Source organism: Marmota monax, unplaced genomic scaffold (assembly GCF_021218885.2).
Source record: "Marmota monax isolate L192 unplaced genomic scaffold, Marmota_monax_Labrador192_F-V1.1 WCK01_AAM20220418_F8-fsc00135, whole genome shotgun sequence".
NCBI lineage: Eukaryota > Metazoa > Chordata > Mammalia > Rodentia > Sciuridae > Marmota > Marmota monax.
In genome coordinates, this window is record NW_026694339.1 from 1 (window position 1) to 64,459 (window position 64,459).

Here is a 64,459-nt window from a genome sequence, read left to right on the forward strand (position 1 = left end):
TCCTCTCTCCCCCCTTCCCGTTCCTCCCCCCTCCCCCCTTCTCCCTCTCTGGCGCCCTAATCGTAACTCAGAGCTCCACTATCTCTATCTCTTGTACCTTCCGGCCCCCGCCAGAGTAAACAACTTTCTAGACTCTCCCCACCTCTCCCCTCCCCCCCCTTCTCTCTCTCTACCCCCTCCACTGTATAACCCTGAGGGCTCCTTCCATTACCGTGCAATTTACCTTCTCTCTCCCTTTCCCTCCCACCTCTCATCCCTGTTAAATGTTAATCTTCTTCTCCTGTTCTTCGTCCCTACTCTGTTCTTAGTTACTTTCCTTATATCAAAGAAGACATTTGGCATTTGTTTTTTAGGGATTGGCTAGCTTCACTTAGCATAATCTGCTCTAATGCCATCCATTTCCCTGTAAATTCTATGATTTTGTCATTTTTTAATGCAGAGTAATACTCCATTGTGTATAAATGCCACATTTTTTTTATCCATTCGTCTATTGAAGGGCATCTAGGTTGGTTCCACAGTCTTGCTATTGTGAACTGTGCTGCTATGAACATCGATGTAGCAGTGTCCCTGTAGCATGCTCTTTTTAGGTCTTTAGGGAATAGACCAAGAAGGGGAATAGCTGGGTCAAATGGTGGTTCCATTCCCAGCTTTCCAAGAAATCTCCATACTGCTTTCCAAATTGGCTGCACCAATCTGCAGTCCCACCAGCAATGTACAAGTGTACCCTTTTCCCCACATCCTCGCCAGCACTTGTTGTTGTTTGACTTCCTAATGGCTGCCAATCTTACTGGAGTGAGATGGTATCTTAGGGTGGTTTTGATTTGCATTTCTCTGACAGCTAGAGATGTTGAGCATTTTTTCATGTACTTGTTGATTGACTGTATGTCCTCCTCTGTGAAGTGTCTGTTCAGGTCCTTGGCCCATTTGTTGATTGGGTTGTTTGTTCTCTTATTGTCTAATTTTTGAGTTCTTTGTATACTCTGGATATTAGGGCTCTATCTGAAGTGTGAGGAGTAAAGATTTGTTCCCAGGATGTAGGCTCCCTATTTACCTCTCTTATTGTTTCTTTTGCTGAGAAAAAACTTCTTAGTTTGAGTAAGTCCCATTTGTTGATTCTAGTTATTAACTTTTGTGCTATGGGTGTCCTATTGAGGAATTTGGAGCCCGACCCCACCGACTGTAGATCGTAGCCAACTTTTTCTTCTATCAGACGGCGCGTCTCTGATTTGATATCAAGTTCCTTGATCCATTTTGAATTCACTTTTGTGCATGGCGAGAGAAAGGGATTCAGTTTCATTTTGTTGCATATGGATTTCCAGTTTTCCCAGCACCATTTGTTGAAGATGCTATCCTTCCTCCATTGCATGCTTTTAGCCCCTTTATCAAATATAAGATAGTTGTAGTTTTGTGGATTGGTTTCTGTGTCCTCTATTCTGTACCATTGGTCCACACGCCTGTTTTGGTACCAGTACCATGCTGTTTTTGTTACTATTGCTCTGTAGTATAGTTTGAAGTCTGGTATCGCTATACCGCCTGATTCACACTTCTTGCTTAGCATTGTTTTTGCTATTCTGGGTCTTTTATTTTTCCATATGAATTTCATGATTGCTTTCTCTATTTCTACAAGAAATGCCATTGGGATTTTGATTGGCATTGCATTAAACCTATAGAGAACTTTTGGTAATATCGCCATTTTGATGATGTTAGTTCTGCCTATCCATGAACAGGGTATATTTTTCCATCTTCTAAGATCTTCTTCTATTTCTCTCTTTAGGGTTCTGTAGTTTTCATTGTATAAGTCTTTCACCTCTTTTGTTAGGTTGATTCCCAAGTATTTTATTTTTTTTGAAGATATTTTGAATGGAGTGGTTGTCCTCATTTCCATTTCAGAGGATTTGTCGCTGATATACAGGAATGCCTTTGATTTATGCGTGTTGATTTTAAATCCTGCCACTTTGCTGAATTCATTTATTAGCTCTAATAGTTTCTTTGTAGAGCCTTTTGGGTCTGCTAGATATAGAATCATATCATCTGCAAATAGTGATAATTTAATTTCTTCTTTTCCTATTTTTATGCCTTTAATTTCTTTCGTCTGTCTAATTGCTCTGGCCAGTGTTTCGAGAACTATGTTGAAGAGAAGTGGAGAGAGAGGGCATCCCTGTCTTGTTCCAGATTTTAGAGGGAATGCCTTCAGTTTTTCTCCATTCAGAATAATGCTAGCCTGAGGCTTAGCATAGATTGCTTTTACAATATTGAGGTATGTTCCTGTTATCCCTAGTTTTTCTAGAGTTTTGAACATAAAGGGATGCTGTACTTTGTCGAATGCTTTTTCCGCATCTATCGAGATGATCATATGGTTCTTATTTTTAAGTCTATTGATGTGGTGAATAACATTTATTGATTTCCGTATATTGAACCAGCCTTGCATCCCAGGGATGAATCCTACTTGATCATGGTGTACAATTTTTTTTATATGTTTTTGTATCCGATTCGCCAGAATTTTATTGAGGATTTTTGCATCTAGGTTCATTAGAGATATTGGTCTGTAGTTTTCTTTCTTTGAAGTGTCTTTGTCTGGTTTAGGTATCAGGGTGATGTTGGCCTCATAGAATGAATTTGGAAGTTCTCCCTCCTTTTCTATTTCCTGAAGTAGCTTGAAAAGTATTGGTATTAGTTCTTCTTTAAAGGTTTTGTAAAATTCTGCTGTATACCCATCGGGACCTGGGCTTTTCTTAGTTGGTAGTCTTTTGATGGTTTCTTCTATCTCCTCAATTGATATTGGTCTGTTTAGGTTTTCTATATCCTCCTGACTCAATCTGGGCAGATCATATGACTTAAGAAATTTATCTATGCCTTCACTATCTTCTAATTTATTGGAGTATAAGGATTCAAAATAGTTTTTGATTATCTTCTGTATTTCTGAAGTGTCTGTTGTGATATTGCCTTTTTCATCCCGTATGCTAGTAATTTGAGTTCTCTCTCTTCTTCTCTTCACTAGCATCGCTAAGGGTCTGTCGATTTTGTTTATTTTTTCAAAGAACCAACTTTTAGTTTTGTCAATTTTTTCAATTGTTTCTTTTGTTTCGATTTCATTAATTTCAGCTCTGATTTTAATTATTTCTTGCCTTCTACTTCTTTTGCTGTTGTTTTGCTCTTCTTTTTCAAGGATTTTGAGATGAAGTATGAGATCATTTATTTGTTGGTTTTTTCTTTTTTTAAGGAATGAACTCCAAGCAATGAATTTTCCTCTTAGAACTGCTTTCAATGTGTCCCATAGATTCCGATATGTTGTGTCTGTGTTTTCATTTATCTCTAAGAATTTTTTAATTTCCTCCTTGATGTCTTCTATAACCCATTGATCATTCAGTAACCTATTGTTCATTCTCCAATTGATGTATGCTTTTTCCTTCCTTCTTTTATCGTTGATTTTCAGTTTCATTCCATTATGATCAGATAAGATGCATGGTAATATCTCTACTCCTTTATATTGTCTAAGAGTTGCCCTGTGACATAATATATGATCTATTTTTGAGAAGGATCCATGTGCTGCTGAGAAAAAAGTGTAACTGCTTGATGTTGGGTGGTATACTCTATATATGTCAATTAGGTCTAGGTTATTAATAGTGTTATTGAGTTCTATAGTTTCCTTATTCAACTTTTGTTTGGAAGATCTGTCCAGTGGCGAGAGAGGTGTGTTGAAGTCTCCCATGATTATGGTGTGGTGGTCTATTAGACTCTTGAACTTGAGAAGAGTTTGTTTGACGAACATAGCTGCACCATTGTTTGGGGCATAAATATTTATGATTGTTATGTCTTGTTGGTGTATGGTTCCCTTAAGCAGTATGTAGTGTCCCTCTTTATCTCTTTTGATTAACTTTGGCTTGAAATCTATTTTATTTGATATGAGTATGGACACGCCTGCTTGTTTCCGAAGTCCATATGAGTGATATGATTTTTCCCAACCTTTCACCTTCAGCCTATGTATGTCTTTTCCTATCAAATGCGTCTCCTGTAGGCAGCATATTGTTGGGTCTTGTTTTGTGATCCATTCTACTAGCCTGTGTCTCTTAATTGGTGAGTTTAAGCCATTAACATTTAGGGTTATTATTGAGATATGGGTTGTTCTTCCAGCCATATTTGTTTATTTCTGTTACTAAACATTGTTTGTTTTCCTCTTTGATTGTTTCCCCCCCCCTTTACTGTCCTACCTCCCACTGTTGGTTTTCATTGTTATTTTCCATTTCCTCTTCCTGTAATACTTTGGCTAGGATGTTTTGAAGAGATGGTTTTCTAGCTGCGAATTCTTTAAACTTTTGTTTATCGTGGAAGGTTTTAATTTCATTCTCCATCCTGAAGCTTAATTTCGCTGGATACACAATTCTTGGTTGGAACCCATTATCTTTCAGTGTTTGAAATATGTTATTCCAGGATCTTCTAGCTTTCAGAGTCTGTGTTGAAAGATCAGCTGTTATCCTGATTGGCTTGCCCCTAAATGTAATCTGCTTCCTTTCTCTTGTAGCTTTTAAAATTCTCTCCTTATTCTGTATGTTGGGCATCTTCATTATAATGTGTCTAGGTGTGGATCTCTTATGATTTTGCACATTCGGCGTCCTGTAGGCTTCTAGGATTTGGGATTCTGTCTCATTCTTCAAGTCTGGGAAGTTTTCTTGTATTATTTCATTGAATAGACTGCTCATTCCTTTGGTTTGGAGCTCTGTACCTTCCTGTATCCCAATGACTCTTAAGTTTGGTCTCTTAATGTTATCCCATATTTCTTGGATGTTCTGCTCATGGTTTCTTAACAGTCTTGCTGAGCTGTCTATGTTCTTTTCCAGTTGAAATACTTTGTCTTCATTGTCTGATGTTCTATCTTCTAAGTGTTCTACTCTGTTGGTAGTATTCTCCATTGAGTTTTTAAGTTGGTTTATTGCTTCCTGCATTTCTAGGATTTCTGATTGCTTGTTTTTTATAACCTCTATCTCCCTGTATAGTTGATCCTTTGCTTCCTGGATTTGTTTGCGTAATTCGTTGTCGAAGTGATCTTTCATTGTCTGATTTTGCTGTTTAATGTCTTCCTTGATACTCCAGATCATCTGAAGCATGTATATCCTGAATTCTTTATCTGACATTCCATCTGCTGCAGCTGTTACCTCTTCTAAAGTTGCGTTGACCTGCATTGCTTGTGGTCCTTTCTTTCCTTGTCTTTTCATACTGCTTGCGTATCTTTCCTGCAGGTGCGGGCGGCGGCTCTGCTCTCTCCTTATTCCAATTGGGGTGTCGTGGCTACCACGCCGGCAGGTCACTGGGCCTGTTCTGGGAGCTGGTGGCGGCTCTGTTCTGCCCCTACTCCAATTGGGGTGACGTGTCTGTCGTACCAGCAGGCCACTGGGCCTGTCCCGCTGGTCGGTCGCAGATCTGCCCACCTTTCGGGCACGGGTGGAGGCTCTGCTTTGCCCCTACTCCAATTGGGGTGTCGTGACTACCCCGCCTGCAGGATGCTGGGTCTGTTCCTGGCAAGGGAGGCGACTCTGCTCTGTCACTACTCCAATTAGGGTGGTGTTTGTACCCCGCCGGCAGGCTCCTGGGCCTGATCCGCCGGTCTGTTGTAGGTCTGCCTACCTTGAAGGCGCGGGCGGCGGATCTGCCCTGCCCCTCCTACCACGCCTGCGGACCCCTGGGCCTGATCTGCAGGTTGATCACTGGTCTGCTCACCCTGCGGGCACGGGTGGCGGTTCCGCTCCACCCCCACTCCAATTGGGGTCACGTGACCACCACACCGGCAGGGCCTGATCCGGGCGTGGGATAAGGATCTGCTCTGCCCCTACTCGAGTTGGGGTGACGTGTGTACCACACTGGCAGGCCACTGGGCCTGACCCGCCAGGCTGTCACAGGTCTGTTTACCTTGCAAGCGCGAAGGGCGGCTCTGCCCTGCCCCTCCTACCACGCCCATGTACTACTGGGTCGTGGGTCTGCCCACCTGGCGGGTGTGGGTGGCGGCTCCGCTCCGCCCCCTCTCCAATTGGGGTCATGCGGTCACCACGCTGGCGAGCCGCTGGGCCTGCTCCGGGGGCTGGCGGCGGCCCGGCTCCTTCCCTCTGGCTCGAGGACAAATTGAGGAGACTCGGGTGACTGAGCCTCACCCCCCTTACCAGGAGACCAACTGCTTATGTCACCGCTGGTATTGATGAAGATCTCTCCTCCACCGCTTTCTGCTGACATCAGATCTCTGCCATGTTGGTATCCTATGCGAATGGCAGCATTTCGTTCCCCTTGCCAGGCAACCCAAGCAATGGGTGAGTCCTGACCTGCCCTCAGCAGGACCCGGACCGAGACACAGTTTCCGCGGGCTCCTAGCCCCGGTCCAGGGAAGTTCCGGGAGCCGGAACTCGGCCGCTCCGTGCTCGGTGTAAGCTCCTATAAGTGTAGGCTCCAAGAAGCAGCCCCCGCGGGCTCAGTTCCGGGAGCCGGAATTCGGCCGCTTAGTGCTTGGTGTATGCTCTGATAGTAGCAGGGTCCAAGAAGCAGCCTCCGCGGGCTCCGCAGCCCTGAGCCAGGGCGGTTCCGGGACGGTTCCGGGAGCCGGAACTCGGCCGCTCTGTGCTCGGTGTAAGCTCCTATAAGTGTAAGCTCCAAGAAGCAGTCCCCGCGGGCTCAGTTCCGGGAGCTGGAATTCGGCTTCTTGGTGCTTCGTGTTTGCTCTGATATTAGCAGGGTCCAAGAAGCAGCCTCCGCAGGCTCCGCAGCCCGGAGCCAGGGCGGTTCCGGGACGGTTCCGGGAGCCGGAACTCGGCCGCCCCGCGCTCCGTGTTCACTCCGATAAGATCAGATTTTAAGAAGCCCCCAGGCGCTGAACCCTAGCAATCTGTCTGCAAGCCGCAGGCGAATTGCAGCCTGAAATTACCTGTTCTATGGCTGAATGAGCTGCGGTCAGTCAAAAACAGGTGTGGTGACGTCAGTTTACCAACATGGTGGCTGCTGGCCTCCTCTGTGGTCTGACCGGTGTGGAGAACCGAGATGGACCGCTTCCTTCCCCGTCTCGAACCCAGAATTCAGCCCTGAGTGCGGTGCTTGCGCGTCTGGCAGAAACTGCAGCGCTGTAACCCTGCGTCTCTATCCCAGCGCGCCTTGCAGACTCTAGCCGCGGGGCGATTTGCTGAATAAGCAGTGTTACCCTCCATGCGACAAACCTCTCGCGTTTGAGTCCCCGTAGCCGATCCTCATGCGATGGAAATCCTTCCTCCAGGTTCCGGCGCACCCCACTATTGCTGGAAATTCCTAACAAGATATCCTTTAGCCGTCCTGACTTGTCATACTCCCACACAGTGAAGCAGCACACGGGGGTAATGCACTCCCCTCGCCGCCATCTTCCGCTTTTAAATTTTTAAAAATTTGTTCTAATTAGTTACACATGACAGTAGAATGCATTTTGACACATTGTACACAACTTCTCATTCCTCTGGCTGTACATGGTGCAGAGCCTTACCAGTAGTGTAGCCATACATGTATAAATGGTAATAATGTCTGTCTCATTCTACCTCCACACCCGCTTCCCTCCCCTCACCCCCTTCTGCCCAATCCAAAGTTCCTTCATTCTTCCCTACCCCCCATTATGGATCAGCATCTGCTTATCGGAGAAAACATTCGGCCTTTGGATTTTTGGATTTGGCTTATTTCACTTAGCGTCATATTCTCCAGGTCCATTTATGTACCTGAAAATGCCATAATTTCATTCTTCTTTAAGGTTGAATAATATTCCATTGTTTATATATACGCATTTTCTTTCTCTGTTCATCTGTTGAAGGGCATCTAGGTTGTTTCCATAGTTTAGCTATTGTGAATTGAGCCACTATAAACATCGATGTGGCTGCGTCACTGTAGGATGCTGATTTTAAGTCTTTGGGGTATAAACAGAGGAGTGGAATGACTGGGTCAAATGGTGGTTTCATTCCAAGTTTTCTGAGGAATCTCCATACTTCTTTCCATAGTGGTTGCATCAATTTGCAGTCCCACCAGCAATGTATGAATGAATGAATGTACCTTTTTCTCCCACATTCTTGCCAACAATTATTGTTGCTTGTATTCATGTTTTTTTTTTCTTTGTGTGTGTGTGTGTGTGTGTGGTGCTGGGGATTGAACCCAGGGCCTTGTGCATGCGAGGCACACACTCTACCAACTGAGCTATTTCACCAGCCCCTGTATTCTTGATAATTGCCAATCTGACTAGAGTGAGATGAAATCTTTGAGTTTTTAATATTTATTTTTTAGTTGTAGTTGGACACAATACCTTTATTTCACTTATTTATTTTTATGTGGTGCTGAGGATCGAACCCAGGGTCTTTCTACCAGTGAGCCACAACTCCAGCCCCTTAGAGTAGTTTTGATTTGCATTTCTTTAATTGCTAGAAATGATGAACATTTTCCATATGTTTATCGATCAATTGTATTTCTTTTTCTGTGAAGAGTCTGTTCAGTTCCTTAGCTCATTTATTAATTGGGTTATGTATTTTTTTGGTGTTAAGTTTTTGAGTTCTTTATATATCTTGGAGATTAGTGCTGTATCTGAGGTATGTGTGGTAAAATTTTTTTCCCATTTGGTAGGCTCTTTCTTCACGTTTTTTTTTTTTTTCTTAAAGAGGGAGAGAGAGAGAGAATTTTAATATCTATTTTTTAGTATTTGGCAGACACAACATCTTTGTCTGTATGTGGTGCTGAGGATCGAACCGGGCCGCACGCATGCCACATCCCCAGCCCCCTTTCTTCACGTTTTTGATTGTTTCCTTTGCTGGGAAGAAACTCTTTAGTTTGAATCCATCCCATTTATTGATTCTTGATATTATTTCTTGTGCTTTAGGAGTCTTGTTAAGAAAGTCAGTTCCTAAGCTGACATGATGAAGATTTGGGCCTACTTTTTCTTCTGTTAGGTGCAGGGTCTCTATTCTAGTGCCTAAGTCTTTGGTGCACTTTGAGTTGATTTTTGTGCATGTGAGAGATAGCGGTTTAATTTCATTTTGCTACATATGGATTTCTAGTTTTACCAGCACCATTTGTTGAAGACGCTATCTTTTCTCCAATGTATGTTTTTGGTGCCTTTGTTTACTATGAGATAACTGTGTTTATGTGGGTTTGTCTCTGTCTTCTATTCTGTACTCTTGGTCTACATGTCTATTTTGGTACCAATGTCATGCCATTTTTGTTACTATTGATCTGTAGTATAGTTTAAGGTTTGGTATTATGATGCCTTCTGCAGAAGCTTTTAAATTTGATGCTTTCCCACTTATTGATTCTTGGTTTTATTTCTTGAGCTTCAGAAGTCTTATTAAGGAAGTCAGTGCCTGTGCCAATTTGTTGGAGTGTTGACCCTATCTTTTCTTCTAGAAGTTGCAGTGTTTCTGGTCTAATTCCTCTGTCTTTGGATTCTTATTTCATCGGATAGATTTGTGCAGTATAGGATTCACTGAGCAGGTTCCATTTGTTCAAACCCCACACACTGCAAAGAAAGGAATATTCTGCCTATTAGAAACATCTTTATTTGAGGCTTTGGGCCACACAACAGAGTTTATGCTAGCAAAGCGATTTATGCTGGAGACCTTGAACCACCTAATATCAGTTTGACCTCTGGAGGGGCTAGAGAATTAAGGTCAGACCCAGAGCAATTCAGCTTTGACTGTGTGATGACCCCCAATAAAAACCTTGGACACCATGGCTTACATGTACTCCTGATTGACAATACTTCATGTGTGTTGTCACACAGCATTAATGTCTTCATGGCTCCAATGAAAGGGACAACCGGAAGCTTGCTCCTGGTCTCTTGTACTCGGCATTATGTGACTTTTTTCATTGATGATTTTAATTTGCTTCCTTTCACTGTAATGAGCTGTAACCATGAGTATAACAATATCTCTGAGTTCTATAAATTCTTGTAGTCAATCATTGAACTTGAAGTTGTTCTCCAAATATGAGAACATTTATTTACATGGATGTTCAAATAGTCCCATATTTTGGCCCATGATCCAAACATTTAATCATTTTAGAATATGTCTTCACAATAGGGAGCCATCAGAACCTTTGAAGCAGGGAAGTGGCTTGATCAAAGCCATGGGAAATGTTCCTCAAAGTGAGACATTAGGAAGAACAAAGGAATGTTTTCTATGAAGGGAACATTTGTGTCCCAACAAGAGAAACACAGTCCTTTATAAATTTACCCACATACATATATCACACACCATGAAAAGAAAAAAATATTTTACTATCTTGGGCAGTCCTGTTGTCCTTATTTTCAAATATAACTCGAGACCAGTGTCTTCCAGAAGGTTTGCTGCTAAAGGACTGAGACCCAAACCAAGGGTGGCAGGGCCTTCACTGGGCTCATGCTTTAGCTTCTCTCAGCTGCAGCCAAAGCATGAGGCACTAAACCACAACTTCCCTCTTCATAGCTGGTTTACCTTGTCCTGTCCCTTAGTTATGTCTCTGTTCTCTTTATCCTGAAGCAGGAGATATGGTGGTGATAAATGATTTTTTTGGGGAAAGATCTAGATTTAATTATCATGCATGTTAATGTCAGTTAATGTGTACTACCTACTAAGCATATCATTTACTTGGTATCTGTGATGTTGTGAAATATATGTACTTAGTTTTTGCCAGTTTCCTGGCATACTACTCTTAAAATCCTTGGATCTTCAGCCAGACGTGATGGTGCAATTTAGCCAGGCCTTAAGCAATTTAGGGGGCTGTCTCTAAATAAATAAAAGGGCTGGAGATGTGGCTCAGTGGTTAAGCACCCCTGGGTTCAATTCCTGGTATCTAAATAAATAAATAAATAAAATCCTTGGGATCTTCAAAGTTATAAGTATCTCTTTGTATGCAATGGAATTGACTGTTGACTAGCAGCCCTTAGGTAGTGGCAGGATGAGGGCTGGTCACTGGAAAGACATAGGCTGATGGAACTTTTGCCCTCACCCTCAACTTCTGGGGGACTGAAGGTTAAATTGATCACAAATGACTAATGATCTGATCAGTTACTCCTGCACAATGCAGCCTACATAAAGCTCTAAAAGAATAGGGTTTTGAGAAACTCTGGATAGCAAAACATGTGGAGATTCCTGGAGGGTGGCTCACCTGGGGTGGCATGGGAGCTCTGTACCTCTTGTTCCATACCTCACCCTATGTATTTCTTCAGGGGCATCCTTTGTGATATCTTTCCCTTTCAGACCCCCACCCCCCCAGTATTGGGGATTGAACTCAATCATGCTTACTACCACTGAGCTACATCCCAGCCCTTTTATTTTTCATTTTGAAACAAGGTCTCTAAATTGCTGAGGCTGTCTTTGAACTTGTGATCTTCCTAGCCTTCCTAGCTGGGATTACAAGCATGTGCCACAGCACCAAACTTTATAATATCCTCCTCCCCAACCCCTGTACTGGAAATTGAACTCAGGGGTGCTTAACCACTGAACTACAAAACCAGCCCATTTTTATCTTTTACTTTGAAACAGGGTCTTGCTAAATTGCCAGGGTCGACTTGGAACTTGCAATCCTCCTTCCTCAGCCTCCTGAGTTGCTTGGATTACTGGTGTGCTTTCTGATATCCATCATAATAAACCAGTGAACATGTTTCCTTGAGTCTTATGAGCAGCTCTAGCGAATTTTTAGAACACAGGGAGTTATGGGAACCTCAGTTTACAGCTGGTCGGTAAGGAGTTACAAAGGCCTTGTCAGGTGCACAAGGCTGTGGAGCACACGTGTACTCCCACCTACTGAGAAAGCTGAGGCAGGAAAATCACAAATTGGAGGCTAGCTCAGCAATTTAGAGAGACACCATCTCCAAATAAAAAATAGAAAAGACTGGGGATATAGCTCAGGTGTAGAGCTCCCCTGAGTTTAATCCCCAGTACCACAAAAATGAATCTGTAAAGAAACAAATAAATAAAAAAGACTGGGGATATACTTAGTAGTAAAGTACCCCTGGATTCAATTCCTAGTACCAGCAAAAAATGAAAAGAGTTGTTGATACCCAAGTAATGGAAATATAACTAGTAAACTCTTAGAACTGGGGGTAATCCTGAATTTAGTCACTGGAATGGTAAAGAGGGAGGAGGAAGGGTGAGAAGAAGCACTCTTTGCTAGTATCTCCATATCTGGAAGACAATTTTAGATTATAAGCATAGATCTATATGTGCCTTTTTGGTAAAGTACCTGTGTTCATTGTGCACAAAGTTTGTCCTTTATTTTACAATATCTAAGCTTTCTAGATGTCCTGAGGTGACAGTGTATCATAAAAAGTAGAGCTAGTGAATTAACCAGCTAGTAATATCTTTTTTAAAAAAAATCTTTATTTTATGTTTTATGTGGTGCTGAGGATCGAACCAGGGTCTTGCACATGTTAGACGAGCGCTCTACCGCTGAGCCACAACCCCAGCCCCGGTAATATCTTTTTGTTATAATTTATAGAAAAGATGCATCTTGGACATGGAATTGTTTTATCTCTGGGCAGTGTGTATCAGAACCTGTTCATTAGGCTGGCAACAGAGGGGCAGAAGGAAGCACACAGGGAAAGATGGGAACAAGTGCTTAAGGATTTCTATTCTGATGTGAGCCATTGGTGTGTGCGCATCTTTAATTCACTGGGAACCTGCTTTCTTGCTATTATTTTAGTGGTAGAAATCTGATAATGAATCCTCTTAGAAGCATTCTGCTTGGTGTACTCTGTTGCTTTATGTTTCATTTTAAATTGAGCATTAAGAAAATGCATTATTTTAGTTGTAACTCTGCCAATATGTCTATCTAGAGGCCTGTTGCCATTTCAGCTTTCAGTGAAATTTTTGTTCCCAAGAAAGGCAGGATTACAATTTTTTTTTTCTAACAGATTGAGTTGGTGCAGTGTATTCTTGGTTATCGAAAGTATTTATATAGCTTTGGGATTTTGAACTGGTGAATATTCATTATGTGTGGAAAAGCACAATACACAAGTACAATCTCAGTCACACAAAATGGGATGCTGTGTGTATGCACACACAGGACCTGGAAAGACATGTCCAACTAAGCTGCTTGTAACTGGATGACTGTTTGTTGCTTGTGTTTTTGTGTTTCCTTTAAAGCACTTTCTTTTAAAAATTAAAAAAAAAACTGAAAGAAAAGAATAATATAATTTTCTTATATCCTTCATTAACATTCACTAAATGGTAAGATTTATATTTTTTTTAAAGGAAGGAATTTTTTGTTAAATACCTTTATTCTATTTATTCATTTGTATGTGGTGCTGAGGATCGAACCCAGGGCCTCACATGTGCTAGGCAAGCACTCGACCAATGAGCTATCGCCCCAACCCCAAGATTTATATTTTTAAACTCTATCTCTCTGTCTCTGTCTCTTTCACATGCCATTTATTCAACATTGCACTGGAGGACTAGCCAGTACAATAAGGTAAAGAAAATAAATAAATAGAATGCATATAGAACAGAAAGAAAAAGCAAAACTCTGGTCATCATTGGTCAATGTCGTAAACAATCTTCAGGTCACAGAAATAAATTTAGTTTTATTTGGGTGTGGTAGCACACACCTGTGATCCCTGCTACTCAGGAGGCTGAGACAGGAAGATTGCAAGTTTGAGACCAGACTCAGCAGTTTAGTGAGATCCTGTCTCAAAAACAAAACAAAGCAAAAATTAAATAAAAAGGGCTAGGGCCCAGTGCAGTGATACACGCCTGTAATCCTAGCAATTCAGGAGGCTGAGGCAGGCAGATCACAAGTTTAAGGCCACCCTTAGCAACTTAGTGAGGCCCTGTCTCAAAACAAAAAATAAAAAAAGGCTGGGGATGTAGTCAATGGCAGAGCGCCCTTGGTTTCAACCACCAGTACTAAATAATAAAAAATCAAAATAAAAAGAGCTGGAGATGTAGTTCAGTGATGGAACACTCTTTTGGGTTCAATGCCAGTACTGGAAAAAAAAGTTTTAAGGGGTAATATGCTTGCCTCAAGTAATATATTAAACATTGAGAATTTGTTCAACAACAACAACAAAAAAACCCTTCACAACTGAACTACAGTGTTTACATAGAATGCAAGCCCTACTAGGTGAAAGATAGATACAACATTGTACTATAAACATTGTTTTGATAATCTGCAGTTGTTGTTCAGATTTAATTAATATGATAGCATATGTCACAATATGCTATTATATGAGGAAGAAGAATATTTAAATGAAATAAGCAATAAATGTTTACTTAGAATAAAGTTTATTTACATATATAAAAAGTGTATTGAACAAGAAATTCATTAAAACAAAAACACAATTAGATTTTAGGAAAAAATGTGTTCAAAAGAAAGGATTGCTCTTTTAAGGTAATGAAAATACAGATATATTTGTACGGGATTACTTTAAACTGTTAAGCTGTTAGAAAACATTTTTAAACAAAAAATGTTGGAGGAGCCAGGCCCATACCTATAATACCAGCAACTTAGAAGGCTGATACAGCAGGATGTCAAGTTTAAGGCCAAATCTGGCAATTGAGCCAGACCCTGTCTCAAAATGAAAAATAAAAAGGGCTGAGATGTAGCTCAGTAGTAAAGTACCCATGGGTTCAATCCCCAGTGTACATTCCGAGAGAGAGAGAGAGAGAGAGAGAGAGAGAGAGAGAGAGAGAGAGAGAGATTGGTTGGAGGAAACGTAATTCAGAAGGTTGAAGGCATCAATATATGTCATACATGTTCCAAAGTGACCATATAGACAGGATATTAAATTTAAAAAATTATAGAAATGCTAGACATTCCTTTAATAGTATAAATGTCATATATATTTCAAATCAAATTAATAGCTAATAAAATTCAAATAAACAAATCAAACTAATAACAAATAAAATTCAAATAAAAGAAAAACAATATGAATAATATAGAGAGCTTTTGTTAAGCATTAACAAATCATTTAGCATTAAAAGTCTCTTCTAGCCGGGCGCAGTGGTGCATGTCTGTAATCCCAGTGGTTCAGGAGGCTGAGGCAGGAGAATCGTGAGTTCAAACCCAACCTCAGTAACAGCAAGGCACTAAGCAACTCAGTGAGACCCTGTCTCTAAATAAAATACAAAATAGAGCTGGGGAGGTGGCTTAGTGGGCGAATGCCCCTGAGTTCAACCCCCAGTACCCAAAAAAGTCTATTCTACATATAAGAGTATGCATATATATAAATTTTCTGAGAAATAGAAAAAATTGTTTAGAATATTAAAGGGAAATGGGAAATCAAAGATACTGAGGACAATATCCCTCACTTCGTGTGTGTGTGTGTGTGTGTGTGTGTTACGAGTACTGAACCTAGGGGAGCTTTACCACTAAATTATGTCCCCAGTCCTTTTTATCTTTTAAGACAGAGTCTGACTAAATTGCTGAGGCTGTTCTTGAACTTGTGATCCACCTGCCTCAGCCTCCCCAGTTGCTGGGATTACTGTGCCCAGCTCTTTTGTTTTGTTTTTGTGTAGCTGGGGATCAAATTTAGGTTCTTGTATATGCTACACAAATGCTCTACCACTGTGCTATGCCCCCAACCCTACAGTTTTTAATTATTCTGAGAGTTCTCCACATTTGTCTGTATTCACTCAGAAGACATTAATAGATACAAAAGTTTTTCATAGAATTTGTCCTTTTTTTCATTTTCAAAAGAGAATATTCTATGTAGAATTATCTATCCTACTAAAGGTATAACCTTATAAATGTGTATTTGTCTTATTCAAGACAAATACACATTTATAAGGTTGTCTTATTCTTATTCCTTTTGTTTCCATATTCCATTCATTTTCTGATTGTGATAAAGTGAAAAACTTATCTAATTATATATAAAACCTCAAGTGAAAATAGATTTAATGGTTAGCACTAATCAATAACCTGGGGAAGCATAAACAAAACAGGTCAATTAAATCAAACAACAATTTTACCAGATATACAACAGACACAGAAAGAAGTGAATGAAATAGATATACATCAGGGGTTTTATGTTGAGATAGTTCCCTTTCCATCATTATAAGCATATGTCAACAATGGTTCTCTCACATTGTCCTTTTATATTTAAAGTATTATGATCTCAGTCTTGGAGGCTCTATAAATACCAGTGACTTCACAATCACAAGAATTAATTCTAGATTCACTCAAGTCAGAGCATCCCGTTTGCACTAAACGATGGCAGTTGATATCTCTAGGCTGCTGTTGGGACAGGGTGGGGTTGTCACAGACTGTGAAGCGAACTTTGCAGTTTTACTTTTGGGAGTCAGTATAAGTAAAGGAATTCATGGAACATTTCAAATTACGATTCAGTAAAAGATACACACATTTTTTATTTGTATTTAACCCAAATATTCCTCACATGTATGTAAAAACATTATACATACACATGTGATATGTGTACTTATGTACATGTATGTCTATGTGAGAAGTGCTTGTAAATTTTTCTCATGGATTTAGAATTAATTAACAAGATCCTTGGATTATAATTAGAAGCAGTGTAATTCTATAGGCATGAGTTGGGACCTGAAAAGTGTACGTACTCAATCTAAACCCACCTCTCACGAACTTGTTGGATTTTAGGCAAGTTATATCTTAGTCTGATACTTATTCTTTAAAAGGTTACTGGCAATCTTGACTTTGCTCACTTCGTAAAAAGGGGATTAAAGTAAGTGTAAAATGTATAGTAACAAGGGCCGGAGTTGTAGCTCAGTGGTAGAGCTCTTGCTTAGCATATGTGAGGCAACTGGGTTCAATCCTCAGCATCACATTAAAAAAATAAATAAATAAAATAAAGGTATTGTGTCCACTTACAACTAAAAAAAATGCATAGCAACAAGACAAAAAGTGCTTATGTAAAGTCAAGATATGACTAATAGAATTTTATAGATAATGTGGGTGGCTTAATGAAACATTTTCCTAATTAAATCTAAACGTTGCTAGATGATTTATTTGTAATAAGAAACTAAACAGACTCTGAGCCTCTACAAGGATAATTTAACAGTGCCTAATAATTAAGGTCTTACTTTTATTTGTCTTAATGAAGATCATGCTGTTATAAAAGAGAGACACACATATGAACTGTAATATGATACATATTTTCTAAACATTTAATTTGGAAGGAATTATCAAATGCACATGGGTTTGAAGTCCCGTCTCTGTAAAAATTATAAAATAAAGTAATATTTTATAAATGATTTTAAATAATAGGAAAATGCAATGCCTGCAAGAACATAAAGAACAGAATTTTCTATTTTATTTTTTAGGAGTATGTTATTTTTTTTCTTTCTTCCTTTTTTTTAAAATACTTTTTTTGGTTGTTATTGTAGATAAATGCAATTTATTTTATGTGGTGCTGAGGATTGAACCCAGCGCCTCATGCGTGAGAGGCAAGCGCTCCACCACTGCGCCACAACCCCAGCCCTCTTTCTTTCTTTTGTTTTGGGGGGGGGTACCAGGGACTAAATCCAGGGGTGCTTAGCCACTGAGCCACATCCCCAGCCCTTTTATTTTTTATTTTGGGACAGGGTCTCATTAAGTTGCATATAGCCTTGCTAAATTGCTGAGTCTGGCTTCAAACCTGTGATCCTCCTGCCTCAGCCTCCCTAGCTGCTGGGATTATAGGCATATACCACAACACTTGGCAGGAGTATATTTCTTGACCTCTTACAAAGAGGAAACAAATTCACTTATGCATATAAATTAGGACACATATATACCAGAGATTTATAACTTATACTAACTTATACTCAGCTAGATTTGTGTGTGTGTGTGTGTGTGTGTGTGTGTGTGTGTGCTGGGGATATAACTCAAGGTCTTTGGTAAATACTAAGCACAGATTCTATCATTGAACTATATCCCCTACCCACTATGCAACATTCTTAGGGAAAAACTGGCTATATACATAATTAAAATAGACATAAAGTACTGGTTAAAATTATTACATATGGCGTTTTTCTTTTGTGTTCAGACATATTAAAAGATGCAAGGGAAGAAGTGGTAGGTCCTGGGGAAATAGCTTAGTGGTAGAGCCTGTGCTTAGCAGGCACAAGGCCTATCTTCAATATTCAGCACCAAAAAAAAAAAAAAAGACAAGATATAAGGGTTTTCTGGCAAATTTAATTATTATTATTTTAATAGTTAAATACTTTTACTAGATTCTCAAACTATTTATATTTTCCAGAGATTGAATGATGTAGATGTAGATTTTTTATTAATGCAGATGGAGTATCTCCTCATCAGAAATGAGGGCAATTTTATCAAGCTCTAGTCCTAAATTAGAGGATTATTTATTTGAAACCATAACAACTTTTATAAATCCTTGCCATTGCAACACTGTACCATACGAAGAACTAAATTGTATCAAACAGTATTTCTACTGACCCCACTCCTGATAATAAAACATGACTTATTATAAGCATTAAGAACTAATACCTGCATAATATGGTGAATAGTAGGCAATAATTTAAAATATAAAACCAGTGTTTATGTTAAGGTCACAAATTTATATTAAAATGTTGAATTCTGTGAAGTATTTCCACCTCCTCTCACAAAAAAATCCAAATAGTGGGTTCAATATCATGACTTGGGATAAGTAATGACTAGAAATTCTTACTTTTTAAAATATTCAACAGAAGAAATCTACAACTTTTATCTGGACAAAAGATACTAACAAAGGTGTTTTTTTGTTGTTGTTGTTGTTTTGTTTTTGTGGTGCTGGGGATTAAACCCAGGGCATTGTGCATTCAAGGCAAATAACTCTACGAACTGAGTTAAATCTCCAGCCATTAACAAAGATTTTTGAACCTTTAAAATATACATTATTTAAAAGTGCTTTCTTATTAACTGTGAGAATTATATAATCAAATTCTGTTTCTTTTTCTCTCTCCCTTTTTTGCATGGTGGGGAAATCTAACCCAGGGCTTCACATGTGCCAGGCAATTCTACCACTGAGTTACACACTCAGCCATTTTTTTAAATTTTGTTTTGAGATACCTCACTAACTTGCTCAGGCTGGTCTCGATCTTGTGATCCTCCTGCCTCCGCCTCCCCTGTAGCTGAGATTACACGTGTGTGTCACCATGTTGCTCTTGGCGCCAAATTCTCTTACCAAGCTGATGACAATCACTTTCGGGTCCAAGATGCAAATGGAACTGTGGTGTGGTTCATGGTGCTTACTCTTCCTTTATTCTATGCAGTTTGTCATAACGAGCTGAATCTTTTTTGGTTCAGGGAGAACAAACCATTCAAATAGCATGGATTTCTTATGCCGAAGTACAGGGTGTTCTTAGTGAGACGGGAGTGACATAGACTTTTTAAATACCCTAAATCCTCTTGCTGGCCCAGGATATGGTGGTGGTGGTGAAACACTGTGTTTTCTGGTCAGTGCCATTGCCTGTTCATAAGAAGGCAGTCCTGTGTCCTCCAAAGAAGTTGGTGACGGTGATAAGACAGCTTCCTCGGGTCCTCTGAAAATGATGGAGGGAGTGTGTCTGCCCCTTCTGGCATAGATGGCTGGAGAACTAAACAGAGAGATCGTGTTTAGGTCTAGGAAAGGCAGCATTTTTGGATTAATATGATTAATATTAAAAATTAAATATTTTCTGGGCTGGGGATATGGCTCAAGTAGTAGCATGCTCGCCTGGCATGCTTGAGGCACTGGGTTCGATACTCAACACCACATAAAAATAAAATAAAGATATTGTGTCTACTTAAAGCTAAAAAAAATATTAAAAAATTAAATATTTTGATAAATGTTGAACTCAATTTATTAATATAACAACTGTTTTATAGTTTACCCACAACTCTGAAAGAGTCTTGGTATAGGGAAAGACCAAGTCAGACATGGTTTGAAACTTGACAGTCATTTCATAGATATATGAATGAACTCAAACTACCTGTTTCCTCCTCTCTAACATGGGGATAGTAAAAGCTACAGCAGAATTGTTTTGTGAAAACCCAGGAGGATGTTGTATATATAGCTTCTAGCAGTGTCTGGCACACTTAGTAAGAATCCAAAATGTGTGAATTTTCTTTCACTCCCTCTTCACTGAAAATTTTCTCAAAAGTATGATGTGATGCCAAATCGAGGCTTTGTTGAGGGGGACAACTTCAAGCCAAGGAAATAAATGCCACAGAGATAATCACAATGGCTGGTATCCTCCTTTGTCTTCTGTTCCCTCCTACCTCTAACTCCATACCTCTAAGACAGCAAACAGTACTTCCTTCATGTTGCTCTCCTCCTTAAAAGTCTAACTGCAGCCTACTTGCCACCGAATCAGGTTGACTCCTGAGCCTCCTCTTGAAAGCCTCCCTTATTCTGGTCTTGCCTTAGTTTTTACAGTTCTCTGCTCTTGCTGAGTAATTTCTTGATACTACCCTGTGTTTGCAGCAAATTCTTGGGCCCTTCTCTATGTTTTCACTGGTATTGATCCTTTTCTTAGAATTGTGTTTTCCCCTTCCACTAATCTAAGCCATATATATATATATATATATATATATATATATATATATATATATATATATATATTCCCCGCCCCCCCCACAGGAAAATAAATACATAAATGGCTTGGTTCAGTCGACCATTTTCACAAAACCTTGCCAGTCAATGGAAGTTGCAACATGGGTCTGGTGTTTTAAATCTACTGTTTTCTCTTCCCATTGTGAATTATGAAATGTAACTGAAGCATTAAGAAGTAAATCTGTTTAGATTATAAAGTTGGCTGTCTATAAAGTACCCTTACATAAGTTAACCTCCTATAGTTACGGCTAATGAGATAATTAAAACTTACAGTCAATATTGACCTCTAGTCAATGTTTACAGTATACTTCCCATTAAGACACAGACAATTTACAGAGAACTTTCCCAAGCTAAGTCAGCCAACTGGTTCTTTAAGACACCTTTTCCTTTTGAAGGTAATAATGAGATTTGAAATTGGAGGGAAAGAGAAAAATTGCAGAAAGAAGAAAAGCAAAAGTCTGTGTAAATCTAGGAGCTGGATAATCAGCCCTTCAATAGTTGAGAGGCAACTGAGAGGATCACAAGTTTACTTAGAGGGCTCAACACAATTCCTCCTCTGTCAGAAGTCTGGAATGCACTCATGAGAGGTCAGTCACTTGCCACATTCATCAGCTTACGATGAAAAAGTTCTGTGTGTTTGCTTACAGGGGATGGGGTAGACAGATATTTTATTCTAACAAAAATTTTCCATGTTGACTTTCAAAATTTAATACATAGAAGCAGTGCACAGTGGCTCACATCGGTAATCCTAGTTACTTAGGAGGCTGAGACAGGAGGATCAAGTTCAAGGCCATTTGGACAACTTAGGAAGACCCTGTCTCAAAATAAAAATTAAAAAGTTCTTGGGATGAAGCTCAATAGTAAAATACTCTTGGGTTCAATCTCTAGAACCAAAAAAATAAAAATAACAAACAAACAAAAAACTATAGAAACTATGTAATGATTACATCAGTCATTAAATACTACCTAGTGTTTTCTTATACCTCATATATCTTATGTGATTAAAATCAGAAAGTATGCACTAATAATATCTTAAAACTGGATATCATATTATGCCTCTTTTCTTCCACAAAATACAGGAACCAAGAATGGAAAAGATTTTAGAATTTTCCATTTTTTGGTATGTTTTACACAGAGGCAAATTTTTCTGACCATGATCTTTTTTTAAAAATTGTTTTTCTTTCTCAAGTATTCTCTTCCCCTCTCACTACTTTCAGCCTTGTGAAATACAGAAAGTGAACAAATGACTCTGCTAGAAGAATTTCCTGGGACAATAAATAAAGCACTTTAGTATTTCAAAGTTAGTATTTAAAAGAGCTCTTTAGTATTTAAAAGAGCATGTCTAGTAAACCTAGCTTGAAATGTCCTCTAGAACTCAACAGTTCAGAGGATCAGACACAATGGATGAAAAATTATTTGTATACTACACTGGTATTACACTACACTAACGTTAAGTTTAACTAACCTTACTTTTAAAAGGAGATATCCAGGGTTTTATATTTCACAATGACATATACAGAAGACATGCCATAATCATGTTACCACTTAACCCCCCATGTGGTGCTTATTTATTTATTTATTTTAAATGAGGGTCTCACTATGTTCCCTAGGCTGGCCTTGAACCTGTGGGCTCAAGTGATCCTTCTGCCCCAATCTCCCATGTAGCTAGGACTACTAGAGCAGCACCTTGCCTAACCTCCCCATGAATTTGAATTCTTTTTCTATCCTCATGCAGGGAAAAAATTATGAATATGATATTTCTGGGGGTTAAAAAAAAGGAACAAAATAAGGAAGACAGAGTGGTGTAGAAAAGTAGAAAAATAAAGCAGAGAGAAGAAATCATCAAGCACGAAGACACTAATTAATGCATGTGCTATCATAGATACCACAGACCTTGAGTGATTTTTTTTTTTTTTCAGTGTTGGAGATGGAACCCAGGCCTGGCACCTGCTAGGCAAGTGCTCTACCACAGAGCCACACCCCTAGCCTGAATGCAGTTATTAAACATGAGGACATACAAGAGATTTCATTTAAAATTTTTTTTTAATTGTAGATGGACACAATACTTTTGTTTTATTTTATGTGGTGCTGAGGATCAAATCCAGTGCTTCACACGTTAGGCAAGCACTCTACCATGGAGCTACAACTGTAGCCCCAAGAGGTTTTTTTTTCCCCGAAAAACATTATGAATGGGGTAGGAGAAAAGGAAAGCTAGACATCAAGAAGAATCTCCAAAGACAAATTCTGCCTATGTTTTAATTAACCTGTGGATTCCTCTAGCTGGTGAAAAACCCACAGTAAATAAAATCTTGGTCAAAAGTCCTAGAAAATGACTTATATACTAGAAAAGTCCTATATACTGAATGAGGAAAATTAACATAGGTCTTCAGCTTAAAGATAGTGGCTTAAGAAAAATTAAACAAATTCTTCCTTACTTTCTCTCACTTCTGAAATTTCTACAGAATTTATAGACACAGACTTCTTAGTCCATGCCCATAGGTCACATAATGCCTCAGGGAGTTTTCCAAGAATTTCAGCATGAGGTAGAATTACAATTTATGTTCCTTCTTTTTCTCCCCTCCTTGCTGGCTCCTCCTCTTTTTTCTGCATACTTAGTGGGGGGCATCCTGTAAGACTCTGTCTCTTCCCTTCTGTCCTTTAATTACATTCAGAGAACTTGCCTACTCTCACAACTTCAACTCTTCTCCTCTAATACATGAATCTTAATTCCACTTCTGTTGCGTTAAGCTCTTACTCTTTTTTCCAGTTTAAAAAAAATGTGACAATACCTATTTATCATAAAATTGCCATTTTAACATTAATTTTTTTTGTTTGTGTGTGTGATACTGGGAATTGAATTTAGGAGATCACAGAGATTGAACTCAGAGAACCACAGAGCTATATCCCTAGCCATTTTTATTTTATTTTGAGACAGAGTCTTGCTAAATTGCTGAGGCTGGCCTTGAATTTGGAATCCTGCCTCAGCCTAAGTAGCTGGGATTACAGAGGTCACCATCACACATGACATGTTAAACTTTTTTTTCTTCTTCTTATTTTTTGTAGTACTGGGATTGACCTCAGGGGCACCCTACCACTGAGCTACATCCCCAGACAAGGTCTCCTGAAATTGCCAACATTGGCTTCAAACTCGTGATTCTCCAGCCTCAGCTGGTAGAGTGCCCTGAGTTTGAGCCCCAGTGCCACAAAAAAAAAAAAAAAAAAATTAAATTTAGGGAGAAATGTATCTTTTATATTTACTAATTTCATTTAGTTCTACAATGTAAAAAGTTCTGAGCTATATCCTCAACCCCTTTTTATTTTTTTGTTTTGAGACAGGGTTTCACTAAAGTGCCTACGCTGGTTTTGAACTTGTGATCCTCCCACCTCCACGTCTGAGTTGCTGGAGTTACACACTGTGCCACTGTGTCCAGCTTCTCTAAAAATTAATAAAAGTAATATCTGTTGAAGAAATTTTAAAGTAGTTTTTTTTGGTCTCATCTGTGTGAATCACTTTAAAAATTATTTCCATTGCTATGATAGCATCTAAAAACATATTAATAGTGGAGATTAGGGTCTTCAAGAAAATTTTTAATCCTACTTTGTGCCAAGAAAAGCACAAATTAATTGCATTATGCAATTTAATTTTTTTTTCCTGTTCTGGATATCAAACATGGAACCTTGTGAAAGCTAGGTAAGTACTCTAACACTGAGCTAAACCCCCAGACCTAAAAAAGAAAACTTAAGCAGTTAAACATTTTTGCTGTTTGCTTTAATTAGCTGCTTTTTTTTTTTTTTTTTGGTACCAGGGATTGAACTCAGGGTTACTCAACCACTGAGCCACATCCCCAGCCCTATGTATTATATTTTATTTAGATATAGGGTTGCACTGAGTTGCTTAGGGCCTTGCCATTGCTGAGGCTAGCTTTGAACTCACGATTCTCCTGTCTCACCGCCAACCCACCCCCCACCCCCCCAAGCCTCTGGGACTACAGGCATGCACCACAGCACCTGGCCTGCTTTTTTTTTTTTAACAGTAATTGCCAATAAAATTTTAGAACCATTATATAATTACATGTTTTTAAAAAGATCTTCACCTATTTTCCAAATCCAAGAAATTTAACACTGATACCAATTTATTTTTCTGGTCCAGGATCACACATTGCATTAATCATCATATCATCTACTCCAATTTGGAACAGTTATTTTCTCAGTTTTTCTTTGTTTTTCACTACATCAACAGTGGTATTTTTGAAGATTCAGGTAAGGGGTTTGTAGAATTTAAATTTGATTTGACAGGGGTTGAAACTTAGCCTTAAATTAGAAGATGAAGAATCTTGCAAAAAAAAAAAAAAAAAAAAAAAAAAAAAACAAACAAACAACCAACTCTGGGGCTGGGGTTGTGGCTTAGTGGTAGAGTGCTCACCTAACATGTGTGAGGCCCTGGGTTCAATCCTCAGCACCACATAAAGATAAATAAATAAAGGTATTGTGTCCATCTACAACTAAAAAAAATTTTTTTAAACTGTATATTTTTTCTTTTGAAATATATATGTAATATATTGAAAAAAATATATATATATACACACACAACTCTATTAGAAGAATACAGAAACAATGCTTATTTTCTAAAAAGATAAATCAAATGACTAAGTTACCATAAAAAAGCACACTTGGTCACGATCATGAGCTTATTCACAAAATTTCTGATTGTGACTATGCATATGTAAGCATCAATCTATAATAGCCTGCTTCTTCTGAATAATGTTGTCTCTACCTACTCATGCATACTTACTGGAAAGATAATCAGTGCCTCTTAGTTCAATAACAATAATGAGGTTCTATTGTACAAATAATTATGGCTTTTATGAATATTTATCAAACTTTATTAATGTGCTATTATCTTTAATTGGTAAAAATTTTGTTTTATTAATCTATACTTAATTCAAAGAATCAATAAAAAGAGTTGTAAAAAGCCAGTTATTCTGTCTCTTTGTGGGAAGCCACACATAGGTCTATTAAGTCTGACTCAGAATAAACTACAGAATTTTTTGCTTTAGGAAATAATGGTGGGGGGGCACAGGTGTCTGCCTCTGGCTTCAAAGGAATTACTGAAAAATCAAGGTAACACATACGACATTTCTTATATTCTTTTGAAGCATGTTAGAAATAGCATCGTTAAATTGTACTGTGTTGCTAAATTAAGCCACCAAACAACTGTGAGACTAGAGGAGCCTGGGACATGACAATTAAATGTATTACCATGACTGGATCCAAGAGCATATTTCCAAATAGCTAGAAGAGAGGATTTGGAGCAGAAAGAGGACTCTAACGGAAAAACTAGTAAAATCTAAATAAAGTCTGCAGTTTACTTAGTAATAATACACAAATGTTGTTTTATAGTTTTGACAAACCTACTATGGTAACATGATATGGTAACAATGAGGGAAACTGGCTAAAGGATATATGGGAACTCTACTATTTTTGTAACCTTCCTGTGTATTTGAAATTATTCCAGAATATAAAGTTTATGTAACAAAATAGGCAGCTCTTTGAGTCATTTTAAAATAGCAATATAGAATGTGCAAAAATGAATCAAGTATTTTTATTTGGTACTTACCCTGGATATGGTTGCCTGTTACACTTAGTAATACAAAGATAGTAACCAAGTAATCCAAAAATAACCAAAAATACTCCAGCAGCAATTAATCCAGTCAGAAGGCCCATAACATCAATTTTCTCTCTGTTACCATCTTAAAAGAAATCATAAAAATAATATAAATACAATAACTGAAATGCATTATCTATGATTTCAACAACTTTAACACATTATTAAGCATCTAATCATTGATACTGATTTCTTTAAAAAAAAATTTTGTGCTAGAGAACCTACCTGAAAAAAAATTTAAATGATCTTTCATTTCTCTTTCTCTCTCAGTCTCTGTTTTTTCTTTTTCTTTTTTTAATGGAGAGTGAACCCAGGGGTGCTTTACCAGTGAGCTACAGCCTTTTTTAAAAAAAATTCTATTTATTTATTTATGGTACTGGGATTGAACCCAGGGGTGCTTGACCACTGAGCCATACATCAGCCCATTTTAAAAATATTTTATTTAGAGAAAGAGTCTCACTAAGTTGTTGCTTAGGGCCTAAGATGCTGAAGCTGGTTTTGAACTTGCAATCCTCCTACCTTAGCCTTTGAGCCATTGGGATTGCAGGCATGTGCCACTGTGCCTGGCTTTTGTTTATTTTGTTTTTTTGGCAGTGCTGGGATAGTATCCAGGGCCTTGTACATGCTTTGTAAACATTCTACCATTGAGCTACATCTCTAGTGCCTGTTTATTTTAAATAGGTCACATTAAAACGATAACATCCAATATTAAGTGGGATAAACATTCCTTGTGCAATTACACATTTTGGTATTAACTACTAAGATACATTCATTAAGCAACTTGGTGTAGCTATACAATATAGTATTCTATAGGGTGATGTTACCTGTAGAAAGGATGATATCTATCTGAAAAAATGGCAAAATATGTGTTTGGGTATATAAAAAACAGTCAAAAATGGCTTGAAGAATAAAGGGGAGGGAAGAATAGGAAATCTTGGTACAAAATTATAGCAAGGAGGAATAGGGAATAAATTCTAATGTTCTGTATGGCACAGCAAGGTGACTATAGTTAATAATTAATCATATATTTTAAAATAGTTAGAAAAGAGGATTTTGAGTATTATTAATAAGAAATGACAAATGTTTGGAGTGATAGATATGCTTAATATCTTGATTTGATCATAACACATTGTAGACATGTATGAAGATATCACAGTGTATCCCAGAAATAGGTACAATTATTATGCATCAATTAAAACAATTTTAGAAGACAGTTAAGAAAGATAAGAAAAAGCATTTCCTCTTTCTAAAAGGTACTTAGTTCTACTTAGCAATCTTTTTTTTTGTCCTGGACCTGGGGATTGAATATAGCCTTTCACAAGCTAAGCAGGTGCTCTACCATTGAACTAAACCCCAGCCCTATCCAGCAATCTTAATTTTCTTAATGTTAGTATTCCATCTACTTGTAATGGTTAAAAAAAAAAGGAACAAAACTTTAAAATAGTTTACTACTTGAAACCAAAAAAGTATTCTGAGCAAGTCTTGACTTAGCTGAGCTGTTTTGAACAGCTTTAAGCCCATTATCTCATTTCCCTAATATCTCACCAAACTTGATTTTCAATGTGTAAGTAGATGAATGATGAATGTAGCCTTCTCTGTCTCAGATAACCCAACATATAATTGAGAAATCTTTCTTGGATTTACAAGGTATGTATGTTGAAAAACAGCCAAACTCAAACAATGAAAACTAAAGTATATTATAATAGAGAGAGGGCAAGGAAAACATTAAATTTTATCAATTCTTGCCTTACCTGATTTTGTGGCTGGTCCTTTAATTGAATATTCCTGCCAAAATGTCATCTAAGAAAAAGATAAAATTTCCAAATTTATGTAATTTATTATCATTTCATTTGCTCCCAATGACCCAAACTAGGGGTGGTAAACACTTGGCATGTGCCACAGGTAAGACACCAGCACATTCAAGCCAGAAGGTGTGACTCACTCAAATTAAAACACTATTCTCCAGGACGGTCACTGTGTCTGCTTAATTGGTTAAAGAACCAGGTCCACTCTCCACCCTCTAAACCATGCCTTGCTTTTCTCCCTTACTTGCTTGGGGCCCTCACTAAGGCCTTGGGAAATAATCATATTTGAGTAAAGGCACCAAGGGTGGAGATTAAGGCAGTGAACTCATTATGGTGTTTGGAAAGGGCCTGAATTCTTCTATTGTAGGGGGCCCACGGTTTGCTAGGAGATTTTATTGAGAGGTATTTATTGACTTGGAAAGACACCCCTGAGACAGTTTAAGTTCCATGGTACTTGAAAGAATAGAAGTAAATTTTAAGGAACCAGGGGTTGGGGGTTGTGGCTCAGTGGTAGAGCGCTCGCCTAGCAGTGAGGCCCTGGGTTAGATCCTCAGCACCACATAAAAATAAATAAAGTAAAGGTATTGTGCATAACTAAAAAATAAACATTTAATAAATAAATAAATACATTTTTAAGGAACCAGGATAAAATTAGAAAATGGGTTTAAAATCCCAACAGGCACAACTGTAAAGCATATTCTTTGTTTTCCCACTTTAACAGATGTGGTAAATACTTACAGGAAATGGGAGGCTGGGCACAATTATAGAAGAATAAAGAACAAGGTTTTATTGCTACCTGTCTTTGAAGGATACCTTGGGAGGTTCTTATTGAGTAAAAAAATAACATAAATGCTTCAGGAAGAGGAAAAAGAGCTGGAGTTATTTAATCTACAAAAGTAAAGAATTAACATTCCTTAAGATAACAGGCACAGTATTATCTATGTTATCAAGATTAACAGAGAAGATTATTTTTTGTACCATAGATTGAATTCCAGGGTGCTCTACCACTGGACTATACCCTCAGCCCTTTTTGTTATTTATTTATTAAACTCTTTTGGTACTAGATTGAACTCAGGGACCCTTTACCACTGAGCTATGACCCTATCCCTATTTTGAGAGGGGGTGTTACTAAATTGCTGAAGGTCTCTCTAGATTGCTGAGGATGGCCTCAAATTTGCAATACTCCTGCCTCAGCCTCCCAAGTGGCTGGAATTACAGGCTCAGGCCATCCTGCCCAGCTTGTTTTTATTTTCACTCATGGTCTTGCTAAATTGCCAAGACTGGCTTTCAACTTGGAATCTCTTGCCTCAGTTTCCAAAGTTGCTGAAATTATAGGTGAGTGCCATTATGCCCACATTACAGATAGGATTTAATTATATTTTAAGGTGGAATTTCTAAAAAAGATTTCCTTTAAATTACACAGATAAACCAAAAATAAACTCCTGAATGCAGGGGCTACATATTATGTATCCTCAGTGCTAATGAAGCATCTGGTATGTAGTAGAATGTTAATAAATAGTAATCAAAAAAGAGTAAGATATCTAGGGAAAAGTTCTGAGTTTTAAATAACTGAAGTTTAGGTCAGAGCACTAACTCAAGTAATATCTTTTTTTGTTTGTTTTCGGGTGCTAGGATTGAATTCAGAGCCTTGTGGTTGCTAGGCAAGTACTCAGCACTGAGATATCATTCCCAGCCCTCAAATAATATCTTGAAGTTTAATTCACTCCACTCTGAGATTGTTATTGAGTATAATAGACATTAAACACACAAAAATCACAGCATAGCCCATAACCTGCTAATTACTATAAACCCAGGTAATTAAGTATAGAGTCAAGTCTCAATAGGGTAATTAGCATTTTAAGGAAATAGAAAGAGATAACAGGTATACAACCTTGATTTTGTTTAAAGCATAAAATCTATAATGACTGAAAGTGCTACTTTCATAAGTACAGTTTAATAACTTTCCAGCTAATTAACATCATCAACCAAATTACCGTTTTATCGTCATCCACGAAAATTTCTCTGGCTTCTTCATAATTACAAAGTTCTTCAATGCATTCTCTTTCTAGGTCACCAGGAGTGAAAAGCTCCAAATCAAATCTGTTATATAGGAGGCGGCGATGTATGAAAAAGTTTGCTTCTTCTTTTGATGTAAAAACTAATGAAGGAACAAAAAAAGATTTCAGACATTGATAAGCATAAGGCAGAAAATTTCTGTTTCAGTTGTAGAAAAGTAAATAGATCTCTTCTGTGTTTAAATTATACCAAATTTCTTGTATGGCTTTAAAAATCTGACTTTAAAAAAACAGCACCAGTAAGAATGATTTCTGATAAATATGAAATATGAAAACTAACATGATTCCAGAAAATACTTGGCTTAGTAATATCCAAAATTATTAGTATAAATGAAAATTATTCAAATATCACTTTTCCCTTCACACAATTACTTTCCAATAATTGACAGATCACACTATTCTATTTCCAAAGGCTGGTTCCCCTATTATCTTGATTAAGAAAAATTAGTGGGGTAGAATAGACAAAAGTAATGGACTGAGAGTGGGAAGACAGATTCTTGGTTTTGATTGGTTTGAGCTTTCGGCTTTGTATACTGGGATTAGGCATTTGTATCTCTGGGCTGGCATTTCCTCATTTGCAAAATTGGGAATTGAATTAAATAATCATGATACCTTTTAAGTTCTAAAATTATAAATTAATACTTTTATCTTAAATACTTCTTATTCAAGCTTATATTAAATCTTATAAAATTATGGACTTCCAAGTTATTAAAATAAGTTAATTATATGATTAATTAAAAGACATTCAGCTTCTGCCAAAGGAGTGACTCCTTTTACCCCACCCCAAAATATGTCTGCAGTGCCTTTGGGACACCATCTATATTTGCAGGGAAGGTCAATAGTAAACATAAAGGTCAAAGCACAGATTGACACAAAACCAGAACATTCCATCATGGTAGCATTTTCAAAACTCACAAACTTTAAACTCATTCTGGAGTCAACCAAACAAGGTTCAAGTGATTTTTGCTCCAGATCATATTACCTAGACTGGAATCCAGAAATTTCTAACAACTACATCAAAATGATTAAAAGAACTTAAAAGTGATGACATTTCTCAATGCTAACCATTACCACAGGAAGAATATATTAAAGTGGGCAGTCAGAAGATAGTTCCTGAGAAAGCATGGTCTGGAAAACCAATATTAATTTGTGAGTGACCTCAGGTAGACCATTGATTCTTATCCTTTTGAGAATGGCCATATCTTGCCCTTATTATTTTTCTACAAATTAATTTTCTATCCAAACAGGTCTGAATCTTCTGGAGCTGTTTTGTTCAATACAGTAGACACTGGCCATTTATGGCTACTGAGTACTTCAAAAGTGGCTAGTCCTGCTGGATGTGCATGCCTATAAATTCCAGCTACTCAGGAGGCTGAGGCAGGTAGATCACAAGTTTGAGGACAGTCTCAGCAAATTATGAGACCCCGTCTCAAAATAAAAAATAAAAAGGACTGAGGATGTAGCATAGTGGTAGAGTACTCCTGGGTTCAATTCCTAATACCAGAGGGGACAAAAAAGACAGTCTGAATTGACATGTGATTTAAGTATAAATACAAAGAGGATTTCAAAGATTTACTGGGGTAAAAAAAAAAAAAGGAATGAAATATCTCAATATTGCTTACACTTTGAAATAACATTTTAGATATTGGGTTAAATTAAATACATTATTAGATTTATGTCATCTATTTCTTTTACTTTTAAAAAGGTGTCTATTAGAAATTTTAAAATTATTTATGTGGTTCACATTGTATTTATTTTGGCCAAGCACTATTCTGGTGTGTCAATTTCTATGTTATAAGTAACATATGGCTATTGGAACTAAGGGGGAAGCTAGGCTTGAATAATGGGTTTTATTCTAAATAATGGGTTTTATTCTAAAAGTGAAACAGACTCCCACTGAAAATAAGGGCAACTTCCTCATACTGAGAATTAAAAATTCCAAATTATTTTAACTTCTAAACTTCTTCATACTAAAATAAACGCTGAAGAGTTGCCATTACCTCCAGACACCAAGGAAGCCAAGACTGATGAGTTCTCCTTTAACTTAAATCTATATGTTTATTTCCTGCCCTATGTCCCACTTTACCTCCTCTTCTTTTATTTTTTTAATTATTATTATTTTTAGTTGTAGATGGACACAATACCTTTATTTTATTTATTTTAAAATTTTTTGTGTGGTACCAGGGATCAAACCCAGCGCCTCATGCATGCTAGGCAAGCGCTCTACCACTGAGCCATAACCCTGGCCCACCTCTTCTTTTATAAAAGCTTTCCTTGCCCTTGAGTTCTCTGAAGATGGTGATTTGAGAGTAAATCCCCTCTATTTTCCTTCAAAGCTGGCTTAGAATAAACCTATTTTTCCTGTCAGTTTGATTCCCAGGTGTTTGTGGAGCATGAGTGGTAAATAGTAGCTTCTTGCCCCAGAATGGTAATGGAAGGGGGATGGAGGGATTAGTGTGATTAAATAATTCCGTTCTTTCTTCTTTGTCTTCTTGTAGATTTTATGTGTTCAGCAATGAAAGCACAGAATGAAAAAATTTCCAATCCTCTCAACCCTCATTGGAACTCCTACAATGGAATTCTCGTGGTCTCCTTGTTCCTCTATATGCAGTTGTTAAAACAATAGCCAGAGACATCTATCAATCTAGGTTGATGGGTCAATCAATCTATTGATCCCAGTGCCTCTCTAACCACTGAATTACATGTCCACCTCACCTCTTTTTATTTTTTATTTTGAGACAGGGTCTTGCTAAATTGCCCATGCTGGCCCGAAACTTGTGATCTTCCTGCCTCAGCCTCCTAAGTAGCTGAGATTATAGGTGTGGACCACTGCACCTGGCTAGAGACATTCTTTTAAGAGACATAGTTTGACTTTTTTTTTTGTCTTTTTTTTTCTATCTTTTGAATGTTTTTTATTAGAGCATTATAATGACACATAGTATTTGTGTTCATCCTAACAAATCGTACATACATGGAATTTGCTTACAGTTCATGTTTTTCCCCCTTTTATCCCCTTCTCCCTTGCTCTATTTTCCTTCTTGCACTCTTTTGGTCTTTCATTGATTGATTGATTGATTGATTGGCTGATTTTGGGGGCACTGGGAATTGAACCCAAGAATTCTTAACCACTGAGCCACATCCCTAGCCCTTTTTATTATTTATTTATTTTTAAATTGGCAATTTAATTAAAACTTTTCAAAGTCACAAAATAGTAAAAGGAAAGATCAAAAGAAGACAGCTATAAACATATTACAGAGTACCTCTCAGAACCTGGCTGAGCCAAGTGCTCTGGCATATGAGTGTCACTTTTCTCACCCCCAGGCCGCTCCCAGGGTTCCTCTAGTGCTGGCCCTAATGGAAGGCTCTGCTGCCCTAAGAGAGCGTTCTGCTGGCCTGCAGAAACTTCTGGGAGCAGTGGGCATTTTCACTATGGTTCCATGGGTGTACACATTTGTCAAAACCAACCTACATGCTTAAATTTAATGTTCATTTTCTTTTCTTTTTTTTAAATTTTATTTATTTATTTATTTTTTAAAGAGATAGTGGGGGGGGAGAGAGAGAGAGAGAGAGAGAGAGAGAGAGAGAGAGAGAGAGAGAGAATTTTTTAATATTTATTTTTTTTTAGTTCTCGGCAGACACAACATCTTTGTTTGTATGTGGTGCTGAGGATCGAACCCGGGCAGCACGCATGCCAGGCGAGCGCGCTACCGCTTGAGCCACATCTCCAGCCCCTTCTTTTTTTTTTTTATTAGCTACACATGACATTACAATGATCTTGGCAATTCATACATTTGAATCATTGGGGTATAATTTCTCATTTTTCTGATTGTACAGATTGCAGAATCACACTGGTCATAGAGTCACCTATATACATACAGCAATCATAATGTCTATTTTATTCTGCTGCCCTTCCTATCCTCCCTACTCCTCCCCTCCCCTCCCCTCCCATCATTTCTCTCTATCCAATCTAATGTGACACACTTTTTTTTCTTTTTCTCATCACAACATCATACATGTATTCTGTATAATGATGAGGGTCTCCTTCCATCTTCCGTGCAACTCCCCTTCTCCCTCTTTTTCCCTCCCACCTCTCTTCCCTATTTAGTGGTAGTCTTCTTCTCATGCTCTTCCTCCCTATCCCATTTTTAGTCACCCCCCTTATATCAGAGAAGACATTTGGCATTTGTTTTTTAGGGATTGGCTAACTTCACTTAGCATAATCTGCTCTAATGCCATCCATTTGCCTGCAAATGCCATGATCTTGTTATTTTTTAGTGCTGAGTAATATTCCATTGTGTATAAATGCCACATTTTTTAAATCCATTCATCTATTGAAGGGCATCTAAGTTGGTTCCACTAATGTTCATTTTCTTTAAAAAGAATTTTTTTAAATTGTAGATAGACACAATATCTCTATTTTATTTATTTACTGTTTATTTATTTAAAAACTCATTAAGTGATATAATTTTTGTGAATTTTTGTATCTCTGTTTCATATTACAATAACATTTAAAAGATTGCAAATACTTATGTGTATACCTTAACTCTCTTTAATGTCTATATGTGCCTGGTTAACATTTTATGATGAAGAGAATCCATTACATAACATTAATAATACTAATAATCACTGCCATCTGTAATTATTCTATGTGCCTGATGCTGTATGCCAAAGCTTGAGGTATTCCTTCAGGCAAAAAGCTTATAACCATAAATCCTATTTATCCAGTTATTTTCCAGCCAGCCAAGAACCCCATACTTTATTCTGTGTCTATTTTGTTTATTTTATTTTTATGTGATGCTGAGGACGGAACTCAGTGCCTTACATTTGCAAGGCAAGTGCTCTACCACTGAGCTAAAACCCAGCCCCTAATTTTGTCTTTTAATAAATCTGTTAAAAAAATATTATGGTGTATAAAAAGCCCAACCCTTTGGGGTTGGAGTAGTGGCTCAGTGGTAGAACACTTGCCTGGCATGTGTGAGGCCCTGGGTTTGAATCTCAGCACCACATATTTAAAAAAAAAAATCCATTGACAACTAAAAAAAAAAAAGGCCCATTCCTTTTTAAATTTTCTATTTTGAGACAAGGTCTTGTTAAATTGCTAAGGCTGGCTTTGAACTTATGATCTTCCTGCCTTAGCCTCCCCAGCTGGTGGGATTACAGTCATATGCCACAGCACTTGGCTCTTCTATTTATTTTTGATTGGCTCTTTCTACTTATATGTAAAGGTGACATTCCCTGGGGTATATTAATATATGCACACAGCATGATTTTTTTTTGTGTGTGTGTGCTGGGAATCAAACCCAGAGCCTTGTGCATACAAGGTAAGCATTCTTCCAACTGAGCTATATCCCCAGCCCCACATAGCATGATTTAAAATTTTTAAAAAATATTTATTTTTCAGTTGTAGTTGAACACAATACTTATTTTTAATGTGGTGCTGAGGATCTAACCCGGGACCTCGCATGGGCTAGGCAAGCTTTCTATCGCTGAGCCACGACCCCAACCCTGATTTTTAAAAATTTATTCCACATCTCCTGTCCCTCCTCTCTCCCTTGCAATTTCCTACTCTACTGGTTCCTAGAGCTTTATGATATCTGATCCTCCTTGCTTTGTTTCCTTTATTTTGCTCCTTCTTCCATATACAAACACTCAACCCCCTACTTTGCTTTTAAAAAACCTAATGACAATCTTGCCTCCCACAGAATAAAAGCCAAAGCCCTTACTACGGCCTAAGGCCCTATGCAATCAGAGCCTCAAGCTGTTTCCCCTCTGACCTTATCTTCTACCACTTTCCCTCAAGTATTCTGTGCTGATCACTCCATGCTGGCTTCCAGCACACCTGGTTCTCTCCTGCCTCTGTTCTTGCTCTTTTCTTTGAATAGAACTTTTTTTTTTTCCTTTCAGTTTGCCCTCACACCTCAGGATTTTGTTCACTGTTACCTTGAATCCCCATCCCTATCCACCTACCTTGGACACTCCCTGTCCATATTCTGCTTTTCTCCATAGTATTAGCACCATCTGGTGTTCTATGTGCTTCACTTACTCTGTTAGCACTCTGTTCTCCCCAGAGATGTAGGTGCCTGGTACATAGAAGGTATCCCCCAAAATAGGATCAACAAACTCAGACTCAGATTTCCTATTGTGGGGAGAAACTCTTGGACCTAAACTCAACTAATGGAAACAATTCATAGATATAATCTGGTATTACTCAACTTGGATAGGTTTAAAGTATTAGATAAGTGAAGAAGCAACTCATAGCTTGCTCAATTTGGCTATATTTACTGCATAGAATCTAATTTCAGAAAGGAGAATAAGAAATCTACTACTATATTGCTCCTTTTCAGGTATGTACTGATCTTTGCCTTTTTTTTTTTCCTCCCCCAGTACAGGGTATTGAACCCAGGGTCTCATATATGCTAGGCAAGTGTTCTACCACTGAGCTACATCCACAGCCCTTTTTTATTTTGAGGAAGGGTCTCAATAAATTAACCAGGCTGGCCCTGAATTTGTAATCCTCCTTTCTCAGCCTTAAGTAGCTGGGATTACAGGTGTGTGACCCTTGCCCAGCTAGAGCTATTTTTAAACTTGAAAATAAAACAAAAATGAGAGTGCCATAGACATTTTAATTTCTCTTTAAATTATATTTATACCAATGTGATGAATGTATTTATGATTAATCAAAATATTATTGTTAATACTGTATTAACTGTGTCTTCTGGGGGGCTGATATTTGCCACTTCCTTGTGTGAAAGTACTGTTTCTGTCAGTGGCTAAACTTAGAGTTCACTTTCAGTATCAGGTCAAATTTTTTCCTACATCAGGAAAAATAATGTCCTTTGTCATTTGGAGTCTAAATAACCCTTGAATTTGTTTCTAATTGGAAAGAAGCAAACTTCCCTACCCCTGGAGTGCCCTTGGCTCCAAGTGAGAACCCCTATTCTCCCCTTGACTGCAGCTGAATGAAGTACTGGTCTTTTGCATCTGCTTTCTTAGGATTCTCTTCCCTTCTCTGTTTCTCATATATTAGACTCTCCTAAGAGACTGTCTAAGCATTTCACTGTTATAAATCCCTCCACCCAAATATTCCACTTCTCTTCATTTCTTCTATCACCCCATGTTTTCTTTTTTTTTATATATTTTTTTAGTTGTAGATGGACACAATATCTTTATTTATTTTTATGTGGTGCTGAGGATCAAACCCAGTGCCTCACACGTGCAAAGCAAGCGGTCTACCACTGAGCTACAGCCCCAGCCCCACCCCATGTTTTCTAAATAAGTTCCTTTTAAGTGATTTCATCTCCATTCTAAGAATTTATTAGAATTTAGCTGGAGGAACCTGTCCCCTGCTTTTCAGTTGTAGTAGTACTCCTATTGACAAATTTACTTTTTATAGTTTCAGTTTACTAGGATCAACCATGGCCTGAAAATATTAGATGGATAATTCCAGAAATAGACAATTTCTAAGTTATCTGTCACTGTGGGTTCAATGATGAAATCTCCCCCTCTTGCTCAGTCTTGCCCAGAATTTGAATCATCCTTTGTTTAGAGTGTCTACACTGTATACATTACCTGCCCATTAGTAACTTAGTAGCCATCTTGGTTTTCAGATCAACTCTTGTGGTATGCAGTGCTCACATACAGGGTTCAGTACTGAGATTTCTACTGGAAGTTTTGGAATGTATCCAGGGCAGAGAAAGGGAGACTCCTCTAGTCTTCACACCTCCATTTATTATGTCCTGTTTTAGATGGAAAGCACTCTCTGTGTATCATACAACTCTTTCCTAGAGCAAGGTTACTGCTTTTCACTCCCAGGGTTCTCTGTTTCTACTTCTGTTACAAAGCTTTTGGAGATTATCTGTTTATAACCTGCCTCCCCCACCAGACGAAGAAGGTATCCATGGCAGGGATTACAGTACTTCATTTCTATATCTCCAGCACCTAGCATAGGGCCTGGTGTACTATGTATTCATAATGTAGTTGTCTTTTCAAATATTTAGGATCCCTCATTTTCATTTCCCATAGACATCTCTAGTTCTCCACACTCAAATATGATTTCTAAATTACTTCCATAATTTTGATGGCCTTCAAAGTGACTTTTATGCATAGTCATGTGAATGAATGGATACACTCATAATTATTCTGTGGTGTATCATCTGGTCCTACTGAGTATAGGCCATCAACTTTATATATAGATGGTCTTACATATGGTGTGACTTAGAGAGTACCAAGGAGGATCTCTTTCCTTCCAAAATCTTTCCCTATCCCACCAGCTAGCCTATTCAAGTGCCTAGAATTTTGTCATTAAAATGTTATTCCTTTAGGTTAAAGGATTGCCCTATCTTAACACACACACACACACACAACTGTATTATTAATAAGACAGGAACAGATCGTTCTCAAATGAAAATAAGTTGCGAGTAGGACCTGATGAGATGTGATAAGGGACAAGAACATGTGGAATAGTACATAGTGCTGGCACTGGGTGGGGAAGCACAATGACTATACAAGGAGAAGGATGCTGACACCCAGAGGAATTTTTTTTTTTTTCCTTTTCTGGTTTTGCTAGGTTAGGCTTTTAACCTGGCAAGAACTAATCTGATTATGGCGAAGGTAAAATGCAGACTTCTAGGTTAGGGAGCACCAAATCTAATCTCTCAACCATCTGCCTTTATCTAGACAATTAGACGTTTGAAAGAAGGAAAGGACTTGGGATATCATTCTGTCCCATCATTTTACAGAGGAAGATATTCAAGTCCAAAGGGATTAAGTGCTTTTCTCAGGATCTCATAACAAGTCCAGACAAGGTGACTGAGGGAGAGTGGCATAGTGGTAGAGTGCTTGCCTACCCTGCATGAGGACCTGCATTCTATCCCCAGAGTGCAAAAACAAGTCCCGACTAAAGCCTGGACTCCCTGTCCACCTTTCCTAGAAGAACAAATAATTGTGCTTTTTATAATTGCCATATAGCTTGGGGCTGGGGTTGTGGCTCAATGGTAGAGCGCTCGCCTAGCATGCATGAGGCACTGGGTTTGATCCTTAGCCCCACATAAATATAAAATAAAGATATTGTGTCAACCTAAAACTAAAATAAATAAATAAATAAATATTAAAAAAAATTTGACAGGTAGGTTCATCTAGGAAAAGGAGAGTTAAAATAGGCTTTCCATTCAGTTAACCGCAAACCACGACTTAAAACATATATTTATCAAAGGAAATATACATTTGTATACACTTTAAAGAACATGAAAACCCACATTACCAAATAAGCCACAGATTAAACTAAAGGATAGTTTAATACTTCCAAGGTTCGAGGGGCCATGTAATTTCAAGCACCACACTTTCTCGTTAGAGATCTGTAATATGCAGCTCCAGTTTCCAGGAGGGTTTTCTCGGAAATTGCGGTCATTCTTACCTTCTTCTCCGGCATGCTTCGTATCCTTTAGACTTCTTGTGCAATGAGGAAATGCGAAGATAACTACGGGCAGTTGGCTGAGTAGAATCAGAAGTGTAAACATAGTCTGGCAACTGTCAAACAAGCTAAACAAACAAACAAAAAAAAAAAAAAAAAAAAAAAAACACATCAAAAAAGCCCCAAGCTCAGCACTTCAAGTTTCAGTGGTAACTGAGTCACCGACCTGTTGTACTCAAAGCCACCGCGCGACTGCGCCCCACGCGCAGTTTCGGTCGTCCGGACCCTCCGCCCTCCGGGAAAGTGCCCCTGCTGGGAGTGCCTGGAGATAAATGCTGCGCCCTATAATTCTCCGAGGGCAAAGAGGACCCTTGCCGGGACAACCCTCCGCTTTGCATTGGAATCCGCCCGGTGGGTTCAGCCCCGGCACCTGTATCTCCCCGGGTAACCTCTCCCCCGCTCCCCAACCCCCGTCTCCGGGCCCCGCACCTGTATTCCCCGGCACATGTTCCAACAGTCTCGGGGCCAGAGCCCTGTTGCTTGGTGGTCCCTGAGATCTCTGGACCCTCTGTCTTAAATCTCGGCGACACTCCGACTCTCGCTCTCCACGGTGCCCGGATGGCCCCAGCGAGTACACAGAGGAGGCGCCCAGGGTGCGCGGAGGAGCGTTGTGGGTGGGGAAATTTGCGCGCCGCGAGTTCTTGCGTAGGCCCTGGGAGGCCGCCGACCGAGCAGAGGGAAAGCGAAGACGCGTCTACCTGGGGAGCACCTGGCTGCGCCCCGCCTCCCGGGGCTGGCTTACATGCGGAGGGCGGGTCTCCGGTTGGCGTCTCCAAGGACTCGACGCTGCGCTCTCAGCAGCTGCAGCTTCTGTTCCGAGCCCTGGGCTAGCCGGGTCTCTGCTGCCAGCTGTGGCCCCGCCTTGGCGGCGCGGGTGGCAACTTTGGGACTTGTTTCTAGACTCTGTCTTGTGTGGAAATGCAGGAGAGCATTTTTGTTCCCAGCGCTAAACAGAAACGGCCTCAGGGCGTCAGGAGGCTTATCACTTTGGGTTGCATTAAGCTAGAGTTCGTGGTTACCTTAGGTCAACTGTTCTCAAAGGGTGGTAAAGGGACGAGGACAAAATACTCATTAGAGGAAATAGTTTGTTAGTGATATGAAAGGAGAAGTGACCTTAAAATTAATAGATTATTTTAGTTCTCAAATAGTGGTTCTCCTTTCAAGCGATCTCCAGGATCAAAATTATTTCCACTGTGGTATCAACATGATTTGCATTTTCACTTTCGAGAGTGTACAATGGAAATTTCCAGAGCCTATTTGACATGTGATGACATATCACTGCTAATTAAAATAACTGGAGGTATAGCAGTTTCTGTAAGGGTAGGTTTAAAGTATCAATATGTATATTTTATGGAGAGATTTATGAGACTCGTAGAAATTAATAAAATTTGCTTGTTCTCAGTACTTCTGTACTTTTTGTTAGCTACCTTTGGCCAAATCTACCAGAATAGTTATAACTTTATTATTCTTAGATAATTATCTTGAACTTTTCACAGACTTTATGTTAAAACACAACGAATAAGTATACTTCGTTGTCTTGATCCAAAATGATATTCTGGAAACTTCTCTGTTTTAAAATGTTATATGGTATCATTAGATGTAATTTACATGAGTAAAAGAGTTAAAGAGTTTGAAGACAACCTGAGATCAAAGAGTTTGGGGGGCTCAGCGGTAGGCAAGACCCTGGGTTCGATCCTCAGCATCATATAAAAATAAATAAATGAAATAAAGATGTTGTGTCCAACTACAACTAAAAAATAAAATATTAAAAAAAAAGTTTGGGAACTACTGTATAAGGGAATGAAGACAGCAGGTGGACAGAGAACTTAGGGTAGGTGGTGTTTGCACCATTCCTTGTCCAAATAACACACCTAACATTCTTTGAAACGTTATTTAAGATTCCATTCTTGGGACAAAGTGGCCTGGCATCTGCTGAAGTTCCCCCCTCAACCTTTGCCTTTATCTAAAATCTTTTATTAATTCTATTTTCACCATTTTTTTTTCTCCTCACAAAGTCTTTTATGATTTAGATACAAAGTGTCCCTCAAAGACTCACTTGAGGGCTTGGTCCTCAAAGCATCAATATTTAGATTCGGGAATTTGGGGAAGTGATTGAATCATGAGGACTCTGACCTCATCAGTAGATTAATCCATTGAGAGATTCATAGCTTAATAAACTATTGGGAAGTGATGGAAACTGTAGGAGGTGGGACCTAGTCAGAGGGAGTGGTCCTTGGGGGTGTGCCCTTGGGGACTATATCTTCTCCTTAGTCCCTTCCTCTTTGCCAAGATGTGGGCAGCTTTCCTTTCTGTGCTCTTTGCCTTAATATTCGGCTTCACTTCAGGTCTAGAGCAATGGAGCCAGCCAAACATGGACTGAAACCTCTGAAACTGTGAGCCATAATAAACTTTTTCCTATTTTAAGTTGTTTTTCTTGGGTATTTTGTCAGAGTGGTAAAAACTGACTAACACTAAGGTTATTGTCTATTTTATTACAGTTATTGAGAATCAACTGAATTCTTCCTAAGTTTTCTAAAGAAATTTTGATTTCACTTTTCTTTTTCCTTCCCTAAATTTTTTCTTTCTCACTTTTAATATGTCCTCCTTGTGTTCTAACTTGTTTCAGTGTTAGATTCTTCTTTCCTTCTAATTTAGACAATTGGGATCAGACTGTGAAGAGGCTAGAAATGATTTATTGTGGTTAAACACAAGAATAGGAAACACCTTCATTAGAACACCTATTCTTCTATTTAATCATTTATTTAGTCAATGCACAGAACGTAAGCCCTAAGTATAGAGAGATAAATGCCACAGCCTCCATTCCAGAGAACTGACTCTGGCTGGGCTCTGTATCTAAGAATATGGGCCTGTAAAGTTCCTTTTTAGGGAAAAAAAATGACTTATTCATTTTTGCATTCTCCACCATGGCCAACAGAGTGCCTTCTACATTGTTGATGCTCAATACATTTTTGTTGGGTGGGAACAATTTATTTTCAGGTAGGAAAAGTGCTTCACACTGTTTTGGGGGGATCAAATGGTCAGATGCCTCATGCTACGGAATCAGCAGATGTGAACTTTGATGACATTCCTTGGTAGAATGAGTTCACCCACATATCTAGATATTTGGAACAAACAAATGAGGCTTTGTGTTCACATCAAATATCAGAGCTTATAGACTGAGAGGGGAGGCAGATAAAGAAGTCAAAGTGTTTCTCAGTGGTAAATTGCTTCCTCCATGTTACCCTACAATATGGTTCCTAAAGAATGTTACAGTGTTTGGCAGGATGCACACAAACATCAGCCATTATGGAGCTGAACGATATTTTGAGGATAACTGACAAAAAGAAAAAATATCCAGCAACAACAGTGCCCAAGACTTTGATTTCTTTTGTTGTTTACTTGCTGCATTCATTTCCTTATTTTGTACCTTTTATTTTATTTTTAAAAATTATTTATTTTTTAAACATTTATTTTTTAGTTGTATGTGAACACAGTACCTTTATTTTATTTTTATGTGGTGCTGAGGATTGAACCCAGTGTCTAATGCATGCTAGGCAAGGGCTCTACCTCTGAGCCACAACCCCAACCCTTGTACCATTTATTTTTAAAGTTACAATATCCTTATGCCTTTCTTCCAAAGCATTTTAAGTGCTCTTGTAGATAGTATTTCTCTTATTCTGGCCATCTGTGCAGTTGGGCCAGATATTACAATTCACATTTCACAAAGAGGGACATTGAAGCATTAAGAAGTAAATGAATAGTCATAGTAACTGGTTCTTGACTCTTTCCAGTGCTTTCTTTGAATTATTAAGCAATGAAGGGCAGTAGGTAAAGAATTATTTAGTTTCAAAGGAAATAAGAAAAATCAGAGCAATGAGATGAATGGACTTGGATTAATGTGATAATGCATCTCTGGGTTTGAGCACATACCCACCCACTTACCTGTGTGAATTCAAGAGTGAAATGAAGACTGGCTTTTCTGTGTGGGCATGAGCATTGACTCAAGGACTGTGACTGAAAATGTTAAGGTTGCAGCCGTGAAGCTCTTCAATGATTACACATCCACATCCTTAAAGATAACGCGGATGACTATATCATTAGACTTCTTGAAACAGGAGAGCAACTTTACTGAACTTGATGTTTCTGTGACATTTTAGCCTTGACATTTCAACATCAATGGATTACTGTTTTAATTTATCTCAGTGAAGTCAGTGAGTAGAAAATGAAAGCCTCCTACTCCTGAAGGTTAATTAAGGTATTTACAGATTCATCAAATAGGTAAAGGAGTAAAAAGTAAAAAGACTTTATTTTAAACATTTGCTTAAAGCCCTCTTAGAAAACTTTTGACAGAGCTTATATTTAATTCCATTGTTTAAGAACAATGATTGTTAGTACCAAAACAATTAAATAAAATCAAGAATAGTGTGATAGGTCATTTGATTTTCTCTCACGCTAGTGATAATAACTACATGTCATGCTTAAAAAATATAATAATCCTCATAGTCCTGACAGCTCACAGAGGAACTTGAATCAATGTGGTTCTGAGCTGCCCGCAGGGGCCTGGTGACAGAGACTTCTGTCATAACTGCTCATAAAACTGTCCTTCTGTATGCAGAACTTGGCACTTTTACAAATATAATTCCTCATCCATCAGACTCATTTTATCATTGTAAATCTTACTCTGATTGCTACACAATTTTTCTGGTCTCTTTTTGTAAACTCATGTTTAGTTAATCATGATATTCTAAGTGAACTGTTTTTCTCATATACAAGTTTATTTGGCATCAGTTGTAAAACCATACTTTCCATATACATACAACATGTGCAAGGGAATTTAAACAAATCACACATTTCTACCTATACAACTGACAGTACCAGGCACAGTGGCAGGTGTCTATAATCCCAGCTACTCCAGAGATGAGGCAGGATGATGGCTTGAGCCTAGGAATTGAGTCTATCCTGGAATGTTAAAAAAGAAAAAAATCACTTTTTTTTTAACTTGTTCCTTCTCTAATGCATAATTTTCTGGATTAGAGAAGGAACAATGTATTTGAATTGCAGGTGTGATATTACATTATGTGGAAATACTGTTAGAAAATCTACAATAAGGGTCCCTTTGTTTCCTTTGCACTACTCCTTTGTTATTTTACATACTGCTGTGATTTGAAGCTCTAAAATGGAGTGTTAGCTGAATTTTGAAGTATAAAATATGGATTTTAAAAATCTCATGTCTTTTGGGGATTGCACTAATGGCTTTAGTAAAGTCTATAGCTGTCTCTTACCCAACCTCAACACTCCTACCCTGTCAACTCATTGGAGGAAAGGGAAAATTTTATCCATCCTTAGTATTTTTGCTACTTAGTACCTTACTTGGAACACAGCAGAATTTCCTGACTGCTAAGGGAATGAAATAATAAATAAGTTCTAGTCTGAATCTGCTTCTCTTTAGCTAGATGACCTTGAACAAATCATTTCTCTGAACTCTCTGCTTCTTCTGAGGCATTGAAGGTTTGGTCTTAGTGAATTCTAATATTCCCTCCTATGCTAAACTTTTATGGTTCTTTGACAATTCTTGATAATGAAAGTATAAAGATAGATGTATTTAAGTAATTTACTAATTATTCTTCCCCATTCTGGATAGTCTTGAATTATTTGCTTTTATATAATTAGCATATTTTATAAAAGAAACTTCTTCATACTAAATTTTAGAATTTGTTCACAAAATTATATATTTTATAAATGATTCACTCACAATTATATAAAATGGGAAAGTAATAGGAAATCTCTATGTGGCAAAAGGTATATTAAAATACTTTTTAGATTTATCTTCATTGGTCTCTCTAGTAACTTGATTTATACTTTTCATTTCTATTGCTATCAGATGACATTAGTGCAGAATCCTTTTTTTTATTATCAGAACTTCTATTTTTACTTCTTTCCAACTTTGCTGTCTTCTTCTTGGATCTGATTTATTTATTTATTTATTTTTCTTGTATTTTTATTACTGTTTTTCCTGTTTTAGCTCTTCTACTGTCTCAGTACTTTTAAAAAAAATTCTCTTTGGGGGCTGGGTGTGTAACTCAGTGGTAGAGCGCTTGCCTAGCATATGTGAGGCACTAGGTTAGATTTTCAGTACTACATATAAATAAATAAAATGAAGGTTCATCAACAACTAAAAAATATATTTTTAAAAATTTCTCTTTTATCTTCAGAATTTAGAATTTAAAAATCAGAGCATATTGCTCTATATTTAATCACTAAAGGGGAACAATATCTTTATTTCTTTTGAGGCATATATTGTATCTACCATGAGATTGTTTAATGTTGAGTTAAATTAATTTTTAAGAATTTATCAGTTTCTAGTACTATACTTCTATTATTTTCTTCTATTTTTAATTCCTCTGTTCTTTTGTTCCTCTTCCAATTTTACTTTTTTTCTTTATCCTTTTATTTTTTCTAAGTTACTGTTTTAGGATTTTTTTTTCTTAGGATTGTTCCTCTCCACCCCTTCATTGTACTGGAGATTGAACCTAGAGATGCTTCAACCCTGAGTTATATCCCCCACCTATTTATTTACTTATTGGTACTGACATATGAACCCAGGGCGCTTAACCACTGAGCTACAATCATCAGCCCTTTTTATTTTTTATTTTGAGACAGGGTTTTGCTAAGTTGCTTAGAGCTTTGTTAGATTGCTGAGGCTGGGTTTGAACTTGCAATCCTCCTGCCTCAGCTTCCCGAGTTGCTGGGATTACTGGGGTGCCTTACCTGGTTATTGCTTTATTTTTGAGACAGGGTCTCTCTAAGTTGCCAAGGCTGATCTGAAACTTGTGACTCTTCTGCCTTAATCTCCTGAATAGCTGGGATTATAGGCATACACCTATATGTGTCTGGTTCTGACTCTCTTTTTAATATTCTTCCTTTTCTGAAGAATTTCTGTTATTTTATTAGGTTGAAACATATGCAACTGACATTTTTAAGAATCAAAAATAGTCTAATATTCGCAAATTCATAACCTAATAATTTTCCTCAGTATCTAGCATAGGGCCTAGCAGATGCTTGAATAATATTTGTTGAATGAATTAAAAAATCCTTCGTTTCATCATTTTGATCAAACTATTCTAGAAAATTTACATTTTAGAGCCTGAGAGCCCAGATAACATTAGCTGGAGAGCTCTTTACCAGTTGTTAACTCAAGTCTTTAATCATTTATGATCTAATTGAATTTGCTGATTATTTGATTCCCTTGGTCTTTATCATCAATGTGCTATAGATTCAACTCAGGATATGCTAGTGAGCAAGCATGTGGTTATCCATATCAATATTATTCTATACATATTTGTGTGAATATTAGTAAATATAAATTATGGTACATATATCTTTTTTTGTGAGAACTTTTAATGTACATGCATACACTTAGCTTCTCAAAACTGAAATCTGTAAGAAGAGGAAATTTGTTCAGACACAGTGGAAATCAAAAGGATAGAGTAGGTTTCTTAAAATACATTATTATTTCAGTCTCATCATCAGTAAAATGGCATATCTGTTATTCCCAAACCATTTACTTCTGGTATGCCTCAAGGGGCTCTTGAAAACTTATAAACACTAAAGTAACAGCTGAGGCTTAGAAAGGAGACCTATGAATTCAGGAAAACTTTTCATGATAACTGGAATTGCTTGCCTCGTCCATGGAGATTTTTTTAGTTCAAGATGCTTTTAATACTTTAATATTCTAACACATAAATCCACCATTTCTAACAATCAAATAAGATCTTTGTTTAATGCATTGGCAAACAGGTGCAGAAATTTTAAGAGATTAGTTTAAGGAAATTTAGTAAGTCAATTAGGATTGGCATTGAAACTAGGGTTTCTGGTTTCTACCCCAATAGGATTTCTACTAACCCTTTTGGCATTTGGATTCTACTTAATCATTCAGTAATTGCACTTATGATTCATGCCCTGTGAATCATGAAGAGATTCTTTTGTTCTCTTTTAGTCATGAAAAGGTGAAATTCAAGATCTGACTCCAATATGTGGTATTACCCTCGCATACAATAAAGGGTTTACTTCTTTTATAAAAATAAAATTTCAATTTTTAATATCAAAGCAATTGTATTTTTATAAGACACACAAGTGATAAAGTTTATTACAAAAAAATACAATTTTTCTAAAAGAAAGCTATTAAAACAGGTTTCCACATAGCCCAACTCTTTTTAAATGAACTCCGAAGAGCTGTTTAAATGCTTGTGTTATAGGAAGTTTTGTGTATTAAGTTATAAAACCTTGGACATATTTAATACTATAAATATTTTCTTTGCACAATATCTGTTGTAATAAATAAGGTTCCAAACATGTGTTTTTAAAGTTGTCATTCTCATGTCTTACTCCAAAATAAATGCTAGCTAGCTTTAAAAAAATAAATGAAGCAACTAAATTTTAAAAATTAAAACTTAAAGGAAGAACTAGAAGAAAATACAGGAGGATAATATCTTAGAATAATGAAGGACTCTCTAATAATAAAATCAAAAGAAAAATGATAAAGGAAATTATTGATAAATTTGACCTCATAAAAATTAAACATATTTGGGTATTATAAATATACCATAAAGAAAATGACAAACTGGGAAAAAGATATGCAATACATGTGAAAAATAAGGGTTAAGATCTTTAAAGTTCTATAACAAATCAACAAGAAAAAGATGATTGGCTGGGCTGGTGGCTCATGCCTGTAATTCCAGCTGCTCAGGAAGCAGAGGCAGGAGAATCATGAGTTCAAAGCCAGCCTCAGCAATTTAGCAAGGCACTAAACAACTCAGTAAGACCCTGTCTCTAAATAAAAATACAAAAATGTAGCTCAGTGGTCGAGTGCCCCTGAGTTCAATTCACAGTACCACACACACACAAAAAAAAGGAAGATGATGATTTTAAAGATATGATATATTAACAGAAAACTCATAAAAGAGAAAATGCAAATAGCCAATAAATAAACTTTAGAAAATATTTAGTTTTGAAAGTAATCAAAGAGATAGAAATTAAGATTCATTTTTTCCTAGATTGGCAAAGAGAAAAAATAATGATATATTCAATGCTGGGTAGGGTATGGTAGGAAAAAAAATAGTTACTTTCAGTTTGCTACTGGGGTAGCCATTTTAGAAGGCGATTTAGCAATTAATTTCAGTAAGTGTGGAAACATTACCACATTGCCTCATTATTTTCATGAATTTAACTATTGCTCTTTTGTGTTTTTTCATCTGTAAAGCTATCTCATGAGTCATTCCCTAATTATAGATCTAATGGCTCCTCAGTTATTTCTATATTTTACTTCTTTGTCATTTTCTAGTCATATCACTAATTAGCTCAAAAAAGTTCTAGTTTATTCATAAGTATTTTTAAAAAATGTACAAGTTGGGATGGGGTCATATCTCAGTGGTAGAGTGCTTGCCTAGCACGTGTGAGGCCCTGTGTTCGATCCTCAATGCCACAGAAAAATAAATAAATAAAATAAAGTTATTGTGTCCACTTACAACTAAAAAAATATTTTAAAAAATGTACAAGTTGACCTCAACAAAGTGAACGGACTACCCTCCTCTTTTCAAAGTTAAGAAATAGTGTTATTATTTTCTGTTACAAAAGCAATACTTATGTTTATTGTAGAAAAATTAGGGATAAGGAAAAAAAAAAGCAAAATGTCCAATTCCATCTCTAAGTGCACCACTGGGAATCCATGATTCCAGGCCTTTTTCCAACCTAAATATATATGTATTTAAAATTTTTTTTCTAGTTGTAGATGGACACAATACCTTTATTTTACTTACTTACTTATTTATTTTTTAATGTGGTGCTGAGGATCAAACCCAGTGCCTCACACATGCTAGGCAATTGCTCAATCACTGAGCCACAACTACAGCCTTTCTCTCCCTATATTAAACAGGTTGTCAAATTAACCTCCAGAAAGAATTATATATGTTTATTATCTACCTCCATACATGGAAAATGACAAGCAAGACCATCATTTCCCATACAGTAGATATGAATATGTGAAAAATGATTTTAAAATAGCCTCTTATTTTAAATAGCATTTAAGCAAAGACTCAATGGTTATTTGTAATTCTTTTTTGAAACCCCCAATTGTTTTTTTTTTTCCTGAATTACAAGTGTAACTCCAAAACTTTTGTTTTGTGCTTTTTTTTTTTTTTCCTGTGGCAAGTGTAAAACCCAGGGTCTTGCACATACTAGGCAGATGATCTACCATTAAGCTATGTCCCCAGGTCCAAGATTGTTTGAATCTTTATGTTTAGTTGGGACTAGATTATTTCTAGAATTTTACAGAGGAATAAATTATCATTTTATGATGTGTTCTGTATTTAAATTGTCATCTATAATTTAGAGAGGTTAATTGAATAATTTATTCTTTGCATTTAAAATCATACTAGCAATACAAAGATGGCAAAAGTGAGTTAGGCAGCAGTCCTGATCTCCTCACAACACAGAGAGGAGGCAGTATAGGAACAGCAGAATTGTCAGGCGGGTGACAAATGCCCTAAGACTCCATATTACATATTCGGAGACCTAGAAAGTGTGGCCAAACCTGAACCTGAGGATGAGGAGGTGGGAGGGCAACAGAGAAAGGAGAGGATGAGTGGACATTCTCTTAAATTCACCCACTTAAAACCTGTTGGAAAGACAAACAAAATTTAAAGTACGATGGTAACAGAAATTTAAAAACAAAAAACAATGCAAACAGCTTAAAGCCAAATCATGAAAATAAAACTGAGCCGGGGTCCACCACCATCTTGTGGAGCTCTCAGCCGGCAATTGCCCCCTTAAATCAGCATGTGGTCTTCCCTCTCCCAGGCAGCTGCAAATTAAACCAGAGGGAAGTCCCCTGAAGTGAGACCTAACCAGAAAGAACTTCTAGAAGGACTACTAGTTAAAATTGCTATAACCCCTTCCCTTTCCCCCTCATTGTGAACAAAGGAAACAAATGGTATGGTGGGGATCTGTGCTGGAAAGTGCACATAGCTCCACTAAACTGGGTATAATGTTCACTAGCTTGACTCAGACCAGAACAACAAGGAAACAGCTTTGGCCCCCAACAAAGGAAAGTGGGATTTACCAGGCCCCAACCACTGACACCGGAGGGAGGAACTGTGGGAAACCTAGGGACAGTCCCCAGGATCATGGGCTGTACCAGAGGGAAGCTGCCTGAATATCTAGCCTCATAGAGACCAAATGGGATACTACCAGTCTACACAGTAGGAAGAGGCTGATCCCAGCCTCAACAAGTGCACAGACTGAATGGTGATCATAATTAGCAAGTGACAAGGCATTGTTTGGATATTTTTGGACCTTGCTGTTATGGTTTGTGTATGAGGTGTCCCTCAAAAGCTCACATGTGAGACAATGCAAGAAGGTTCAGAGAAGAAATGATTGGGTTTTGAGAGTCTTAACCCAATCAGTGAATTAATCCCCTGATAGGGATTAACTGAGTGGTACAGTGTGGCTGGAGGAGGTGGGAAATGGGGCATGGCTTTGGGGTATATATTTGTATTTGGCAAGTGGAGATCTCTCTCTCTCTCTCTGCTTTCTGATTATTATGTGAGCTGCTTCCCTCGACCACGCTCTTTCGTCATGATGTTCTGCCTCACCTCAAGCCCCAAGGAATGAAGCCTGCTGTATGAAATTGAGACTTCTGAAACCATGAATCCCCAAATAAACTTTTCATCCTCTACAGTTGTTCTGGTTGGGTCCTTTTATCATAGTGGTAAAAAAAAGCTGACTAAAACACTTGCATTAAACTTACTAAGCAGAGAACATCAACACCTTCTATTCACAACATGGGGCAGTGAAAATTAGAGTCCAGGTAAACCACCAGAAACCCTTCTGCAGTACCTTAGAGATTAGTGTCAGCCAGGGGAATCTTTCTTCACAACAGAACACCCAGGGAAAACCCACACCCAGAGTTTCTGTTCTTACAGACAGCCACAAGGATCTTCCCTACTGTGAAAAGGATCCAGTAGAGGAGAGAAGGTACATGGTGACCTACAGCAAACAAGGGGCACTTCAGAGTTTGCATCCTGAATTATTGCACACATAGAAACAGCCAACCCACAACACTGTACCCTTTGAGCAATCAGCTGCAGGCCCCTGAGCTGACAAACCAGAAGCTGCTGGTAGGAGGTTCATAGCAACTAGGGAATTGGCTCCTGTGCTCCTGCAACTTGGGAAAGATCCAAAAAGACTGATGGACATCTGCTAACTGTCCAAACCCTGATGAAATCCAAACCCAGATTAAACAAGAATTTTCTTCAGCTTAATGTAGTATATGGTATACTATAAACAACTCAAATATCAACTTTGATCATATTAATAACTCCTTAACTTGAACAATAATTATTAATCCAATAATCAACATTATACTTTTAGCTCACTTGAATGTATTTAGTCTAATGGTTTAAAGCATTAATTGGAATCAATCTTCCTATCTTTATTTTCCTAGCTCTAGTTACCTGTTTCTCTTACCCCCTACTCATCCTCTTGCACTATCTGCTACAACCTCAAACAATCCTCATTCATCTATTTCTCCTTTCTACCTTGGTGTAAATTATCCTTTTTAGCTTCTCTTTCTCTCTCTCTCTCTCTTTTCCTCTCCTATTTGTGAATTTTTTCTTCTTTCTCCCTTTTAGTCCTCACTTAAAGTTGTAGTAAGTTTACTATATTTAACAATTTAATTAACAATTTAATTTTTGACCCTTTCTGGAACCTTATTATAGGATTATACCTGCACTTGAGGACTGTAGAGAACTATTACAACTCGTTTTTTATTTTTTCTTATAAGGCTGAATAGAACAAGGATTGGTTCAGAAGTGATATAGTAAATAGGGCTCAGGGGCATCTCTCTCTCTCTCTAGAGAGAGAGAGAGCGAGAGAGAATTTAAATTTTTTTTTAGTTTTCGGCGAACACAACATCTTTGTTTGTATGTGATGCTCCTGGAACCTGGGCCGCACGCATGCCAGGCGAGCGCGCTACCGCTTGAGCCACATCCCCAGCCCTCAGTGGCATCTCTTAAAGTGGTACTGATATCACACACTGACTTAAAATATCATTATCTGGATATTCACCTAAACCAGGGCTCTTAAGAAAATGAAGCTCAAAAGTAATCCTTCACTTAAAATGAGAAAACAGACTTGTATAGGTAGATGGACAAATAATATGATAAAGCAAGGGAACAAACCATCCCAAACAACCTATAATGTTGCAAATACACTTAACTGACACCATAATGAAAGAAATTTCAGAAAAGGATGTTAAAAATTTCATAGTTAAACTGTTCTCTGAGCTAAAAGAAGATGTAAGCAGTGAATCAGAGAGAAAATGCAAAAAGTAAAATATCACTGTAATAGAGATTTTTCAAAAAGATTGAGATTCTGAAAAAGAACCAAATGGAAATCCTCAAAATGAAGGAATCATTAAACCAAATTAAAAATTCAATGGAAAGCATCACCAATAGATTAGATCACCTTGAAGATAGATTTTCAGGCCTTAAAGACAAAGCATATAATCAAAATAAAATTGACCATAGAGAAAAGATGCTGAGACACCATGAATAGAATATTCAAGACATCTGGGATAACATTAAAAGGCCAAATTTAAGACTCATTGAGATAGATGAAGGCTCTGTAATTCACACTAAAAGAATGCACAATGTTTTCAATGAAATAATATAAGAAAAATTTTCAAACCTTAAGAATGAAATGAAAATTTAAATATAGGAGGCATCTAGAACTCTAAATATACAAAATCACAATAAATTCTCTCCAAGACACATTATTATGAAAATGCCTAACATAGAATAAGGATAGAATTTTAAAATCTGCAGGAGAAAACTGACTGGTCCCATTTAGAGGTAAAACAATCTGGATTTCTCAACCCAGACTTTAAAAACTAGGAGGGCTGGGCTGGGGTTGTGGCTCAGTGGTAGAGCACTTGCCTAGCACGCATGAGGCAGTGAGTTCAATCCTCAGCACCACATAAAAAGCAAACAAACAAACAAATAAATAATATAAAGGTATTGTGTCCATTAAAAAAAAGCTAGGAGGGCTTGGAACAATATATACCAAGCTCTGAAAGAAAATGGATGCTAACCAAAAATACAATAGCCAGCAAAATTAAACTTTAGAATTGAAGATGAAATAAAAAGCTCCTATGATAAATAAAAGCTAAAATAATTCATAACTAGAAAGCCTGCACTATGAAAATAAATAACTATTTAAATAAATAAACTATTTCCTGAAGAAAAAATGAAATCCAGCATAGGGAGGAATTACATCAGAAGAATAATCAATAAAAGGAGAATCAAACCCAATGTAAACACTCGAAATATAGCAAAATGGCAGTAAATAAAAATCATCTTTTGATAATAACATTGGCTGTAAATGGTCTAAAATCTTTAATCAAAAGCCATAGGTTGGCAGATTGGATTAAAAAGTAAGACCTAACAATATACTGTTTGCAAGAGACTCACTTCACAGGAAAATACATTCACAGATTGAAGGTGAAATGATGGGAAAAAACATACCATTCACATGGATCTTGTAAACAAGCAGGGGTTACTATTTTCATATCAGATAAAGTGATAGAAGAGACAAAAAGGTCACTTCATACTGCTTAAGAGAATTATACAACAACAAGAAATAATAATCATAAATAATTATGCCCCAAACAGTGGCGTATCTACATACATCAAACAAACCCTTCTCAATATTAAAAACCAAATAAACCACAATACAATAATACTGGGTAACTTTTACATGCCTCATTCATCACTGTATAGGTAATCCAAAAAAAAGCTAAGATTCTACAGAACTAAAAAATACAATTAATAATATGGACCTAACAGACGTGTATAGAATATTTCATCTACCAATGACTGAATTCACTTTCTTCTCAGCAGCATATGGAACATTTTCTAAAATAGACCATATTGTAGGCCACAAAACAAAACTTGGCAAATAAAAAAAATAGAGATAATTGCATATTATCAGATCATAATGGAATGAAATTAGAAATCAATAATAAGATTAAAAAATCAGAATAACACATGGAGATTAAATGTTACACTTTTGGAAGGCAACTATGCTCGCCATTATACCAACAATGCAATAATATACTTTTGAATGATGTATATATAGAAGAAGAAATCAGAGGTGAGATTAAAAAAATATTTAGAAGTAAATGAGAATAGTGATACAACATATCAAAATCTCTGGGACAGTATGAAGGCAATTCTAAGAGAAAAGTTCACAGCATTGAGCTTATACATTAAAAAAAAAAAGAAAAATACCACATAAGCAATCTGCCATTACATCTTGAGGCTCTAGAAAAAGAAGTACAAATCAACACCAAAATCAATAGAAGATAGGAAGTAATTAAAATCAGAACAGAAATCAACAAAATTGAGATTTTAAAAAAAAGATCAACAAAACAAAGAGTAGGCTTTTTAATTTTTTAAATATTTATTTTTTAGTTATAGGTGAACACAATGTCTTTATTTTACTTTATGTGCTGAAAATTGAACCCAGTGTGTCATGCATGTCAGGCTAGCACTCTACCTCTGAGCCACAACCCCAGCCCCAAGAGTTGGTTTTTTTGAAAGGATAACCAAAACTGATAAGTCCTTGGCCAAACTAACCAAAAGAAAGACAGAAAAAATTCAAAGGATCAAAATCCAAGAAGAAAAAGTAAATATCCACCACAGACACTATTGGAATCCAGAGGATCATCAGAAACTATTTTGAAAATTTATACTCTAATAAGTTAGAAGATCTTGAAGAAGATATGAACAAATTCCTAGAGACATATGACTTCCCCAAAATAAACTGGGAGGATATAGAAAATGTAAACAGATCAGTTTTAAGAAATGAAATTGAAGCTGCCATCAAAAACATTCCAACAAAGAAAAGCTCAGGATCAGATGGATTCCCAGCTGAGTTCTACCAGACATTTAAAGAAGAATTAATACCAATCCTCCTCAAATTATTTCATGAAATAGAAAAGAAAGGAACTCTGCCAAACTCATTCTACAAAGCCAGTCTTACCCTGATACCAAAAACCAGACAAAGACATATCAAAGTAAGAAAACTTCAGACCAATATCCTTAATGAACATAGATACAATCATTCTTAATAAAATATTGGCAAACTTCATGCAAAAACACATTAAAAAGATAGTTAACCATGATCAAGTGTTACATCTCAGGGATGCAAGATTGCTTCAACATACAGAAATCAATAAATGTAATTCACCATATAAATAGACTTAAAGACAAAAATCAGATGATTATCTCAATAGATGCAAAAAAGTAACTGAAAAAATACAGTACCTATTCATGTTTAAAACACTAGAAAAACTAGGGCTAGAAGAAGTTACCTCAACATCATAAAGGCTATGTATGACAAACCTAAGGCCAACATTATTCTGAGTGGAGAAAAGCTGAAAGCATTTCCTCTGAAAATAGGAACAAGACAAGGATGCCCACTTTCACCATTCCTATTCAACATAATCCTTGTAACTCTAGTGACAGCAATTAGGCAAGAGAAGGAAATAAAAGGAATATGAATAGGAAAAGAAGAGCTCAAATTATCTGCTTGCTGACAATATGATCCTATATTTAGAAGACCCCCAAAACTCCATCAGAGGACGTCTAGAGCTCATAAAGGAATTCAGCAAAGTAGCATGATACAAAATCAACACCCCAAAATCAATTGCACTCTTATATTTCAATGACGAATCTTCTGAAAAAGAAATAAGGAAAACTATCCCATTCACAATAGCCTCAAAAATAATACTTGTGGGGGCTGGGGTTATGGCTCAGCAGTAGAGCACTCGCTTCGCACGTGCAAGGCCCTGGGTTCGATCCTCAGCACTACATAAAAATAAATTTTAAAAATAAAGTTATTGTGTCCAACTACCACTATAAAAAATAAATAAAAAAATAATACTTGGGAATGAATCTAACAAAAGAGGTGAAGGACCTCTACAATGAAAACTACTAAACACTAAAGAAAGACATTAAAGACGACCTTAGAAAATGGAAAGACTTCTCAGATGCTTGGATAGGCAGAAGTAGTATTGTCAAAATGGCCATACTACCAAAAGCACTAGACAGATTCAATAGAATTACCATCAAAGTTGTAATGACCTTCTTCACAGAAGTAGAAAAAGCAGTCATAAAATTTACTTGGAAAAATAAGAGATCCAGAATAGCCAAAGCAATCCTTAGTGAGAAAAGCAAAGCAGGAGGCATCACAATACTGGAAAAACACAAAGACAAACCCACATATATACAGTATTCTCATACTAGGCAAACATGCTACAAGCATGCATTGGAGAAAAGATAGCCTTTCTCAGAAATGGTGCTGGGAAAACTGGAAATCCATATGTAGTCAAATGAAATTTAACCACTGTCTTTTAGCCTGAACAGAACTCAACTTGTGTACCGAAGCCCTAGGAATTAAACCAGAAACTCTGCACCTGGCAGAAGAAAATGTAGACACAATACTCCAACATTTTGGCTCAGGAACTGACTTCCTTAACAGGACTCCTAATGCACAGGAAGTAAAATAAAAATCAATAATGAGATGACTTCAAATCAAAAAGCTTTTACACAGCAAAGGAAACAATCAAGAGTATGCAAAGAGAGCCTACAGAATGGGAGAAAATCTTTGCTACCTCCTCCTCAGATAGGGCATTAACATTTATGATATACAAAGAACTCAAAAAACTTAACACACACACACACACATGCACACACACACAAAAAATAACCCAATCAATAAGTGGGCAAAGGAAATAGACACTTCTCAAAAGAAGAAATACAAATTGTTGATAAATATATGAAAAAACATTCAACATCTCTAGCAATTAGAGAACTACAAATTAAATCTACATAGAGATTTCATCTCTCTCCAGTCATAACGGCAATTATCAAGAATACAAGTAACGGGCTAGGGCAGTAGCTCAGTGGCAGAGCACTTGCCTCGCATGTGTGAGGCACTGGGTTGGATCCTTAGCTCCACATAAAAATGAAACAAAATAAAGGCATTCTGTCAATCAACCACTACAAAAAAAAAATACAAGTAACAATAAATTTGGTGAGAATGTGGGGGAAAGGGTTAACTCATACATTGCTGGACTACAAATTGGTGCAAGCACTCTGGAAAGCAGTATAGATTCCTCAAAAAATCAGGTATGGAACCACCATATTGTTAGAGTCTGTAAACAAGTCAAAATAACACCTGGCATTTTGCCAGGGGAATGTTAGAGTTCGTAAACAAGTCTGGATGGTGCCTGGCAAAATGCCAGAGGGAGTGGTTTGAGAAGTAACCAGCAAGCCATTAAGTGTGGAGATTTCTTATTGGTTGACTGATGTATCTAGTTTATGCTAATTAGATAAGCTGTGTGGAATGTATAAATACTGCTCCTGTCCTGCAATAAACGGCTCCTACTCCTGCTGTATCAATGCACACAAGTTGTTCATCACCCCCCCGGTTATTTTGCTGCAGCCGGACTGCGGCAGATGGTGGCCCGTACGGGGAGCCCCGGGACACTCGGGGGTAAGTGACGAAAAAAGCTGCCCGTCCATAGATAGGACGGGAGCAAATCTGCTCTTCCCTAGGCAGATAAGGCGAGAGGAAAAATGGTCATTTGAAGAAAATGGAGAAGATTGATACAGTATGTTTGTGTCTTGTTTTGTCTCAGTGTATTGTATTGTCTTTGTGATGAAAATATGGAAGGGGTGAGAAGTAAATTACTAAGGGAAGAAGGCACCCCAGTGGAACCAAGAATAGTTAGGGCATGTGTTGATAAAAGCCCAGGAACTCTAGTCAGAAAGAAAAAGAACAGAAGAAGAAGGATTATCAGGAAAAAAGTTGCAGCAAAAGGCTATTACTAAATACTTTTCGTTACCAGAGGGTACATGAAGCGGAGAGGCGGCTGCCGAGTGTGCAAGCCAGTCACAGCGCAGCAAGGATTTTCCAAGAGGTGGTGGAGACTGGCCCTTCCCCGCCTCCTGGCCGGGGAGCTAGCTCTTCCACTTTGCGAGCCCAAATCTAGACCTGACGTGGAGGCACAGTCTCACAGGCTCTTGCTCCCTGTGCCCAGTAGCAGTTTGAGTCCGGGACACTCCCCAGGGCCATCTGGGGCTGCCCAGGCACTACAGTCAGCAGAAGACACTACTGGTGTCCCTGATGTTTGGTCATTTTCAATGCCAATAACTAAGCTACAATGGTTCTCCCACACCTGGAAGCTGATGAGTAATGAGCACTATTAATGCCTATTTCAAATGCAAAAAAACCTTGAGATAATGTACTAAATTGTTCAGAAGGTTGTTTTCTTAGTGCCTGCTGGAATACTACAGGATTTTCTTTAGCCATCCAGAGTTCCTGCCTTCCTCCCAGTGCCAATGAAAACAAAGGTGGAAGAATTTCCAGTGTTGCTGAGAACCGGACTGAGATTTCAGCTGAGAACTGGACGAGACTTCAGATCAAGCTAGCTGCCTGCAGAACTTACCTGGACTGTGATTTAAGCTAGCTGCCTGCAGAATTTACCTGGACTGTGAGTTAATCTATTGAGACACTGCTTTACCTGGACTGAGACAACAAACTGTAATCTATAACAAATTGTAACTCGGTATCTTTGCTAACAGTGTCATTGCTGGTATAATTTTTCCAAGGGCTTCTTGCATGGAGCCATCAATTGGCTTGGTATTGTGGCATTTTGTATCCTCCCTTTCTGCTTGTAGCAGATTATTTATGGTGTTTCTGTAAAAACCACTATGGTTGTTATTTAAATTAAACAAAAGGGGGAAATATTAAAGTCTGTAAACAAGTCAAAATAACACCTGGCATTTTGCCAGGGGAATGTTAGAGTTCGTAAACAAGTCTGGATGGTACCTGGCAAAATGCCAGAGGGAGTGGTTTGAGAAGTAACCAGCAAGCCATTAAGTGTGGAGATTTCTTATTGGTTGACTGATGTATCTAGTTTATGCTAATTAGATAAGCTGTGTGGAATGTATAAATACTGCTCCTGTCCTGCAATAAACGGCTCCTATTCCTGCTGTATCAATGCACACAAGTTGTTCGTCACCCCCCAGTTATTTTGCTGCAGCCGGACTGCGGCACCATATCACCCAGCTATCATACTTCTTGGTATATATCCAAAGGATTTTAAATCAGCATACTACAGCGACACAGCCGCATCATGTTTATAGCAACACAATTTATAATAGCCAAGCTATGGAGCCAACGGAGGTGCCCTTCAACAGATGAACGGATAAAGAAAATGTGATTTGTATACACAATGGGATATTACTCAACCATAAAGAAGAATGAAAGTTATGGCATTTGCTGATAAATGAATGGAACTAGATAGAGACTGTCATCTTAAGTGAAATAAGCCAGTCCCTAAAAGTCAAAGTTCAAATGTTTTCTCTGATATGCAGAAGTTAATCCAAAATAAAAATGGTAGCTATTGAAAAAAGATCAGTGGAGTAGACAAAGGAGAATGAAAGGAAGGGAGAAGGAATGAGGTAGGGAAAGACAGTGGAATGAATCTGACTTAACATTCATATGTACATACATGAACATACCACAGTGAATCTCACCACCATGTACATCCACAAGACACTAATTAAAAAAAAACAACCTATAAGTAAATAGAAATATCAGTAGAGGAAAGGGAACAGGGAGTGGGAGGAAGGGAGGAGAAGGGGAAGTGTTGGAGACTGAACTAGAACAAATTACAAATTTGATACTTTTATATTTATGTGAAAACAAATCCTATTATCATAAAAGAACCAATAAAATTGCAAAAAAATACTAAAACCATACTAATTTTTTTCTAAATATTTTTAATGGTGTCTCCTTGGGCATTCTCAGCTACATAAAGATGGATGGTAGTATAAACAACATTTTTTTTGAGGGGTGGGTACCAGAGATCGAACTCAGGGGCACTTAACTACTGAATCACATCCCCAGCCCTTTTTTGTATTTTATTTAGAGACAGGGTCTCGCTGAGCTGCTTAGAGTCTTGCTAAGTTTCTGAGGCTGGCTTTGAACTTGCAATCCTCCTGCCTCAGCCTCCCAAGCTGCTGGGATTATAGGCATGTGCCCCCACATGCAGCACAATAACATTTAAAAAACTGACATAAAATTCACATAACATAAACCTCACCACTTCAATCATTTTAAAATGTACAATTCAGGGGTTTTCAGTCGATTCATAATGTTGTGAAAGCATCGCCACTGTCTAGCATGCTTTCATCACCTCAAAAAGATCCCCCATACCCATCAACCAGTTGCTTCCTATGTCTCCTTCCCTTTAGCCCCTGGCAACCACCAATAAATATTCTGTCTCTATGGAATCACCTCTTTGGTACATTTCATAATAATGGAATTGTACAACATGTGGTCTTTTGTGATATGACTTCTTTCACTTAGCATTCTTTACAAGTTTCTTCCATATTGTATATTGTACTCATTCCTTTTTATTGCTGACTATTATTCCATTGTGTGGCTGTATCACATTTTTTTTAATATGTCAGTTGACAGACATTTGGACTGTTTCCACTTTTTGGCTATTATCAATAATGTGACTCTCTAAACACTCATATGTAAGTTTTTGTGTGAACATATATTTTAATTTTTTATTGTGTTTATATCTAGGAATGAAATTGCTAGGTCAAATATTTACATTTTTTGAGAAATATAAACATTTTTGAAGGCCTAATATGTGTATGGCATTTGGTTAAGCACTTGACTTGCATTTTCTCATTGAATCTTCACAACTTTCTGCAGTAGGTCTAATTATTATGCCCATTTTACAGAAGATGATACTGAAGCTTATAGGTGTTAAACAACTTGCTCAAGAGCTCATAGTTGGGACAGATCCAGGATTGAAGTAAGGTATTCTGGTTCCAGGATCCAAAATTTTACTTCTCTTATTGCCTTAAGACACTTATGGTCTAAAAAGGACAGAAGATGGGCTGGGGCTGTGACTCAGTGGTAGAGAGCTTGCCTAGCATGTGTGAGGCACTAGGTTAGATTCTCAGCACCACATACCAATAAATAAATAAAATTTAAAAATTCATCAACAATGAATAAATAAAAAAGGACAGAAGATAGCACACAATTTTTTTTTAATATAAAAAGGCAAATGAAACTAGAAATATACGAGCCATGTAATGTGCTTAGAGAATTGGAGTTGCAGCATTGAATAAGAAAGCCTTTCTAAAGGAATGAGCATTTGAAGTTAATCTCAATTGATGGGAACAAATTCAAGAAGAGGAGCTAGGGTGAAGGCCAAGTAGGTGAAAGAACTACTACAGGGTTGGCAAGTTAGTTTCACCTTGAGTGCCAATCCCATTTAATTGGTAGTGGCTGTCGGTAGCACTGTATTGAGACATTGTATCCCAGCTCAAAAGGAAAGAGTGTGATGATTAACTAGGAATATCTGCCACAGGCACAGGAAGGGATATTTGTAGCATTCATGATATGAATTTTCATCATTGGATGATGACACAGAGATGAGAAATCATGGGTCATGTTTTAGAAAAGAATGACTACATGATTTAAATTAGGTCATAGGGTATGTGTAGGAAACTGGAGGTTGAGATAAAGATGAGAATACGGTATGAGGACATATTGCAAAGTGTCTTAGATAACAGATTGAAGAGTCGATCCTAAGTACCGCATAAAAATAAAATAAAGATATAGTGTCCACCTAAAACTAAAAAATAAATATTAAAAAAAGATGGTGCAATATTATACTATTAAGATCAATGGAACAGAAGATAGAAGCTGGCATCAGAAACATGGGAAATTTATAAATTTATACTGTACATGAATTGATTTGACATTGCAAATCACCAGGATTAAAGGACTGTTCAAGAAATCATTCTGGGACAATTTATTATCCATTTGGGAAAAAAAATGCAGACTTCATATACTTATATAATTTTAGGCTGTTTAAAAACTTACATATAAAAAGCAAAAGCTTTAAAAATTTAGAAACAATATGAAGAAGGGAAGGGAAAAATAAGATATTAAAAATTCATCCCAAAGAAGAATATTGGTAAATGATATAAGATAATTTTTTAGCCAAAGACATAATGAAAATTTTGAAAAGATAATTCACAAAAAGAGAAGAAATATTTTCAAAGCAGATAATTGACAAATAATTGATGCTTGGAATATATAAACAACTCTTTAAAAACGAAGCAGAATAAGACAGATAACCCCATAAAAATGTTCAGAGGAAAAATCAGGATGGCCAATGTCATAATTAATCAGATGAATATAAAAATAAAATTCACAATTGAAAGAAATGAAATGCACTGACACTTCAAGCATTCAGGATATAGATAATGGGAACTATTTATATTTATAAATATTTGGAAATATTTATATTTATGTTGTTTATATTCTAGTTATAAATAGTTATATAAATACCTGGGCTTCTGGCACATTGGCTACAAATTGAAGTTCATATAATACCCTTTTTGCATTTCATTAATCTGTTTCAGTCACTTCTAGAATTCAGGGACTCATATCTATCAGTTTGTTGCAAAGTAAATACAAAGGATGCAGACAAACTATTTATATAACAAAATATTTATAATCTATTTATAAATATTCATTTCTGGACTGGAGTAAAAGTGGAGTGAAATTGGTAAAACTATCTAAATAAAACAAGTTGGTTGACATTATTGGTACCCATACCTGATCACTCAGCAATTCTGCTACTTGATTGTAATTGCAAATAATAATAATAATAATAATAATAATAATAATAAATTGCATCAATAATCACCAGAAGAGTGAACAAATAAATATATTTTGCTATCTTCATCTAAAGACAGGCAAGACAGTCCTGAAAACAAATACATTAAGCAACGTTCATCATCATACCACAATCAATACAGAAGACTTCTGTGACCTCAGAGATGTGGGGATTTCTCCCCACCAGCAAGTGAACAAGGAATTTTGCAGACACTTAGCTGATGTCCTCTCATTCAATTCAATTCTTATACTATTTACTGGAGACTGGCTCAGATGCCCTAGGTTGAGGGTTCAGTCTCCAAGACCACCCTTTCCCCCAACAGCTTAGATGCCAACTTCAAGCTCCTGGTTGTTTTACCTGTGCTTCTGGCACATTAGCTATAAATTGGAGTTCATACAACCCCTTCTTGCATTAATCTGTTTCAGTCACTCACAGAATTCAGGGACTCATATCTATCAGTTTATTGCAAAGGAAATACAAAGGATGCAGACAAAGAGACGCATAAGATCATATGAAAGAAAGGTTGCAGAGCTTCCTTACCCTCTCTGGAAGCACCACCCTCTGCAACCTCCATGTGTTCAGCTATCCTGAATCTCCAGAAACCCTGTTCTTTTTCTTCTTCCTTTTAACTAGAGCTTTATAATTATACATAGTTGGGTTCATCTGACAAACTGATATATGCACAGAAATAGATTTCAATTCATGCCCCCTGCTTTCCTCTCCTCATTTCCTTTCTGTCCTCCCACCCCTTTCCCATTCTCCTTCCTCTGCTCTACTAGATTTCCTTTCGCTCATCTATTAATTTATAGTTGATTGGTTCTTTATGTTATTCTGTCATTCCCTCCCCGTTTCCTTTATTTTACTCTAGCTTCCACATATGAGAAAACATTTGACCTTTGAGTTTGGCTTATTTCACTTAGCATGATATTCTACATTTCTAACCATGTGCCAGCAAATGCCATAATTTTGTGCTTCTTTATGACTGAGTAGAACTCTATTGTGTATATATCACAATTTCTTAATCCATTCATCAATTAATGGGCATCTGGGTTGATTCCATAATTTAGCTATTGTGAATTTTGCTTCTATAAACATTGAGGTGGCTG

The 64,459-nt window shown here is 37.4% G+C and overlaps 1 protein-coding gene and 1 non-coding gene across 2 annotated transcripts; both read right to left on the minus strand.

Annotated features, from left to right (window-relative positions):
* Positions 1 to 8,114: 8,114 nt before the first annotated feature.
* Positions 8,115 to 8,191, minus strand: Trnaa-cgc (transfer RNA alanine (anticodon CGC)). The gene has a single exon. It is a non-coding gene; the product is annotated as a tRNA-Ala (tRNA).
* Positions 8,192 to 14,214: 6,023 nt separating this feature from the next.
* On the minus strand, positions 14,215 to 40,165 carry Prrg4 (proline rich and Gla domain 4). Its single transcript, XM_046467545.2, has 6 exons — positions 39,944 to 40,165; positions 39,458 to 39,582; positions 29,965 to 30,128; positions 27,917 to 27,965; positions 26,118 to 26,250; positions 14,215 to 19,502 (listed from the first exon to the last, which is right to left on the minus strand). Exons 2-6 carry the CDS (start codon positions 39,558 to 39,560, stop codon positions 19,268 to 19,270), a joined length of 684 nt encoding a protein of 227 aa, XP_046323501.1. The 5' UTR covers positions 39,561 to 39,582; positions 39,944 to 40,165; the 3' UTR covers positions 14,215 to 19,267.
* Between the last annotated feature and the right edge of the window lie 24,294 nt (positions 40,166 to 64,459).

What these genes read in the sequence shown, in the direction of transcription:
- Prrg4 (XM_046467545.2), bottom strand. Translation starts at nt 39,560, where the DNA reads ATGTTTACACTTCTGATTCTACTCAGCCAACTGCCCGTAGTTATCTTC. An exon ending in AGGACCAGCCACAAAATCAG is followed by an intron (nt 26,251 to 27,916) that starts GTAAGGCAAGAA and finishes ATTTCTTTTAAG; the next exon opens with ATGGTAACAGAGAGAAAATT. An exon ending in AACAGGCAACCATATCCAGG is followed by an intron (nt 19,503 to 26,117) that starts GTAAGTACCAAA and finishes CTCTCTGTTTAG; the next exon opens with TTCTCCAGCCATCTATGCCA.